The sequence below is a fragment of the Prionailurus bengalensis genome, chromosome A1 (assembly GCF_016509475.1).
Source record: "Prionailurus bengalensis isolate Pbe53 chromosome A1, Fcat_Pben_1.1_paternal_pri, whole genome shotgun sequence".
NCBI lineage: Eukaryota > Metazoa > Chordata > Mammalia > Carnivora > Felidae > Prionailurus > Prionailurus bengalensis.
The window spans coordinates 43,157,241-43,229,329 of record NC_057343.1 but is presented as its reverse complement, the minus strand read 5'-3'; the positions used below and the strand labels follow the sequence as shown (position 1 = coordinate 43,229,329).

The 72,089-nt window shown below is 34.4% G+C and overlaps 1 protein-coding gene across 1 annotated transcript; it reads left to right on the top strand.

Moving 5' to 3' along the window:
- The first annotated feature begins 60,680 nt into the window (after nt 1–60,680).
- LOC122478669 (40S ribosomal protein S6-like) lies at nt 60,681–61,597 on the top strand. The gene has a single exon (XM_043572208.1). It carries the CDS (start codon nt 60,681–60,683, stop codon nt 61,536–61,538), a length of 858 nt encoding a protein of 285 aa, XP_043428143.1. The 3' UTR covers nt 61,539–61,597.
- Nucleotides 61,598–72,089: the final 10,492 nt, after the last annotated feature.

Below are 72,089 nucleotides of genomic sequence, written 5' to 3'. Positions count from 1 at the left end.
GATGCTTTTTCTACATCTATTGAGATGATCATATGGTTCTTATCCTTTCTGTTATTAATGTGGCTTATCACATTGATTGATTTGCAAATATCAAACTACCCTTGAAGCCCAGGAATAAATTCCACTTGATCGTGGTGAATAATTCTTTTAATGTACTGTTGGACTTGATTTGTTAGTATCTTCTTGAGAATTTTTGCATCCATGTTCATCACGGATATTGGCCTAGAATTCTTTTTAGTAGGGCCCTTGTCTGCTTTTGGTATATATATATATATATATATATATATATATATATATATATATAATTTTGAGTGAAGAAAAATCCAAGAATAAATAAAACCTGACATCCATTCTATAAAAAACCAACCAATTCTAAATAATATATTTTTCATCACATACATATACATGCAACAATACTCACACAAAAAAGCAGTGGAAGGTATGGTGAGAACATGGATATGTAAGTTATTGGTAGATACCTAGTTATTTTGAGTAGTGCGTTCATGATTGATTATAATATTTAAAATAAATTTTAAAAATAGGGATATGTGTAAAACAATACTGGTAAGTATATCATTGCTATAGTCCAAATGTTTGTGTGCCCCAAATTTCACACATTGGAATCCTAATACCTAATGTGATGATGTTAAGAAGTTGGGGCCTTTGAGAAATGATTGGGTCATGAGGATGGAAACCTGATTGTAATTAGTGCTCTTATAAAAAAGACCCCATAGAAAAGAGAGCTCCCTGGACCCTTCTACCAAGTGAGGACATAACCAAAAGGCATCATCTAGGAAGTAGGCATTCACTAAACACTTAATCTGCTGGTGTCATAATCTTGGATTTCTCATCCTCCATAACTGTGAGAAAAAATTCTGTTGTTCAAAAACCACCTGGTCTGTGGTGTTTTGTTATAGCAACACAGACAGACTAAGACACTTATAGAGATAATAAGTTTAAAATAATAAACTTTAAATAACGATGGATAAATAAATTTTTGTGTAGTTAAAACACAGAAGACAATTTTTCCATTAGAAAGAAATGTTTATATAGCAACATGAATGAATTTCACTAACTGAATATTAGTTGAGAAAAGAAATCCCCAGAAAAATGTCTACTGTAAAATGTATGACTACTGTATTTATGATGCTATTTATTTAAAATTTAAAGTAATAGACTATTATGCATACATATGTATATATATATATATACACACATATATATGTATACACACACACACACACATATATATATATATATATATATATACCATCAGTATATGCAATAAATGTAAGAAAGAAAGTAATGTAAATGATCTTTTTGAAACTAATGAGAAGCTATTTCTTTCGGGATTAAAGGTAGGGAAGAGAATAATGGAAATGAAGTGGTATGTATAGTTGACTCAATTGCATTTATAAAATATTTTATTCCTTAAACTGGAAGTGTGTAGTGTTCGCTTTGGCAGCACATATACTAAACTGGAAATGTATATATAGGCATGTTTCATCTTCAATAGGCAATACTTTGTTGTTAGTTGAAATAGTATTTTTCTGAAATATGTCAGCATATATGTATGAGGGAGAGGCACATAGACAAAGAGAGAAGTTATTAAGAAGTAAATATTCACAATTCTGTTTGCCACTATGAAATTATTATAATTACTCAAGATTAATACCAAAGAAGGAAAAAAGTTAAGACAGTAAATGAGATAAAATATTATATATAGTTAGATTACTCATTAAGGTAGTTCTGATGTATCAGATATCTCATTTTTATTTAATATTCAGAGTAAATTTATGTGGCAGGTATTTTAATTCCCATTTTATAGTTGCAAGATTAGAAGTCAGCAAAATTAAGCAATGTTCCTCCGCTCTGCAATTCCTGCATTTTCCTGTATGATTGCTTCACAGATGTGATGGAGCTATCTAGTGAAATGGCCATGGGCGCGCTGATTTTATGGCTGTGGAAATAATAGGGTTTAATTTCAACCATTAGTATATGAATGAGGAGAGAGATCAAGAAAGGACTTTGGGTTTGAAAATAAGATTTTGGTACTTGTTAAGGAAACATTTTTATTTAAAAGTGGGGCTAAACTGTCCTGACAAAAATAAGGCAACAGGTATGTATTACTAGTTTATTTTTATCTCCTAAATTTAGCCTTGTGTTTTGCATTTTTTCCCCCTTTTGAAGATCTTGTGCAGAGATGAACACAATTAAGTCAAATACTGTGTTTTCAACCTCTCTGCAAAGAGGTTGCTTAACTTTTGGAAAGCTGAAACTACTGATCACAATGTTTCCAAGATACCTAACATGGCCCCCAAAGACTTACATGTCTTTGGATGTGTTTATAGCTGTTAAAAAAGAAAAGTTCTCTCCCAGAAAAATGAATGGATTCCCTGTTGAACACTAAATAGATACCACTTTAAGGAAGGTATTTGTTTATTGCTAATCAGAAATTTTGTGGGGTTCTTTTTCAGTGCCTCTAGCAGCAAAAGCTACCTAGGAGCTAAAATACAGCTACAGCTGGAGCTAACTTCCACTCATTCATCATTGTCACTTCATGAATTAGGAGCCAGCAGACCATTTCTCTTATTTTACTTTAGCTAGCTCATTTTCAGAGTGAGGTAAGGTTCATAATGCTCAAATATGATACTTCTTTTTCTAACCAATTATTTACAGAGTAGTTTTATTCTGTATCATCCTATAAACTCAAGCTTTTCAAAAGGAAACTAAGTTTCGAGTGGTGTTTTTGTATAAATATGTGCATGCATGTTAGTAGGACATTTGGCCATGACTTTAGCTTAACACTTCAACATCATCACACAGCCATGACATTTTTATTATCTCCAAAACCTGAAACAGCTCTCCTTTTCTGTCATTCAAATAATCACATTCAAAGTAAGTCCTTTTAAAAAAATGCTAAAGATTCATACTTTTAATTTGCCAAAACTTTTTAGACATGTTAGTGGTAATGGATGAGATGATTATGTCTACTGAATTGCCAGTAGGATAGTTGATCACTTCATCATCGGAGGGAAGTTTTTCCTTAAAATGGATTGTGTTCTATCAATTTATTCTCTTTCAAAAGTTAAAGGCATTAACCTTTGGAATGACCATTACCCTTTAATTGGCATTCTTATACTATCCAGTGTATGATTAGCCTTTGTAGACTGTGTCATTAAAAGTGGCAATTATAATTTTCAGGAAATTATAATACTATAACAAGTTGTGATCATCTTTTCAGCCCCCCAAAGCCACTAATTAGCCATGTGCTTAGATGTGCACATATTTAACCATGCGCAAAAGATAAAATGAAGCTTTGTTGCAGCAAATTATTTTTCCCTGTTTTAAACTATTACAAATACAGTTATACATCCACATAATTTGTAAAGTCACAAAACATAACCATAACAACCTTTGACAAGATTTCCAGAGTAAGGGAAAACACAATAGAAATAAAGTCTCCTGGGGCACCTGGGTGGCTTAGTCAGTTAGGCACCCAACTCTTGGTTTCAACTCAGGTCATGATCTCATGATTGTGAGATTGAGCCCCACATCTGGATCCCATGCTTGGCATGGAGCCTGCTTGAGATTCTTTCCCTCTCTCTGTGTCTCTCTCTCTTTTTTCCCCTCTCAAAATAAATACATAAACTTAAAAAAAATACCTATTAAACAAAAAAGAAATAAAGTATCTTATAAAATCTACTTCAGTGAAATGCAAACTTTTGGAATGTTTTTTTTTTTTAATTTTTTTTTCAACGTTTATTTATTTTTTGGGACAGAGAGAGACAGAGCATGAACGGGGGAGGGGCAGAGAGAGAGGGAGACACAGAATCGGAAACAGGCTCCAGGCTCTGAGCCATCAGCCCAGAGCCCGACGCGGGGCTCGAACTCACGGACCGCAAGATCGTGACCTGGCTGAAGTCGGACGCCCAACCGACTGCGCCACCCAGGCGCCCCTGGAATGTTTTAATGTAAAACCTGTGATGAGGTTGTGAGACTATATAGGTAGATTTCCTAGATTATTCACTACACAAAAGTCAAATTTTCCAGTGTGAACAGGTGGAATGAGCATTGTAAAATTGATTGAAAATATTGTGGCATCAAAATAACATAGATACAGATATTTAGATACAGACACTAGGATTTTAAATTTTAAAAATAGATCATTATAACCCCAGTATAGTGATGGTTATAAGAAAAGATATGTTTGTAAACATGTTCAACCAAGAGACACAGAACTTACCAATATTTTTGCAGATTAATTTCCACATTCAATTTAATAGAAGGATTCACAAGAGCAGTGTTGAACTAGAAAATTTGCATAATGCATATAATTTTGCATAAATATTTAACAGGCTTAATATAAATATTTTTAAATAATATGTTTATGTAGTTTTCTAAAAAAATTAATAACTCTGGCTTAATGTCATGGTTTGGTCTGTGACCTCAGTTATAAACCCAGAACAAGCATAACATTCTCTGAAAGAATGAGTTTGCCATGGATTTCATATTGTTTACATTGAAGGATACTTAGTAAACCAACTCATGGTTGAATGGCCTTCCTCTTCTGGTCACTCTTGTAGCAATCATATATTTTTATTAAAAAGATAAATCTGACCCATCATCACTGATTTCAACTCCTTTAACTTTTCAGTCTTCACAGACTTCTTTAATACTCAGAGAAAGGATATATTCTTCTCCCTTTCAGAGTTTTTCCAAAGTGCAATAACTCATTCTGACTTACCTACTTCAAAATACTGAATAAACTAAAGATAATTCTATCAAAGATTATTGTTGTTACATTTCATAATATAACTAAAAAGTAAAAATACTGTAAGACTCAATTCAAATAAGAAACACTTCACAGAATTCTCTTTATCTAACAGACAATTTATGTCATAAAATCATTATATTGAATAAATTAGGACAAACCTCTGAAACTTATGCATTTAAAATTAGGGCATTAGGGTACTTTTTGCTTCAAATTACAGATACATTAACATGTTCTTGACAAAATGTGTCCAGATATAAAATTACGGATTTTTTTTAACATTTATTTATTTTTGAGACAGAGAGAGACAGAGCATGAACAGGGGAGGGGCAGAGAGAGAGGGAGACACAGAATCTGAAACAGGCTCCAGGCTCTGAGCTGTCAGCACAGAGACCGACGCAGGGCTCGAACTCACGGACCGTGAGATCATGACCTGAGCCAAAGTCAGACGCTTAACCGACCGAGCCACCCAGGCACCCTCAAAATTACAGATTTTTAAATGTTTATTTTATTTTTGAGAGAGAGAGACAGAGAGAGCTCACATGCATGAGCAGGGGAGAGGCAGAGAGAGAGAGGGAGACACAGAATGTGAAGCAGGCTGCAGGCTCCGAGCCATCAGCACACAGCCTGATGCAGGGCCTGAACTCATGAACTGTGAGATCATGACCTGATCCAAAGTCATTGGCTTTAACCAGCTGAGCCACCCAGGCGCCCGTAAAATTACAGATTTTTTTTTTTCCTTTGGGCAGACAGTTACCTTAGAAATATCTGTATCCTTCTGATAATTTAAACATGAGGATACTGAAACCAAAAGATATTTAGTATTCATCCAAATTTATGTGGATAGTAATTGTAGAATACGAAACAAACCCCAGGGGTGCCTGGGTGGCTCAGTCGGTTGAGAGTACGACTTCAGCTCGGGTCATGATCTCATGGTCTGTGGGTTCGAGCCCCGTTTCGGCTCTGTGCTGACAGCTCAGAGCCTGGAGCCTGCTTCGGATTCTGTGTCTCCCTCTCTCTCTGCCCCTCCCCTGCTCATGCTCTGTCTCTCTCTGTCTCAAAAATAAATAAAAACATTTTTAAAAATTAAAAAAAAAAAGAAAAGAAACAAACCCCAGGTAGTCAGACACTTGAATGTAAGTAATACCTCTACCTGAAATACCATTAAAGTTTTAATCAAGAAAGAGATGACTTATGTTGGCCCTTAGACATTGATAGAATTTAGCATGAAAAATAAGATATTTCTTCACTGTTTAACCAGTTTGTTATTTTAACAAAGAAAAGCAAGATTTTTTAGCACTGAAGAAAGTCTCAAGAACATTCTGAATGCTTTATAATAATTTATTGATCAAAAGATGAAACAACTATACACATTATTTAGTTGGAAAGATGGGGATATTTATGTTTATTGTCTGTATCTTCTCAGAGCTCTTGAAAAGTTGTACAACTAAATTCTAACATTTTTGTCAGCCATCTGACATTGGATACCATATAACCTCTGTTCAAAAGTTACTTGTATGTGGCCTTTATTTTGTTGAGTTAACTTTTTTCTATTCTTTATTGAGAGCTTTATCATGACAGTACCAATTTTGTCAAATGCTTCTTATGTATCTATTGAGATGATCACGTGACTTTTATCTTTCATTCTGTTAACGTGGTATGTCATACTGATTGATTTTCATATTTTTATTTTTTTTAATGTTTCTTATTTATTTTTGAGAGAGACAGAGAGAGCTTGTGCGCACAAGTGGGGGAGGGCAGAGAGAAAAGGAGATACAGAATCTGAAACAGACTCCCAGGTTCAAAGCTGACAGCACAGAGCCTGACACAGGTCTGGAACTCACCAACTGTGAGATCATGACCTAAGCCCAAGTCACTTAACTGACTGAGGGACCCAAGAGTCCCTGATTTTCATATTTTGAACCATCCTTGCATCCAAGGTTCAATGTCCCTTGTTGAATTTGGTTTGCTAGAATTTTATTGAGGATTTTTGCATTCATGTTCATCAGCAATATTAGTCTATAGTTTTCTTTGGTGTCTTTTTCTGGCTTTGGTATCAGGGCAATATTGGCCTGGTAAAATGAGCTTGGAAGTGCTCCGTCCTCTTTGATATTTTGTAATAGTTAAAGGAAATGTGGTATATACATACAATGAAATATTGTTTAGTCTTTAAAAAGAAGGAAATCCTGCAATAGGCAACATGGATGAAACTTGAAAACATTATGTTAAATGAAATTAGCTAGTCACTGAAGAACAAATGTTGCATGATTTCATTTATAAGAGGTATCTAAAATAGTCAAACTCATAGAAACAAAGAATAGAATGATGACTGGTGGGGCTGATAGGAGAGGAAATGGGGAGTTGCTAATCAACGTTTCAGTATTTTAGTTATGCAAGATAAATAAGTTCTAGAGAGATGATGTACATCATTCCTATATATAACAATACAGTATTATATACTTTATAAGCTGTTAAAAGTGTAAATCTAGTGTTTTAATACAATAACAGAAAATTTATTTGTACCACTTTGAAAAGATTAAAATTCATATAATGTGTGTGTGTATATATACATATATATATAGTGTGTATATATATGTATATATAAATTTCTATTCTATTCTATATATGTGTGTATATACATTTTATTTTTTTTAATATATGAAATTTATTGTCAAATTGGTTTCCACACAACACCCAGTGCTCATCCCAAAAGATGCCCTCTTCAATACCCATCACCTACTCTCCCCTCCCTCCCACCCCCCATCAACCCTTAGTTTGTTCTCAGTTTTTAAGAGTCTCTTATGCTTTGGCTCTCTCCCACTCTAACCTCTTTTTTTTTTTTTCCTTCCCCTCCCCCATGGGTTTCTGTTAAGTTTCTCAGGATCCACATAAGAGTGAAAACATATGGTATCTGTCTTTCTCTGTATGGCTTATTTCACTTAGCATCACATTCTCCAGTTCCGTCCACATTGCTACAAAGGGCCATGTATATACATTTTATATTCACATTTACTAAAGTGTAATTTGGTCAACATTTTTTGAAAAAGAACATCTCTAATTAGTGTTCGAGCAGCAAAGCATTAATTAAATGAGAACCACATTGCTCTTGTCATCTACAAAACATAAAGCAGTTTCCATACTCTGTAAATTTTGCCACAGTTCAATATTTGTGCTGAGTTTGTGTTCACTGACAGTATTATATGGGGACAGCATAAAGGACATGTAGTGGAAAACAAGTTGGAAAGACTCTCGACTCCATAATGAGAAAATAAATAGCAAAGATATTCAGCAATATGAAACAAATGTTTGAAAGTACTATTTTCAGTCAATTCTACCTTGGAAATTGTACCAAAGATAAATTCTACATAAGAAAAATAACGTGTATGCTTAAAAGTGTTACCAGAGTATTGTTTTTTTGCAATACCAAATATGGGAAACTATGTAAATGGATAAACATGAAGAGTTTTAGACATTAACTCAGAAGAATATTACTGAATTAACTACATAAAATTTCGTTCAGTTGGACACATTCTATAAGGAATGATTTGGCAGAGGGCCAGCAACAGGTGTGAACCAGGACTGAACTAGGCAAATCAACACATATGATTACCCTAAATATTGTGCACCTTTTAAAAATGATGTTAAAAAGTAATAATTGGCTTGGAGAAGCATTTATGTTGTAATATTAACTATATAAATAGTAAATTCAGGGGGCGCCTGGGTGGCGCAGTCGGTTAAGCGTTCGACTTCAGCCAGGTCACGATCTCGCGGTCGGTGAGTTCGAGCCCCGCATCAGGCTCTGGGCTGATGGCTCAGAGCCTGGAGCCTGTTTCCCATTCTGTGTCTCCCTCTCTCTCTGCCCCTCCCCCGCTCATGCTCTGTCTCTCTCTGTCCCAAAAATAAATAAACGTTGAAAAAAAAAATTATAAAAAAAAAATAGTAAATTCAGAATGATCGCAAATATATACATTAAAATGGCACTCTATCATAGAAATATCTTTATAGTAAAAATATGAATGACTATATTTCTTTTCCAATTCTGTATTTTATGTTTTATATATTGAATATGCATTGATTTGATTAAAAACACATAGTAAAAATTATAGCTCTATTTAAAATCTCCACAAGATTCACTAAAGAATTAGGGTGACTTGTTCAGAATTTTCACAGAGATAAAATTAATTTTAAGCTATAGAGGAAATAGAGAATAGCATAAAGAATATATATACTCTTTTTCCAAGTTACATAATTCAGAATCACCCCAAATGTTTAACAGCTTAGAACGCTGAAGAACTGACATTAAGCCACATTTCAGAACTATTAAAAAAAACAACAATTTTTCTACAAGTGACCTACAAATAGATAAAACAGATTACAGTTTTATTCTAGGGTATTAACAGTTTCTAGAGAATATCTGGAAAGTATATTACTTTTAGGCCATTTGGAAATGTACTTTTATTATTTCACTACATTGCTCAGTTGGATGCCATCCTTTAAATGATAACTCACTAATAATTACCTATTATTCATAATTAATTGATTTTGGAAAAAAAAATCACATTTTCTCAGAGTATATTTTGTATAAGTGAATGAGGAGGGTTCATCTAATTGAATTATACAAAAAAATATCATCTTCCATAAAGAAACTTAACAGCAAGAGAGTGGATAAAGCAAATATCTCAAAAAGAGGAAATATGCCACCTAATTTTCAATGTGTGGAGCTGCAGTTTTTATAGGTTTAGGAGTTTTTACTTCAATCACATTGAACACACATAAAAATTACTAAAATATTTTTAAAGGACAAAGAGCTTCTCAATAGCAATACAAGCTACTTCAACATTTATGTGACAACTCTCATATCTAAGGCTCAGTTATTAACATTTATGAAGACTAATTAACTTTAAGATCAGATTAGCTAATTCACAACCTTAAAAAACTTGATCAGGATTTTCAGAAGTTGTATTTCCAGAAAACACAGAGTTTACAGTTACTTATTTTCATGATTCTTGAAATAATAACAACTGGAGTCAAAATCCAGTCTGTTTCCACAGCAGACTTTAGGAATATCTCCCCTTCTATAATTAGCAAGCATGACAGAAGAAATTATTACAAAATCTCCAGAAAGACAAAAAAATATAACTAGTAGTCATTGGATACCTGCTATTGCAGGCATAAAATTGTAATGAATGGTTTTCATTCACCATAATCCTTTCTGTAATCTGTAATCCTTTCTGTAGTCTTCCCCTTTTGAAGTTGAATTTACAGGGTCAGAGTGATTAAGGATATCTTCTAAGATACACTCCTAATAAGAAGCCTGAGGCAAGTCCACAATTGTTCAAATTCAAACTTAGTAATATTTTTATCCCATTATTTTCATAGAAACTTTGTTGTTGTTGCAGTTCCCAACATAGATTGGATTTTCTATTCTCATCCAATGAACTCCTCTCTGTATACTTTAGAAAATATTTAGTCAATAAATAACACTTAACACTTATCTCTATTATTTATGCAATTTAAACATCCCCAGAAGCCAATAGATAATTAGTTCCTTTAAAATAATTCTACTAAATAAATAGAAATAGGAAAGAATTCTCTGGACAGAATATTGATTCTAGCACTTGTGACCTCCTCCATTCTATTATAGAACATATTGTGTTTATTACATCATTTATAGTTAATCTTGTCATTTGAATTGAGCTACTTTACAACTTTATTCCAAATGTACCACCATGTTGCTTGATTAAAAGAAATAAACAAGAAGCTTTGTATACCCTTTCTATACTAATTTCTTACATACAATACAATAACATAGAACATGCCTATCAAAGAGAAAATGCAGTTGATTTTTCACAGTTTTTTCCCCCTTTTTTTTCATAGCTTGAAAACTATGGTATGTTTCTTTGTAATGAATTCACTTGCCTCTCTCCGATTTCTTTTCCTCCGCAACAGTCCAATGAGTCTTTATCTATTGCTCCAGACAGCCATCTTCCCAAATCACCTAGAGATGTGAGTGATAACCCTATCACTTACTAGACAGAAACATCAAAATTCTGGCCACCATTCACCAAGATAGCTTTTTCTTATCTGAAGCTATCCATTTATAATGTGTAAGGACAGAGCTTGCTTTCAGTAATGCAGCTGGTTATAGCAACTAAGAATAGCACAAGCTTCCTTCCAGATGATGTAGAGTAACTCACCTTCATCAAAATCAACTAGAACCGGATGTTTGACTCCTGAAGGACAATTGGAAAAAGCGTGTATTGAGTATAAAACACTCAGAAAGACTGAGTCAAGTAACTAACTGAAATGTATTTTGTAGCCAGATTTATAAATAGGTATGTTTCGCATCTATAAATAGTTTAACCAGTTTATAATTGATTGTTTAGCAATGCAAGTAATTTTGCAGTTTTCATTACTTAGTCAAAAAAAAAAAGAAATAAGTATATAAAATTAGGGAATAAGTTAAATATGTTTGAGCAAAACTGCATTTTTAATGCAGTGAAATAAGTAAATATGTACTGTCTTATGCTATTTCTGTATGTCTTATTGCTATGTCAAATAACGTATCTCTCAAAACTGGATTTTTTCTTCTTGACATTACCTAGTGTTATATAAGCAGTTATGAGACCCTCCACAATATATATTAATCCTGAATAAGCCATCATGATACAAAGCTTACTTTGATGATTAAGATAAAAGAGATTATTCTCTTAGCACTTATTTTTATTTTTTAATATAAAATGATTATTCTAAGTAAAATACAAAATATCTGTAAAAATGATATATTTTCTTTTCTCAAACATTTATCTCTCTCACATATTCAGATGTTTAAAATAAATACACAAAGAACATTTTACTCTGAAAAACAAAGAGCAACAACAGCACAAATTAACACTACTCTTCTGTAGTCTTTGCATCATTGTTTCATTCAGGAGTCTGACAAGTCAAGCAAAACTGAGTGATCCATGAACAAATGAACAGCATCTGGGAAGCAATAATATACACATAGTAGCATGCAGACTTTGGTTTGAGTTCCATTTTATACATCTACTATTTTATGTCACTTGTGTATTTATGGTCTAAATTTCCTCTTTTCATCTTTTTATCTGCAAAATGGCAATGATCACTTACTTCAATTACAACCAAGAAGTAAATCATAAGACATATAGCTATGTAATCATTTAACCCACAAAAGGAAAAATAAGTGTCTCAAAAAGTCTTTTTTGACAATAAAGAAATTATTCTTTAAAGTATTAAAAACTCATTAATAATAAAACCATGCTTTAGTAGCAGTATCAATAAATCATTTAGCATTTGATATTTTAATTTTTTTACATATACTAATGAATTTCACTAGAACTCTACACATTATAGAATTCTATAATGTGTAATAGAAAAAAAAATCTAGTGGTTGGCTTGTTTAGGAATAAACGTATGTTTTGTTTATGTTATTTATATTAGTTCTTATTATATGTTTCAGAGGTAAGACATGAGGATAGCTCTCTTCTTGTTCATCATTTAGTGACCCTCCTCTTTGAGGGCACATCTTATATTAAATATATCTTGTAAAAGACACTTAGCAACTAAACCATTTTTCTTTTTAGTTTCTAAGAAAGTTGAGGAATGATTTTAAATACATACATGTCCTAGGGGAGAATTATTGCCTACGTTATGGGCCTCCCTCTTTCCTATAAACATTGCCAAAGGACATTATCTCCTTGCCAAAGATCTAGAAGCTAGCTTTTATTTTCAGCTCTAATGGTCTCATCTGGATCCTCATCCCAGGAGCATTAGCCGACAGAGACCCCATGCTGTGATTCATGCTGTTTAATGCCAAGTTGATGGGTAATAAAGTTATCATAATCCATAATTTAATTATAGATGATAGTCTCTGCTCTGATTGTAACACTGAAACTGTGGCTTCATTTACACTTCTGGGACACTTCACAAATGATTTGGGCTGATCTTTGTTACAGGGTCAAGGGTGGAGAAATTTTTCGTATAATTGCATTTTATTCTATTTGAAAGAACATTCCACGTTCAAATTGGATTTATTTTTGAGTTGACATATTTCTACTTTCTATGGTAGTGTAAATTTTAATAAGGATTTGTGTAGGTATTTCCTCTTTGCCACAGATACTTAGATTGGACTTACCATCTCATTTGAATATAAAAATTGCTTCTTGTTACTGCTGCAAACCTCAAAAACAAAAACAAAATATATTGTTTTCCTAGGGAAATTAGAAGAAATGCATATTTGGAAAACGATTTTATTTTCCTAGATTGTACTGTTCTCATTCAAATTTCATATCAGTTCATGAATTTGCTAAGGCTGTTCACTTAGCTAGGCATAGCGCCCTTCTCCTTTCTTATCTTCAAATGGTATCCAATTATATCCCTTCTCCTCCATGAAGCTTTTTCTAGAAGAAACTATAGTACACACTAAGTTTACATGCAGCCAGTATTAGTATTTACTAGCTCTGTGACTAACACATTCACTAGACCTTTCTGAATCTCTCTAAATTCTCACAATGATGGCAGTTAAATATCTCTCAAGTAGACATGGTAACTAAGCTAAATAATACTCAGACATATCTAGCAACCTTCCACAAGGACTTAATAAAAATACTATGGCATATATTGTTTTAAAAATCAAGTAGCTGGGTGGTGGTTTTAATTATTTTTGTATGTGAATATATATTTGGGGGTGGTTTCAATATATACATTTATAATAGAAATTATGTAAGAAAAATGCTTTGTATTATCCATACTCTTCCTTTCAGAGCTAAGATTAGTGGTTTGTGTTTTGGTTTTTTTTTGGAAATTCTTCAGAAATTACAATTATATTTAGAAAGGTAAACCAGTTGACTATGAGAAGCAAGAGACTATAAAGAATAGGATTTCCTTCAAGTATTTTAAAGAGTACAATAAGTATCATATGTGAATAAAAGATTCAGGTCTTTTGTGATCTCATATATCAATGTTGAACATGTAATCAGAATTTCTGAAAATTGGGTGTAAAATATTGATTAGATTGTACTAGACAAAGATATATAAGCCTGCAGGTAGTACCATCATGATATAGAGGAATATTTACATTAAAAAAGTTAATGTATTTCCACACAGAGTACTTTATATAGAAAAAAAACATAGGTCACTCAACATTAATAAATATTAAAAAAAAAGTCAGATGTTGCCCTTGGTGATTCCAAGGCCAAAAACAAAATGCTTTCTCTCTCTCTCTTTTTTTTAATGTTTATTTATTTTTGAGAGAGAGAGAGAGAAAGAGTGTGAGTGGGGGAGGGGCAGAGAGAGAGAGGAAGACACAGAACTCAAAGCAGGCTCAAACTCATGAATCATGAGATCGTGACCTGAGCCAAAGTCAGATGCTTAACCAACTGAGCCACCCAGGTGCCCCTGTTTTCTCTTTTATTGATACACAGATATTACTTATATTACTTGTATTAGTTTATTCAAGTTAAGAGTAACAGACACATGTAACATTTATACAAAAGGCCAACAGCCATTATAGTTATGCATAAATTCTCATTTGTAATGAGATATAAATATATAATATGTATAATATATGTGATGAGATATAAATAAATATCACACATTTTAAATTATCACACTAAAATTTTATGTACGTATAAGCATGTTCTCTTTTAATTTAAAGACCACTATAGCATGCCTAAGGTATGTTCAAAGAAAAATAGGAGAAAATAAAATGGAAATAAAGAAAATGGAATTCACAAAAGGAGAGAATATTAATGTGGTTGTCTTTCTTTTGTTTTTAGATTATTGGCTTTGAGGTATTGTATGGAGCAATAATTCAGTTGTAAAGGAGTACCTGGGAGAGGGCCATGGTTTCTGGAGGGGGTATCTGAGATGGAGCAAATTCCCCCCCCACACACACACACAACTCAAGCTCCCAGGGATGAATGGATTAGGACTAGGAACTTTGGGACACCCCCACCTCCAATAGGAAGAGGGGAGTTGGGAAAGGGTTGAGAATTTTTAAAAGAAGGAGTGTTGGGGTGCCTGGGTGACTCAGTTGGTTAAACATCTGGTTCTTGACCTCAGGTCATGATCATGGTTTGTGGGTTAGAGCCCTGCATGGGGCTCTATGCTGGAAGTGGGGAGCCTGTTTGGGAGTGGCTCTCTTTGCCCCTCCCCCACTCATGTGCTTTGTCTCTCTCAAAATAAATAAACTTTAATTAAAAAAAAAAAAGAAGAAGAAAAGAAGAGTACCTAGAGGGGGTCTGGAGGGAATCCTAAACACTTCCCTACCTGAAGTATGCCCAATTTATATCTGAGATAGAATTTCCCACTCTAGTATTATTCCTGGCTACATTGTATACCTAAAACAGACTGTGCTCACATCATTAAAATGAAGTCAAAATTTGATTAACCATGTTTAAATTTTAGATATGGTTTATGGTGAATGTCTACAGAGAATTCTAAAATAAATGCTTGATTTCATGAATTCTCTTTTGTCTTAAAATATTCAAATAACTTTTGGAGAAGTTCCCAGAACTTACCTATCAATTATACCTATTACCTATAAAATTATAAATTTAGTTTATATTATTATGGTTTTATTTATATTGCAGTGAGGTCTATATTCATGTCACTCAAATAATTAAAAAAATTAAGGTTTACATCCTAAAGTGATGTATATATGCAGATATTCTCTTTATATTTAAAATCCCATGTTCAAAATATAAAGTATGTTTAAATATTGTTAAAATAAACTTAGGGGAATGTGAAATAAATAAATAAATTGATATTTGTTTCACCTTTATAGGTATATCATAAAAACATTAGGTCACATATAATCTGGAGAAAAATTCCATAAACTATGATCAAATTTGTAAGAATTTTATTTAACACATTAGTTAATATTAGAATATCAATTAATAAGTGGATACATCTATGAATAGAGATGATAGATAGAGCACGCTTTCCACAAAAAAATCTAGAAAAAAATTAACTTTCATTTTAAAATTAGTTAGAATTGCAAGTACACACTAGTTTTAACACATAATCAACCACTTGTTTCAGAATCATCCACATTTTTTAAAACCTAAATGTAGACATATACTATATTACTGATTTATAAATTCTTATTTAATGTTTATCTTCCTCTAAATGTTTGGGAAAATGAATAGATCATTTTATCCATTAAGTGTTGTACATTGATTTATAAAATAAATTTAAAAGCTGAAAAGAGAAATTTTATAGAAATATACAAAAAATGGTAATAGTACAAATTACCAACTTGAAGCTAAAAAATAATTTTCTAAGAGCTAAATCATAAATATCAAGGATATCGAGGATATAATTTCAAAATGTTCACCAGTGTTTCTTTTTCTCATATCTGAATTGTTTTCATATTTTCTCATTTCAACTTTTGGTTTCTTTTTTTTTTTTTTTTCTTTTTGGAAGGTAGAATGCTTTCTCTAGTTTTAATGAAATAAGCAGATAATTTTCTTCCTAAGGTAAATAATGCTATCGGACAAATATTTCAAATATTGAAAACTCAAAGGTATGTAGAATACCCTTTCTTATTGTTTGTGACACAGGTATAACAAAAAAACCCTCAATGCTACACATATTAAAATATATTCGTTCCTTCTGTAAATAAGGAGACCAAACTCTGCTCAGTTTTGAGTGATGTTCTTTTCTTAAATATAATCACATTTTGAATTTCATGTAATATAAGCTGTGAGCTAAATTATAGTGATAATCACCAACAACATAAATATTGGTGTAAGTGGGGAAAATAAAATAATATATAAAATTAATATATGCAAACATAATTTGAAAATAAATAGAAAAAAATATGAAAAGCTACTTCAATCTTTATTTCATTAGCTGGTCACAAGGGTGATGTGTTACTTATAGCTACCTTTCCCAACTATTTACTTGGGTCCTTTTACCCTGAAGAGGACTTAAGATGCTGGAGATTTTTCTTTCTATTTCCAAAGTGTCTAAAATCTTGGTAGACTTGCCCATATGGGGTTTTTGTGATCTTCCTTTTACAATGTCCAATTAATATGACAGTACTAGAAGTGACTCCAAAGAATTTCCTGGATACTGCACATAACCTCCCTGAGACCTTATATGATAGAAATTCTGATATCTATTCATATTAAGTCTCAATCACAATGACCAACAAGTTACTGTTTCTCCAGTGGAATGAGGAATTCTACCCAAAGGGTGGTGGCTGCCTCAATTTTTAATTCCATAAAATTATATTTTGTAATTAGGTCCCTGAGTGAAGGCATTTCTTCCTTAGGTTCTAAGTCCTGAAACCCAGCAGATTCCTGGGTTAAGATGACTGAGAGAAAATTTTGTAACTGAGCCAGATGCATTCTCAATTTTTCTTTGATTCTCTTCACAAGACATTTTGGCAATGGGAAAAAACAGAAGTATATATGGGTTTCTGATTCAAAGAATAATATCATACTCTGTAACCTAAAACTTGTAAGGTTTTTATGTTTTAATGGCAATTAACAGAATCTTCAAAAAGCTATGCACAATCAGTAAATCAAATTGTGTGTGAGTAATATGGAATATGATAAAATCAGTAAATCCAGTATGTGTTGGTACATACTGCATCACTTTGCTGCAGAATTAGAAACTGTATTATATGGTATACCAAGAAGATGAATGCAGTATAAAGTTAGTCAAAAAATTATGTGAATGAACATGGTTTATTGAGAAGAAAAATGTTCTAGAATTTGTATCTCTGATACTGAGGAAAAACCATTGCCTTCAATCTGTGATTTGTGGCACATTTACCTCTGTAGAATAGTACCGACCAGAGACAAAAAATAGTTTACTGCTACTAACCAGTTGGGTATTCAAGTTTGGGCCATAACCTTGCTATGAGAAATTTCTGCTGTTGCAACTATGCATTGTCCCAGTCCCATGGCTCATCAGCCACTTGGTTCATCAACCTATTGAGTAAGCATGTGTGTGGCTGAGGAAAGAGGTTGATTATAGTCTACCAGGTGGTCACAATGTCCACCAAATTATCAAAAGCCTTTCTAGTGGGTATACTGTGGTAGCACTCGTAGTAATACATACTATCACACTTGGTATTTATTCTGATAAGCCCATTCACATAATTTTGTTTAGCTATCCTCATTACAATCTTTCGGTCTTGCTTTTACCAAATCTCTGACCACCAAATGAGTCATAATTTCTGTATAAAGTAATTATATCTTTACATAGATACATTTATCTATAGTAGTGTATTTACTGACTTTAGACAGTAATGTTTTTAAATCTATATTCCAAAACATTTCTTTCCCTAGAATCTTTATTCATCATTTCTTCCATTTGCATTTTAAAGATTTGAAGTTTCATTATCAATCTTATTTCTGTCAGCTTTATTTTCTTTTAACTTAATTTTCTTATTAATTTTTCATGTTTTACTTAATAAAATTCAGAACAAGTACTTTAAGTTTATTTGGATTACAAACTTTTCATGATTATTGATATTTTATCCAATTTGGAATTATATATTCTCTCTTCCTTTTAGCAGTTTATTTATATTGCTGATTCATGTGGTAGTTTTCCTATTACCTTAAGTGCTGATGATCAAATGATAATCTCGGTGCACCTGCACCTCTTCCTGATTATTTAAAAACATTTAAATTCTCTATTTCCTAAGTTCAGGTCTTCAGTTCTCTGAACAAGAACAAGGGAGCTTGACCACATACTTTATCTCTGGGTACTTTCTGCATCAGTAAACATTTTCCAGTTAGAGTCTTGAGAAGTATGCTCTCCCCTTGAGGCATATCACTCAAGTTTAAACTTGTTCTATGGTTAGAGGTGTGCAGATCACTTAGATAAATTAACGAACTACTAGCAGACTTCTGGCTGTATACTTGGTTAGCAAATTAATATTTTTTCATGTTATCTTTAACTTGTTTTTTTAATGTTTGTACCACACTTCTAAAGAGCACCTGAGAGATGACAGATCATGTTTTCTACCATCCATATTCAGATTTATACGTTGTTGCTTTTGGTCATGGAGCATTGTTATCATTTGATTAAGTCTATGGAACTGTAATGAAGTCTGATAGAGAAAACAAAGTAGAAAGATTTTGAAAAAACATTTCTCCAAATTCATCACAACTATATTACAGCTTCCATGACCCATTTTTTTCCCCCAGGAAAACAGTCCTCACTTGTCTAAATTGGAAGGCATTAATTTTATGCTTTATTTATTTTTTCTTTTCTTTTACTCTTGTCTTACTTCTCATGATAATGTATTATTGGTTTAAGAAATAGGGAACTTTTTGGAGCTTAATTGAAATTTATTCCTAGGAGATAACTCTCAAAACATTTTGTGATAGAATTAAAGCTCTTAGAAAAGTTAAATCTAAGCTGCTTTTGCTGACATTTAAAAATGAGGTGTTTAATATTTGGTTTATTTTTTTAACTTTATTTGAAGATAGTTTTGATGAATCACCACAATTAAATATTTCAAGTACCTGATATTTGATGAGGTTTGAAGTGTTGGGGTTTGGAGCCAATGGCCAAGAAAGAATTCTTGAGATGTCGTCTTCAGTGCAAAAAGGTGGTTTTATTAAAGCACTGGGACAGGAACCATGGGCAGAAAGAGCTGCATTACAAGTGTGAGGGGCGACTGATTATATATTTGGGAGTTGGGGGAGGTAAAGACAAAAGGAAGTTACCAAAAGGGTTTTCATATGCTAAAGAAGATTCACAGGATCTTGGAGGCCTACCTGATCCTGTGGCAAGCTAAAGTTGTTTTCTCTCTAGCAAAGCATTAACATTAAGACAGTGGGGGTTCCTGGAGGAATGTGTACTCTGCCTGCCTCAAGTATTTGTCAATGGACTGAAGGTGTAAGAAAACTTAATTTTATCTACATTTCCTTCTGCCTTTGTTTCCCACATCAATATTAATCATTTTGCTTTGTAAATAAAATTTCATTTTTCCATGGAGAATTCCTGTTCCTCAAAATGGAATAAATACAATTAATTGAAAATAAATTATTCAGAGTAAAACAAAGCAGTCACTCTATCAAAAAATTTTTATGACTCATTATTTTTGTTGTTTCAAGTTTTTATTTAAATTCTAGTTAGCAAACATATAATGTAATATTGATTTCAGGAGTAGTATTTAGTGATTCTTCACTTACAAATAACACCTGGTTGACAGAATTTTACTTAAGAATGTATTTTGAGGGGTGTCTTGGTGGCTCAGTCAGACAGACAGGCATCCAACTCTAGGTTTGGGCCCAGGTCATGATCTCGCGGTTTCATGGTTTAACACCCCACATTGGGCTCTGCACTAGCAGTGTGAAGTCTGCTTGGAATTCTCTCTCTCTCCCTTTATCTGTCCCTCCCCCACTAGTGCTATCTCTGTCTTTCTCAAAATAAATAAACTTAAAAAATAATACATTTTGAGTATTTTTAGAATGATAGTAAGAATTATTTTTAGTTTCTTAAACACAAAAGTTAAACAAGTTAATTTAGATCCTTTTGACTGATCCCCTTTAATTCCATCACAATATTATTCTATAATTTTAATCATAGAAAGCATGTATTTTATATATCTATGGTTCAGGTTTTTTTAAATAATAGTTCCAGATTGATATTTCAAAAGTTAATAGGAAAATATTCCTAATAGTTTTTTTTTGTAGTAGCTAATGAATATGTGTCAATGCTTTATTAGAATTAAATAGTATTTTTCTTGTAAATATATTCCACATAAAAGACATTTGGAGAGCCTTAGAATTAAAGACTAAAATTTATAGCCACTTCGTTAAGTATAAACTGGAGAAGTGTTCAATACTTGAAATTTATTGCTCTATAATGAAATTATAATTCATGTACGGCATTTAGGTGGATTTGGAATCATTGAACTATACAATTTCTAACCTATTTCAAACTTCTCATATTCACCTACACTATATAAGTTCTCAGGAAAGTAAAGCAAGACACTAGAGATATTATATGGGGCATTTTATCAAATGCACTGAATTACTAGAGGCTAGGGAGAAGGGAACCTCCCAGTATCCTAAAATATATTTAGAATTTTCCTATAGAAGCTTGTACTAATTTATACATTATGCAAGGAATTTTCTGGTTTGATTTGGTTTGCCCTGAGAAAATTAATTCCAAAACCATGAAATGGTAAAAAGAAATAAATGTTTATATAAAATAATGTAACTGTTTTATGTGCAATGAGTCAAAACTAAAACTTAATTCATAGTATTTCCAAGTGATACAAATGTATTCATTCCAAATATTTTCTTCTTTATATATGTGTTCATAAGGATTCAATTCAGCTTGAATTGAAGCTTACCTTCAATAAAAAAATTTAAATGGCCTTCAATATGTCAAAACAAGACAAAATAAATCTCAACATGTTGTTTTATCTTTAGATGTTTCCATCTACTTCTTCATGTATTATACCCTACTGATGATACAAAGAAAAGTAAAACATAATTTAATCAACTTAAAGTCACAGTAAAGTAGGTTATGAGAGTACTAACCAAATCATTTTGTGGTAGCATACAATCACTGTCAGAGAAGTTTAAAATGAACTTACTTCTTCAAGGAATCAAAGAATTGGAACATCAGAGATGTTTGGAAATAACTCATCAGGGTTTCTTGAGAAGGTAACAAGTGAAATAAAACTTGAAGTACAGATAAGATGTTAACAGACAGAAAAGGAGGCATTAATCCAGAAGGGATGTCAGAAAGGAAAGCATGGTGACAGTGGGTGTTGGATGAGTCCAGTTATATAAAGGAAATATCACATGACACTTGCACAATATAGATTTGAGACATTTATTGTATATCCTTAAAGACGAATTTAAGTTTGCTTATATATACAAATAAGGAAGCTAAATACTACATCAGGAAGATTATATTGGCAACTATGTCTAGGATGAATGAACATAACAGGAATTACGTTTCAGTAGTTTTCAGTAAGCTGGAGAAAATTAGGACCTGAGATGATTTGTTGGTAGTGGCCTTAGAAATAATGGAGCAGATGAGACTTCATGGAGGCAAGCTGTGCATAACTGGACAATTAGTTGTGGAATGAGAGAAAAAAGAATAAAAGTGGTTAATCCCAGAACAAATGACTATTTTTTTATAAATGTTTATTTTTGAGAGAGAGAAAGAGAGAGAGAGAGAGAGAGAGAGAGAGAGAGAGAGAGAGAGAAGAGGAGGGGCAGAAAAAGAGGGGGACAGTGGATCCAAAGTGGGCTCTGCACTGACAGAAGCAAGCCGGATGCGGGGCTCAAACTCACCAACCCGGAGATCGTGACTTCACTGAGACAAAGTGGGGTGCTCAATGCACTGAGCCACCCAGGCTCCCCTCTAGGTTGTATTTTTATTATCGCCAAACTTAAAATAATTTCCAATGGCATCTGTTCCCTGTGTATTAGAGTTATCTGGAAAAGAGAACCAATAATATATTTACATATATAATATAATATGTAATATTATACATACGTGATGATAATATATAATATATTAACAAAATAATATAATGTATCTTTAGATTATGTATATAAAATGCTGTCTGCAGGCAGGCTGGAGACACAGGAAAGCTTATGGTATAGTTCTGAGAACTGCAGTGCCAATCGTGTAAGTCCCAGTGTCCAAAGGCAGGAGAAGATAAATGGCTCAGCTCACATAATCAGAGTGAGAGCAAGTTTACTCTTTCTCCACATTTTAGCTCTGCAGGCCCTCCATGAGATGATACCTACCCACATTGAAGAGAACAATCTATTGTACTCAATATGCCAATTAAGATTCTAATCTCATCCAGAAACATCCATACAAACACACCCAGAAATAATGTTAGATCAAATATCTTGACGTCTCATGATCCAGTCAAGCTGATACATGAAGTTAGCTATCATAACATGGGTAGATTGGAAACACATTGCTTAATTTTCAAATATTTCTAGGTATATTTTGAAATTATTTTTTTGGTTTCACTGGTATTACTGTGTATAAGTCCTTAGTACTTTGTTGAAATGTTATTCTGTGACTTATTATGTGATCAATTTTGGTAACTTTTAGGTGCACTTGAAAATAATGTGTTCTCCAGCTGTTGGATACATTATTCTATATGTGTTAATTAGGGTTAAGAGTTTAAATCATGTTGGTCAAATCTTCTGTCTATAATAATTTTAGGTCTACTTACTCTGTCAAGTTCTCAGAGAAGTACTGAAAATAACTCACAATGGTTGTGGAATTATCTATTCATACTTTTAGAAATGGCAATTTTTGCCTGATATATTTTAAAAGCGTGAATTTAACTTCATGCAAATTTGATTTATTTATTTTCCTGGAGATATACCTTTTTATCATTATGAAGCATTCTAATAATGCTTCTGTGGAGTCTACTTTTACTATAATTAATATAGGTCTCTCAGATTTCTTTTGGTTACTGTTTGCAGAGAATATCTTTTTCCATCTTTTCAATTTTGATATTTCTGGATATTTACATTTAAGGTGTGTCTCTTATGAGTAAATTTTTTATAATCTGATCCATCCCAACAATCTTATTCTTGAAGCTTCTTTATAAGGTCAGAAGTATTATCTGTCTTCATCATTCATCATATACTCTGTGCATGCATATATCTCACATATAAGAAATGCTAATAAATGTAATTGAATTAATATCTAAATACATAAATCATGAATTTCCATTCCAGTTAGCACCAATTATCACTTCCTTTATCACTGTTTTTTTTCTTTTTTTTTTCCAGATGATAATCAGTTCTCCTTATTTGTCCCTATGCTGCTTAAAGGCAAGTATTTTGTCAAATAATTCTCTACCCCATATAATATTGAACTCATTAACTATCTGTCTATACACAGATACATTCATATGTGTATGTATATATGTGTATATACATATACTGGAATATGTACACATCTCATTTCCTATTTTACATCCCTATCTAGTTCCAAAATTAATATCAGATTCAGGTAGTGGAGTTTAGGTTCATATATTCATAAAATCTACTTACTAGTTGTGCAACATTGTATACATTTATAATATACACTACTTACTAGTTACAGAATAAATTAATGTTAAATTATGTCCTCATGCATCACAATCCAAGTAGTGAATTTTTCTGTTTAAATTTCCTAGACATAATAAAATGAATAACATATTATTTAGGGTGATCTATTAATATAAAGTGAAATTTCAAGAAACCTCATGAGAGCCTATCAGAAAAATACAGAAATAGTATGTCAAATTTTTTCTGAAAGGGTTTAAAGTAGTTCATTATGTCCTACTAGATAGCATACTTGAGTTTTTAATGGAGTCATTGTTAATAGTTTATATTTAAGACTGTGATAGGTAAATTTAAACATAAAAACATTTTAATTAATTAGGTTTAACAAAACTATATTACATAGTTGAAAGTTTGCTTTGCTGTTTAAAAGATAGTGATACTTGTGTATAACTTAGAATATCCAGTATGGAATTTGGACACGACATGCACATGCATCATTTATATTTTGATTACATTCTAAGTGCTGACAAGGTGCTGTGTTCATGAATAATTCAAACCATCTAAAAGAATGGGCTTTTTACATTCCATTCCAGAGTTTTGTTTTTCAGACAGGATGTCTTAACAATGTAAAACATGTGTTACTGATGGAATATGATTAGAAATACACTGTGATCTGACAGTTAACAATTATTCCCTTATGTATGATTCTTGCAGGCTATATAAATGATATAAAAATTTGTACAGTAGCTCAAAGTATAAGTCACAGACACTTAGAAGGCAGGCAATATGTGAAATTTCTTTTGTATGCAAGATAGAAGAAAACTGAAGTATAGGAGCATAGCATTTTAGTAATTAATTTGGCTTCAATAAACATTTGGGAGACTGGAAGAGGGACAGACAGACAACTAATCAAAAAATATCTTTTGACTGACCCCTCCTAAGGATGATTGGGGCTTGATCTACCTGAGATCTTTAAAATGCATTTTAGAATAATCCCACTTAAGGACATAGGGGGAAATATTTACCTTTTGCCTTTATTCCCTAGTGGTTAAGGACAGTATTACACATTGAAGCCCCTAATATTCAAGACTCTATATGTGTTGGTGTTTAGTGGATTCCCACAGGCATTCCACATAGATAGATAAAAGAGGTGAGAATTTCAGGGGATGAAAGTAATAGGCAGGAAAAAGCTCAGGCTGAGACACTGTGCATTTTATCTGTGAAGCTTCCCAGAAGGCTACTTCAAAATAGTTGCTTCAGCAGTGCTAGGAGCCAGAAAAAGCCCTTAGGTTTACATTGTGCCAAAAGGTGACCGATGAAGTTAATTATTCATACCACTCAACTCTATTAAGGCCAATCAGCCACAAAGCCTATTCAAGGTGGTAACCCAATCCCTTAAAAGAAATAATACAAGTCAATTAATAGAAAAAGAAACCAAATAGTGTCTTCTTCAACAACAGCAGATGTCCCCCAGGTAATGATTAATATTTGTCATCTTTTTTTTTCCACCACCCATACTGAATTCCCCTCACTTTTGGGCTTTATTTGGGTTGGTCAAGATTATTTACCAGTGTGGATAGACCCAGATCTTTTTTCCCAAAAGTTATTAACCCATATTTGCTTTACCATTGTCCTGTGACTGTTTCAATTGCTCATTTGCAATTATTACATGGTAGGAAAGAACCAAAAGAAATCCCAGTAAATTCCCCAGTTTCAGATGTATTCTTATCTTCCTCCACCATGTAGCTTATGGCTCCTTATGGTAATTGGCCATTATCCCCCTCAATATAGTAACTCTTTTTGTTTGTTTGTTTGTTTGTTTAATGGTTGACTGGAAGGAGGAGTCCCAAGTGGCTGAGTAGTAGTCATAATTTCAATTTCTATGGACCCCTTACCATGTTCTGTTGAGGACGTATTTTGCCAGTAGGAACAAGGACCTCTAATCCAATAGATTGTAAAACAATGGCAGGGCAGGGGGAGGGGGTGCAGAAAGCACAAATTCTCCAAGTTAATTTTTTTAAGTTATTGTTAAGAGGAACCAATGTGATGTTCATATCCCAGTTCCCAGATTCTTGTATTGTAGCTGTTAAAATGTTAAATGTCACTATTTATCAGGAATTGGCAACACACCATATATCCATAGATTGATAATCCAAGCTAGTGTCTCAACTGAGTCTCTAACAGTTATTTCACTCTTCTATTAGGCCAGTCCCTTCAGATATATGGGATCCATTGTAAAACCAGTGGAAATCATGATCATATACTCATAGTCACATAGCCCTTGTAAAATAAATCTCTTGTCTGAGTCAATGTTATACGAATGACCATGCCAATTAATTAGACATTTGTAAGTGTTTGGTTGGGAGACACATAAGGGTCAGGAAAGGTAAACTTACATCTGGAGATAAAACCAGTTCTATATTAAGGACAAATCACTGACACTTGAGGGTGAAAAATATGTCTCCAAGGTAATCTACCACTAAGTGACAGACTTAAGTCATCAAAAGATAGTACCTACTAAGTACATGGCATCAGTCTCAGTTACTGGCAATGTGCAATAAATTCTGTGGTGTCAGTATTTAGAATAGCCTTGATAAGAGGGAATCCATGTTATTAAGGCCATACCTGGCCATAACCTCTGCCACCATAGCCAACCCATTTATATGCCCATTGTGCCAGCACTGAGGTGGCTGAAAATGAAGCTGGCTGACTTCTAAAGAATGAGTAATGCTGGCCCCTTAGATTCAGATTTCCTCTTCTAGAAGTCATTGACTTGTAGAGAAAAAGAAAAAAAAATAAGCCCACTTTGTCTTCTGTCTTTTACCATCCAGATGTCTCTTCCTCAGACTTCTTCTCATTCCGTTTTCTAATTTTCTTCCTTCTGTCACTGAAAATGTACCAAGCCAATTGTCACTATGCAGGAGTCATGTATATCAAAACCTCAAGCTTCTCTACATCTTTCTCCATACAAAGAGAACAAGTAAGGGTATATGTTTCAACCATCCCATCTAAGAGGATATTCTTCCTCTATAGTCCTTTAGAGACACTCCTGAGTGAGATTTTATTGTGGCAGCAATATATCTATTCTTTTGATTCTCATTACTGTTGAAGCTTGAGATGAATGAATTCTCCAGGTAAGTAGCTATGTAGCAACTGTTAAGGCTATGTCGTTCTGCTCCAGAAAACATACTACTTCTAATATAGCAACTGTGATTGAGACTGCCATTTGGTAAATTTTGTGGTATTCGTCATCATCTGCCACAATCCAACTGGTTTTTCTAAATCCAAGAAAAATAATTAAATGGGGTGCCTAACTTCAGGAGGGTTGGAAGAGTTGGCAATCTGTGATACAGCTCCTGAAGGTGGCCTGGACACTCATAAGGGCCAAGTTCTGCAACTTCCTGAAAAAAGAGGAAGACGGAGGTAGCGTAGGAAGACTCTAAGCTGGTCTCCCCCCATGAACACAATTATATAGCTATCAAATCATCCTAAATACCCCCCAAATTGACCTGAAGACTGATAGGAAAAACTCCACAACTAAAAGGAGAGAGACCACATCAAAGAAGGTAGGAAGTGTAGAAATGTAGTGTAGGGGAGAAATGGATTGCAGATGCTGTGGAGGGGAGGGAGCGGTGGTTGTGAAGAAAGGCAAGAGAGAGAGGAGCACACAGAAAAATGCACAAGGAGAATGTTTCCCCAAATCCATTGACTTGGAAAATGAGAGGGGCTGAATTTCATGAGTTCTTACCACCAGTGGGGCTTAAAGCCTTGAGTTTTAAAGACTTGGCTTGACTACAGCCCAGGAGACACTGCACTGATACTGGAGAAAAGCAAGGCAAATAACCCAGGGGACAGACACCATGGAAACTATGATCTGAAGAATACCTTGGGCACAAAGTAGAGGAGATTATTCACTCTTCTTAGAGAATATCCTTGAGAGGGAGTGTTCATTGAGATACCTCTCCAGGAACAAAGTTGCTGCCCAGTGCTATTTTCCTCCCCTGTCCCTCAGCAACAGAGCCACCTGCAGGAAGGAGCACAATGCAGAATGGCTCCCTAACTTGCTTACACCAAGCCCCACACCCCTGTGCTCTGGTAGGACTTCCCTTCTCAGTCAAGCTTACCTCATTCCCAGAGTAGAGGGCCCTCCTCCAGAAGATCAGCATAAACCCCTGCCCACACCACATCTTCTAACCAGAGAGTTCTGCAGGGATTCAATTCTGATGGAAGTGGTGTCAGATTTTATTTCATAAGTGGACCAGAGCACATCTTGTTGAAATTCACCACACAATCATGCCAGGGACCAAATACTGCTCACAGTGGGCAAAGAGAGCCAGAAGAATGGCCTGAAGGATAGAACAGCCAAAATACAATAGCAGAGTGCAAGCAGCACACACTGGGGCCACTCACTGAAGCACCAGGCCCTGGGCACTACATGACCTCTTCTTCATAAGGCCATTACTTTCAGGAGCAGGAAAATAACTGGCTTTTCTAACACACGCAAGAAGGCAGAGACTTAGACAAAATGCCAAGACTGAGGAATTATCCCAAATGAAAGAACAAGATAAGGCTTTAGCCAGAGATCTAAGTGAAACAGATATAAGTAACATGCCTGATGGAAAATTTAAAGCAGCAATCATAAGGGTACTCACTGGGCTTCAGAAAAATTAAATAGAAGACATCAGTGAGACTCTTGCCATGGAGATAAAGGAATTAAAAAAGAATCGTAGATGAAAATGAAGTAAATGAGATTGGAAACTGATTTGATGCAATGAACATCAGGCTGGAAAAAAAGCAGAGGAATGAATTAATGACCTAGAAGACAAAATAATGGAAAATAATGAAGCTGAAAAAAAGAGAGAAAGAAGAATTGTACAACAGGAGAATAGACTTAGGGACCTCAGTGACTCCATCAAGCATAATAACATTCATATTATAGGAATGCCAGCAAGAGAGAGAAAGGGGCCAAAAATTTATTTCAAGAAATAATAGCTAAACTTTCCTAATCTGGGGAAAGAAACAGACATCGATATCCAGGAGGCAGGGAACTCCCATAAAATTCACCAAAAGCAGGCCAACACAAAGACATATTGTAATTTAAATTTGTAAAACATAGTGGTAAAGAAAAAAAAATCACAAAGGCAGCAAGACATAAGAAGTCCATAACTTACAAAGGAAGACCATAAGTCTGGCTGGAGACTTCTCAAGATAGAAGGGAATGGTATGATATATTCAGAGTACTGAATGGGAAAAATCTGCAGCCAAGAATATTCTATCCAGCAAGGCTATCATTCAGAATAGAAGGAGAGATCAAGAGTTTCCCAGACAAACAAAAACTAAAGAAGATTGTGACCACTAAACCAGCCCTTCAGGAAATATTAAAGGGGAATCTTTGATTGCAAAGGAGAGACCAAAAGTGACAAAGACAGGAAAGGATCAGAGAAAATCTCCACAATGATAAAACAAGTAATAAAATGGCACTAAATACATACCTATCAATAATGACTTTGAATGTAAATGTACTAAACACTCTAATCAAAACACATAAGATGTCAGAATGGATAGAAAAAACAAGACCCATTTAAATGCTGCCTACAAGAGTCTCATTTTAGACCTAAAAACACCTGCAGATTGAAAGCAAAGGAATGGACAAACATTTATCACATAAATGGATATGAAAAGAAGACAGAGTAGCAATACTTATATTGGAAAAACTAGACTTTAAAACAAAGACTGTAACAGGTTGAAGTTAAAATATATAATAATATATAATAATAATTATAATGCCCATATTGCAGATAGTGGTGTGTGTGTGTGTGTGTGTGTGTGTGTGTGTATAACCAATATAATGGAACTAAATGACAATACAATAATAGGGGACTTTACCACCCACTTACATCAATGGAGAGATAGTCCAAACAGAAAATAAACAAGGAAACAATGGCTTTGAATGACACACTGGACAAGATGGAATTAAAAGGTATATTCAAAACATTCCATCCTAAAACAGCAGAATACACATTCTTTCAAAGTGTACATGGGACATTATTCAGAATTGTGGAGAATAAGCTAAGAATTCCCTGAGCTTGCATTGATAGGTTAACAAGGCATAAAGAATTAGAAAGCCATAGGATGTATACACCCAATTTTGGGTAAGCAAGATTAGGTAAATAAGATTAGGTAAATGGGGCAAAGGCCCCCAGTATAGGACAAAGATATAGGAATAGGGAATCTCAGGATGAAAACATCCAAGATGAGGTAAACAAGATTAGGTATTCAGGGCGGAAATACCCCCCAACTTAGTACAATAGCAGAAAGCTGCTTTCACAGAAAGGAAAGACCAAAATAAGTCAACAGGAAAACAGGACTTTAGACTGCAGCAGCATGAAGTTGCCCAGAACAGAGCTAATTAGCAGAAGAAAGGTGCCTTGTTGACCATAAGGTAGCATGCTCTGTCTTTCGTATCCCCTAGACCAGTTCAGATAAACAGAGGTGGTTCCTCATGTTTGCTATAAACAACCTTATACCCAGCACCAGAATTTTGTTTTGTATTGACCCGAACCCCTAACACCGCATATCTCCAAACCCCCTTTTCCCCACTACCATGAATTAATGTTCATGGTTTCATTGTCTCTTTGTGCACACCCATCAGCTTCTAAGCCTTCTAATCCTGATAAACACGGAGTAAGGACCCTTACTCAGGGCTCTTGTCTCCTCCCAGACATTAGCCTCTCTCAAATTTTAATCCTGCATCCCACTCTCTTGCTGGACAAGAAAGAGCTCCAGACCCAGAGTCTACAACACAGAATATATCACAAATTAGGTCACAAATGAGGCATAAACAAATACAAAAAGATTGAACTCATACCATGCACCTTTACTGACCACAATGCTATGAAACTAGAAGTCAACATCAAGAAAAGATTTGGAAAGTCCACAAATACATGGAAGTTTAACAGCATGGTACTAAACACCAAATGTGTCAACTAAAAAATCAAAGAAAAATTTTAAAAAACATGGACACAAATTAAAATGAAAAAATGATTGTTCAAACATTTTGGGATGTAACAAAAGCAGTCCTAAGAGGGAAGGAATATAGCAATACAGGCCTCTCTTCAAGAAGCAAGAAAAGTCTCAAATAAACAACCTGGCCTTACACCAAAACGAGCTAGAAAAAGAAAAACAAACAGAGCCAGAAGAAGGAAGGAAATAATAAAGATTAGAGTAGAAATGACATAGAAACAAAAAATAAATAAATAAAAATAACAATAAAAATTAAAAAGATCAATTAAACCAAGAGCTGGTTCTTTGGAAATAAAATAAAATCAATGAACTTTTAACTAGATTTATCAAAAAGAAAAAGATCCAAGCAAATATAATCACAAATGGGAGAGGAGAAATAATAGCCAAGACCACAGAAATAAAAACAATTATAAGAGAATATGAAAAAGTATATGCAAACAAATTGGACAACCTAGACGAAATGGATATATTCCTAGAAACATGTAAACTACCAAAACTGAAACAAGAAGAAATAGAAAACTTGAACAGACTGATAACAAGCAAAAAAATTGAATTGGTAATCAAAAAGCTCCCAACAAACAAAAGTCCAGGGCCAGATGGCTTCGCAGGTGAGTTCTACCAAACATTTAAAGAAGAGTCAATACCTGTTCTTCTCAAGCTATTTCAAAAATTACAAAATGAAGAAAACTCTCAAATTCAGTCTGTGATGCCTGCATTACCCTGATATCAAAAGCAGATAAAGACAACACTAAAAATGAAAACTACTTGTTCACCTCTGATTAACACAGATGCAAAAATTCACAATTAATACTAGCAAAGTTAATCCAACAATACATTAAAAAAATAATTCATTATGGTCAAGTGGAATTTATTCCTGGGTTATAAGTGTGGTTCAATATTGGCAAGTCAATCAACGTTATACACTACATTAATTAAAGAAATGATAAAAACCATATGATCATTTCAATAGATGCAAGAAAAAAACATTTGACAAAGTACAACATCCATTCTTGATAAATACCTTCAACAGAATAGGTTTAGAAGGAACATACTTCAACATAATAAGGGCTGTATGTGAAAAACCCACAGCTAATATCATCCTTAATTGAGAAAAACTGAGAGCTTTTCTTCTATAGTCAGGAATAAGACAGGGATGTCCACTATCACCACTGTTATTGAACATAGTACTGGAGGTTCTAGCCACAGCAATCAGATGACACAAATAAATAAAAAGCATCCAAATGTCAAGGAAGAAGTCAAACTTTCACTATTTGGAGATGACATGATACTATACATAGAAAACCTGAAAGACTCCACCAAAAAAAATGCTAGAACTGATACACAAATTCAGTAAAGTCACAGGATAGAAAATTAACATACAGAAATATGTGACACTTCAACACACCAATAATGTAACAGAAGAAAGAGAAATTAAGAAGTCAATCTCATTTACAATCACACCAGAACAATAAGATATTTAAAGACAAACCTAAGGCCTATACTCTGAAAACTATAAAAAACTGATGAAAGAAATTGAAGATGACACACAAAAAAATGGAAAGCCATTCGATGCTCATGGATTGGAAGAAAAAAATATTGTTAAAATGTCTGTACTACTCAAAACAATGTACACATTTCATGTAATCCCTATCAAAATACCACCAGCATTTTTCACAGACAGAACTAACAATGCTAAAATTTGTACAGAACCACAAAAGACCCCAAATAGCCAAATCAATTTGTAAAAAAGAAAGAAAAAAGAAAATCTGGTGGCATCACAATTCCAGACCTCAAGTTGTATTACAAAGCTATAGTAATCAAAACAATATAATAGTGGTGTAAAATTGATGCATAGATCAGTGGAACAGAATAGAAAATCCAGAAATAAACCCACAATTATATGATGAATTAATTTTAGACAAAGCAGGGAGGAATATCCAATGGGAAAAAGATACTCTTCAATAAATGGTGTTGGGAAAACTGGACAGCAACATGCAAAAGAATGAAACAAGATCATTTTCTTACACCATACACAAAAGTAAGTTCAAAAGGGATTACAGAACCAAATGTGAAACAAAATCTTGAGGAACACAGGCAGTAACCTGTTTGACATTGGCATAGCAACTTCTTTCTAGATATGTCTCCTGACGCAAGAGAAACAAAAGAAAAAATAAATTATTGGGACCTCATCAAAATAAAAACCTTCTGCACAGTGAAGGAAACAATGAACAAAACTAAAAGGCAACCTATGAAATGGGAGAAGACATTTGCAAATGAAATACCTGATAAAGGTTTAGTATCCAAAATCTATAAAGAACCTGTAAAACTCAACACCCCAAAAATGAATAATTCGATTAAAAAATAGGCAGAAACATGAATAGACATTTTTCCAAAGAAGACATACAGATGGACAACAGACACATGAAAAGTAGCTCAACGTCACTCGTCATCAGGGAAATACAAATAAAACTTCAGTGAGACATGATCTCACACCTGTTAGGATGGCTAAAATTAACAACACAGGAAACAACAGGTATTGGCAAGAATGTGGAGAAAGGGGAACCCTCTTGCACTGTTGGTGGGAATGCAAACGGGTGCAGCCGCTCTGGAAAACAGTATTCCAAAGATTTTGAGATTCTGCAAAAAGTTAAAAATATAACTAACCTACGATCCAGCAATTCTACTACTACATATTTACCCAAAGTATACAAAAATACTAATTCAAAGAGATACATGCACCCTAGTGTTTATAGTAGCATTATCAACATAGCCAAATTATGGAAAGAGCCCAACTGTTCATCAACTGATGAATGTATAGAGACGATGTCGTGTATATATATAATACGACATTACTCAGCCATGAGAAGAATGAAATCTTGTCATTTGCGACGACATGGATGAAGCTAGAGAGTATTATGCTAAGTGAAACAAGTCAGTCAGAGAAGGACAAATATCATATGATTTCACTCCTATGTGGAATTAAAAAACAACAGCAAAGCAAATGAAGAAAGGGGGGAAAAAAGAGCGAGGCAAACCAAGCAACAGACTCTTAATTACAGAGAACAAACTAATGGTTACCAGAAAAGAGGTGGGCAGGGAGATGGGTTAAATAGTTGATGGGGATTAAGGCGTGCACTTGTTATGATGAGTCCCCGGTGCTTATGGAAGTGTTGAATCACTGTATTGTACACCTGAAACTAATATACTGTATGTTAACCAACTGGGATTTAAATAAAAACTTTTAAAATATTAAATGGGAATATGATAGACACATTGTCTTTGCATATTTTCAATCTTTGATTGAGGCACTAACTTCTTCCTTTCCCTGCAAGATGAAATATTTCTTCAGATTACTATCTTGACCAAGTGTGGGAAAGTTGCAGTCTTCCACTTTCCCTTCCTACTGTTATAACTCTTATTCTATAAGCCAGGTAACCAATGTGATGGAATTATAAAATATGAGATAGTTATACTTGTCTGAAAATAAAGATCTAAGTATAAGAAATAGAAGAGACAACATCATTGTATAGAATGTTGGATTTGGTATTCAACTAGATCCCTTCTGGGTGAGATCAAATGCCTAGTAGGAAAGTACAACATCATTTCTGTTTCAATCAACACTGTGATATGTCCTAAGTCAATAAATTGACTCAATGGTCTAAATAAGCAGAGATATTTTATGTTAAATATTAATATGACAAACATAGCACTTATTGTAAAGTGACAGAAAAACCATGCATGTCAGGCATAGATATAGATCAGTTTGGAACATTATGGCAATTGATGAAGGATTAAAAATGATAGTAAGAATTATAATGTAAATGTTAATATTTACATGATACTCTGAAATACTGGGTTTTGATTTGAAGAAAAGCAAAACAGTTGTTTCATAAAAAAAAAACATTCTAGGGGCACCTGGGTGGCTTAGTAGGTTGAGTGTCCAACTTCAGCTCAGGTCATGATCTCACACTCCGTGAGTTCAAGCCCCGCGTCGGGCTCTGTGCTGTCAGCTCAGAGCCTGGAGCCTGCTTCAGATTCTGTGTCTCCCTCTCTCTCTGTCCCTCCCCTGCTCATGCTCTGTCTCTCTCTGTTTCAAAAATAAATTAATAAAAACATTAAAAAAAAACCATTCTGAAATACATGATTAAATATATTCTTAATACTATTTTCAGTAGTATATAGGTGATAATTATTTAAAAGTAGTTTAGTAGAATAGTAATTGTTATTCAACTTTATAATTAAAAATGAAAATGTAGTAAGAATATAGGTAGCACTTTTTTTCATTATCACTATTAGAAGTCTAATTGAAATCCTCTTAATGATTTTTAAAAAGTTATTTCATATATATCAAGAGAAAATATCATCTTAATATATTCTTTTTGACTAGATATATATAGTACACTTTCAAAAATCTCTTTAAATTGACCTAAATCCACTATGTAAAATATTTTATTTACTTAATATGTATGGCACTAAATGTATACTTTGCTAAATGACCAAGTAAGAAAAACAATTAAAAATCAAACTGCTGACTTTAATAATTTTACTTAAGTATAGAAAAAGAGAAAACCACAACATTTTAATTTTACAGAAAACCATTTGATATAAGTGTGATTCTTTCATACTCAGGTAGAAACTACTTGTCAAGAGGTCAGATGCTATGTTAGGATTTTATTGTGTTTTTAAAAAATAACTTGTAAATAGAAATATAAGCTGCTTTACTCTGTCCATTAAATACTAGAATATATACCTAATATTTAAATGCATATCCCGTTCATATCTATTGTTTCTACAAAATTTTCAATAGAGCCTTAAAGATGTTGAATACAGGTTTAATTCCAAATTTCATTTCTTTCTGAATTGCACCATCCTTCAGCAATGCATCATCATCACAGGTCATTGCACCGATGAAATTAATCTGATAAAACACCTGTGTGACAGAGAAAATGATATATTAGTGTGATTCATCATTAATGTACATCATCAGCCCATGATCTATTAGTGTATTGCTCAAAGGATTGTGTCATTAGGAAAGAGTGAGTTCCTAGTGTTAAATTATGGTGTTGAAGGCAGTAGTTAAAGCCTAGTATAACCCAGGAGGCAAAAAGTAGATGTGCTAATACAAAATCAAGTTCTCTGAACTTTCTTTCTTTTTTTTTTTTTTTTTGGCTTTAAAGTGTCAGATTTGAATTTTTGCTAATAAGGTTTTACTTCTTTAAGGTGAAATTAAGTTTGCCCTTATTACTCATCTAATAGTAATTGCATACCCATCCTCTATAAATGATATCATTTATAAGGCTGACTTGCATCACCGGTGAGAAATGTAATTTTATTTGAAAATGAAACACATAAGAATTTAAAATATCTGAAAAAATAACTCTGCAGGGTTGTTTTTCCAAGCATTTATTAAGACATAAATGTGCCAGAAATTATACCTTACCTGATTAGCTCATGATATTGAGCTTAGAGATTAGAAATTGCCCTGAAATGCCTTTGTTAAAGTAATCCAACCTGGAAATTTAAGATTATTTCATTCAAGATTAAAGATAAGAATAAAAGTAAGATAAAAACATAACTGCAAAATAGGTAGTGAATCTTAAGAATTCAGAATTTTAATAAATTATTTTTTAGTATAAACTTGATGAGTTTGCTCTTCTAAATTAAAATAACCTTAAATATAGTAACTTTATTATTTTGAAAACATATTAAAAACATTCCTTTCTCAAGAATGTTTGCTTAGCGAGGCAAAGGGCTTTATCTGTTTAATCATTGTTATCCACTAGATATAGAATAGAGAGCAGCAAATGTTAGGCCCTCAATTTGTTCTCTAATTAATTAATTAACTCAATTAACTTAATAACATTATGTAACAGATTCAGACTCCTTAGGTCATGTATGCATTTAAATAACTTCTGTATATACATGGTTTGAACTACGATTTAAATAATTCTATTTCAAATATTAAAAGTACCATGGTGATATTGTCATTAATTTTCATATATATATCCAAAGATAAACTTGCTTATATTTTTTCATTGTAGTTTTATAGATTAAGAAACTACCACATAGTCCATAAATGCATAGTGTGAGTAAAATTTTTATTAAGATGACTCATAGTATAAGCAAGAACTATTAACTAAACTCATTGGGACTTTCAGTCCACACAAGATGAAACAGCCCCATTTTCTGTTTTCCCCTCATTAATTTCAATTATAAAGCCTTGGAATAATGCCAGGGGTAAGCAAAGGAAAGGATTCAAAGCTGCTAAGAAGGAGGCTAAGTAGTTTGGGATCCCCAGATTGGAAGAAGAGCACAGTGGCTAGTGGTATTATGGCCTCCATTCACCAGAAAGAAACCTTGACCCAGCATTTCCCCTACTCTCAACCTAGCAGCAGAAGACATCCTGAGTAGGTCCATTCTTCCACAGAGCAAATGGTACCCCTGCCAAAGACTCCAGGTGAGCCTGTAGATCATCAAGAGATCTTTTAATAGTAAGTGACCAGGGAAGGCCACCTCCTTCTCCACAAAGCCTGAAAATCCCCTCCTGGTGGGATAATACCAAGAGAGATAGCACTGCCAAGAGAGATAACAACAAGCACTCTAGTCTGGGAAGCCTCATTAATCGCTGATTCTTCCCTCCAACCTCTCACCAGGAGACATAGGATATGCAGGAGGAAGCCTGGGAAAAAAACAGGACAAATAGCCCAACCTGAAAGTGTTCTCCATCCCTTACAAGCAGGAGGAATTCCATTCTGAGTACCTGGCCAGGGAAGCCCTCACCAGCCTGATACTCCCTTCCCTTAGGGAAGGCACCAAGGTGAGTTAGCATTCAGTGTTGGAGATTCTAAAACCTCAATGTAGTCTTAAAACCATTCCCAAATTCAACAGCAAATACTTGGATAAGGTATCTTTACCTCCAGGTGTGACAACTGCCTAGATGTAGATTCCTCACAGTTCTGTTAATGTGTAAATAAAATGTCTGACCTTTGTCCCTGGTTCCTTGATAATGTGCATATCCTTGGAATTTCTTGAGTGATAGAAGTGTCTTTGTCATTCATCTGGCCTCCTTATACCACAACTAGAGGTATAAGCTAACAAGGTGCCTTTGGGTGGGTTTATGCTAATGACATGATTCATGACGGGGCTGGACTTGCCAGAAAGTCCAACCATGGGACTAGAGGGTTGGGATCTTGAGCCAAGTGATATCAATCTGACCTCTGAGGAAGGGAGGAAGGCCAATTTTGAGTTTGAGTCATGTGATCAATGATCTGCTCAATCATGCCTACATAATGAAACATCAATAAAAACTCTGGATACAGAAGGTTAGGTAAAACCTGGTTGGCAGTACTCTGTGTACTGTCACACATCAGTGTGCCAGGAGGTTAACCTGTCCTGACACCATGAGGAGAGGACAAGAGAAGCTTCACGTTTGGAAACTTTCCAGATCTTGCACTGTGCATCTCTCCCGTTGGCTGGTTCTAACCTTAATCAATTTGTTATAATAAAACCATAGTCATAAGTTAGCATTTTCTTGAGTTATGTAAGCTGTTTTAATGAATTCTTGAATCTGAGAGGATAATGGGATCTCTCAAATTAGAAGTTAGCTGGTCAGAAGTGAGAGTGGTCTGGGGACCCCTGAACTTACAGCTGGTGTCTGAAGGGAATGTAGTCTTGTGGAGGACTGTGCCCTTAACCTGTGAGGTATGGCTTAAATCTTAGCAATTGGTGTCAGAAGTCATTGCAGCTAGCCTAGACTTTTTCTTTTATTTCATATTATTATGTCCAACTCCCATTAATATCTCCTCTTAAAGAGCTCAAAGCCACCAGTTGTTCAACCCATTCTAAATAAATTCATGATCTTTTCTTCCTATATCTTCCCTTCTTCAGAGATGCCTGTATTATTGAATGACTCTACCCCCTGTTGAGTACTGTAAGAAACACAATGTCATTCTTAACTATTTCCATTCTTTTGTCCATTCCTCCAAATATCCAATGTACATTTATGATCTGAAGTTTAACTATTTACCTCAAATCTATTCACTCTAGCCATTTGCGTAGTAATCATAATAACCCAAGTTACTATTATCACTCATGTGGATTTCCATAATAGACTCCTAGATTATTTTACTTCTTCACACTTTCAATCTATATTATTTTTTTTTATTTTTTTAATGTTTATTTTTGAGAGAGAGAGAGAGAGAGAGAGAGAGAGCATGAGTGGGGGAGGGACAGAGAGAGGGGCAGACAGAATCCGAAGCAGGCTCCAGGCTCCGAGCTGTCAGCACAGAGCCCAACGCGGGGCTCGAACCCACACACTGTGAGATCATGACCTGAGCTGAAGTCAGACGCTTAACTGACTGAGCCTACCAGGTGCCCCTCAATCTATATTCTAAAACCAAAAATAGGGATTTTCTTTAATATAAAATTCTAATCATATCAACTTTGGCTTCTTTTAGGTACACTTAAATTCTCTAATGGTTTATAATAAAATAAAGCCAGAACTATTAAAAGAGGACTGAATATCCCAGCATGAAATGGTACCCTCCATATAACTACAGGCTTATATCATACCTTATGCCAACTTTCACCATGTGCTCTAGCAATACAGAACTTCTTATAGTTCTGGAATGTTCTAACTTCTTCCTTCTGCAGCACCAATTTTCTGCTTCTACTTTCCTCCTCTGGTAGTGTTCCCCCTTTCTTCTTCATCAGTTATCTCCTATGCAACAGTAAGATTTCAGCTAAGGCAAAATTTATTTAAGGAAAATTTCCCTGATCTGAATCTAATGCTCTTATGATACATATGTATTTTCGTCGTAACGCTTGGCATGGTTGCATCTTTAATTTAATTTTCTTATTTGACTATTGTCTCTCCAAGCAGAATGTGATCTCTCTGAGACCTGAGATCATGCCTATTTTCCTCAATATTTTGTGATCAGTCCTTAATATTTGTTGAATGACCAGTTTAATAATTTAATATAAAGTATGTTCTTATTGTCTATTTTTAATAAATAAGAAGTTAAGCAAGTACATCAATTAACAAAAGCCAAATTATATTCTCATATTATCAAAACAGTAAACTAGCATATACTAATATTTTATAAAAAATAACATCTTTTAACATTCTAAGCAGAAAATCATATATGCAAGAAACAGATATGATGGTTTTCTGTAAGACTGGATTTGGTATAAAGTATTATTTTATGACAAAATTCAAATATCAGCCCTAACTCCTTCAATATGATTGAGATCACCTTGTCTTTTAAGATTTAAGTACAATTATTACAACCTCATCCAATGCATTCAAAGGAAATTTACTGTCCTTCCAAATGAGTATGGGAATTTTTGGAGGACTGACATTTACCCTTAACACCTGTTTCCACGTTCATGATGTTCCTGAATTCTCAATTTCAGCTTTTATGTCTACCATTTTGCATATGTTATTTTCCTTCTACACAGTTTCACAACCCCTTTCCCCCCAACAGGGTTCTTCTATAAATCTTTCCCTTTAAAATAACACTGACAGTGTTTGGCTGACTTTTACTTAAATAGGAGGTTCCTTTATATTAAATACTGCCCACTTATCAGATTTGCATTGAAAACATTGGAGTCTTTCCCTTTCTCATTTTGCTCTAATCTCTGTCCTTTGCTGGGCTCTATTTAGCTCTTTCCCTAACATCATATTTAATTCTTTTGAGCCACAAACAGTTTCGTATTGAAGGGGAAAATAACCCTTGCACAATTTTACATTATTCTCAAGTAGTTTGATTCAGGCTCTATTGATAAACCCTCTCTTCCATGAACCTACATATTGTCCTAACTTTTCATTCCTATATATCCCATAAAGTTATTCTATTTTTAAGAGACAGTCTTCTTCTCAGGAAGAATTATTACTTTAGGAATGATGGGCTTTTCAGGCAGAAAGGAGAAGTTAATAATGAAGCCAAAAAGACTTACAAGAAAGTGTGATGTGACTGAATTTCATTGAAACCAAAATGAAAAAAGTCCCCCAATTAGTTAACACTGATATATTTGTGAATAAAACAGAAATATTGACTCAACATCATTACTACAAACTAGAAATGCCTAATTCTACTTTCCTGAACATACTGAGTTTTTTAAATGTTAGTTTTGCCCCTACAATATGAAATTGTCAATTTTTTAGTCCATTTGGTCTACCATAACAAAATACCATAGACTGGGTGGCTTATAAACAACAAAAATTTATTTCTCACAGTCCCAGAAGATGAGAAGTCCAAGGTCAAGTTACCAGCAGATTTGGTATCTGATGAGAGCCTACTTCCTGGTTCACAGAAGGTGGTGTTCTCTCCATGTCCCCTCCCCACATGGCAGAAAGGGCCAGGGAGCTCTCTGGGGTCTGTTTTATATGGACAACAATTCCTTCATGAGGGCTCTGCCTCCTAAGAGCATCACTTCCAAATACCTTCACAATGGGGATTAGGTTTCAACTTATGAATTTTGAGGGGACATAAACATTCAGTCAATAGCATCATTACATATCTTCATGCTATCCTTCATTATGTTAGCACATATAAGTCATAAGCAGTTAGTTACCAAAATAATAAATACAAATCCATTTTTTGAATAGTATTAATACATACTGATGATGTCACTTGTTATAATTTTATTTTCATTTAACTGGTAAATGTGTTATTCATATTATTTTTTCTTAGCTCCTAATGCAAAGATAATTTTGGAGAGCTATAGATAAAAGGAGCTGGTTTTAGAAGAGTGACACAAGCACACAAAATAATTGTATCCCAAAGGACTAACTTTAAGTTAATACTAAAAGTGATTTAAAGGTTTCAGGAGTCCCAACTTCCAAAATACTCTTCTTATAGTAATTTTAGGCTTTTGGCACTAATATTGATAGGCATTTTAGTGGCAGAAATATTTTCAACCTAAGCTCAATAAAAATGGATATAAATCAATGTGTATACTTTGCTAAATTTGGCATATTAAACCACTTTTGGATTTAGGAAGATAGATTTAAATCTTGAAATTCCAGAGAAACTTTCCTCATACTTTTAAATGCATACTATCATAAAAATAAGGAATAAGATACAAGTAAATAAAAATAAGACCATTTTTCCTGATCCAATAAATGACAAGGCTCTTAAATAGAAAATTGTGTGAATGATCTTCAAAGCTTTGACATTCAGCACAGTAATTTACATGAGATTCCAGAGTAGCTGCCAGTATGAAAAAAGAAGAAAAGGAAGAAAACTGAAGGCCTTTTCCAAGTAGTACAGAAAAGGTGAACTATAGAGAACAAACTAATGGTTACCAGGGAGGAGGTAGGTGGGAGGATAGGTTAAATGGGTGATGGGGATTAAGGAGGGCGTTTGTTGTGATGAGCCCCGGGTATTGTATGGAGGTGTTGAGTCACTATATTGTGCACCTGAAACAAATATTACACTGTATATTAACTAACTGGAATTTAGATAATTTTTTTTATAAAAGAAAAAGTGAAGAATGCCATAGGACAACATTCCTGGGAGGCAGGTTGAAATGATGTGTGAAAAAACTTGAGAAATCTACATATCTGTTAGTGCAGCAATTTCACTTTTGGAGATGGCAATTTTTCTATAGTAAACAATGAGGGGGAAAGTCAAAGATTTATGCACAGATCCAATAGAAAAAAGTTTTTTTTAATAAATCAAACGTTAAAAAATAAATTTTGGTGATATGTTACACATAACAATTTGATGTCAAGAGATGTAAACACTGTCAAATGGTACATAAATAATTCATTTAAATCAGGTATGACAACTGTTACACATATGTTTCAGCACATATGTGTATATGTGCATCAGCTATACTACTATGTCTCTGTATGATAGAATTATGGAGTTTCATTCTTTTTTCTGAAAATCTATGAAAAATCATGAATTGATTTTATATGTATATTATATTTAAAATAGCATATAAAAAGTGATAAAATAGTTTTATTTTTAGCATTTATATAGAGCTGTATGGCCTACTGGTTAATATTTACCAAGCAGCTACTGTGCACTAGGCAGTGTAGAGTGGCTTTCTATATATATAATCAACATATATATTATTTATACTTTTGTGGTAGTGATTCTTTTTTCTCAGATACAAATGCTCATGTTACAAAACATTCTCATTATATACCTTATTTTTTTAATCCCCCAAATTTTCCTAAGGATAATTGTTATCCCTGCTTGACAAAATGTTTATTAAATTTTATGTATTATTTCTAATCTTCATTAAATGACAAAAGGTAAATAAAACTATCACAACTACATGGATATAGAAACTAGAATTCAGAAAGCTTTAAAAATTGCCCAGGGCCACACATCTCTAATCCTGATAAAAAATTGATCCAGAAAAAAAATTGAGCCAGAATATCTCTGACTTTATAACCAAATATGAGTACCAAATTTTTTACAAATAGAAAATAAAACAAGGAGAAATAACAAGAGACTCATGGTCACAGAGTGATTCATAAAATGCAAGGCAAAGCAATCTGGCTTTATATTATCTAAAGGCAAAGTCAGTTTTACTCTGGCCCTTTGTGAATGGGGATAAGATTAAAGAGACCCAGGGGCGCTTGGGTGTCTCAGTGGGTTAAGCATCAGACTTCAGGTCATGTCATGATCTCGCGGTTCACAAGTTCGAGCCTGGTGTCAGGCTCTGTGCTGACAGATCAGAGCTTGGAGCCTGCTTCAGATTCTGTGCCTCCCTCTCTCTCTGCCCTTTCCTCCATCGCACTCTGTCTTTTGCTCTCTCAAAAATAAATAAACACTAAAAAAATTAAAAAAAAAAGTTTAAAGAGACCCAGAACAACTTTATCCAGTCAAATTGAACTTTTCTCATATTCTCATTGCCTTCCCACCCAACCCGTAGTCCTTCTAGACCTGCAGGACAAGTGTAGGCAGTCAAACTAACCCATAACACATCCAGTTTTATCATTTCTAGTCAAGTATCTTATCCTCTCTGAATCCCATTTTCCCTTCATTGTAAAATGATGTTTACTTCATTGAAGTAGAAGAATTTAGAAATGTGAAAAAGAACAATGCTTGGCATAGAGGAAAAAAATGAGCAAAATTCCTTGATGGTAACCGTAACACTTTTATTTTGTATCAGAGTCAGATTGGTATATGCCTTATCCTCCTACTTGGCTACATGCTCCTCAAGAAAATTCAGTTTTGTTAAAAATTCATGAACATCTTTTAAGGGTCAAGATTCATATCAGTCATTGGAGATTCACCAAAAAAAAAAAAAAAAAAAAAAAAATAGGTGGCATCTCCGCTATGAAATTCCTCACAGTCTGGTAAGAGAGAGATGCCTTTGTAATCTTCGTACTCCCAGCACAGTGTTGGTGATAACACATCATGGAAATACTACTCTGCAGATGAACAAAGAAATGAAATGATTGGTTATTTAGCTTACTTACTATTATACATCTTATTAACTGGTTGTCAATTAAAGATCAAACTTTAAAAAATAACTTAAACATACACATAAATATTTTTGAGTTTTATATCTATATATATATGTATACACACACATATATATATACATATATATATACACACACACACATAGATAGATGTGTATATATATATGTATGTATAATGAATAAAACAAATTTCTCAACAGGAACTTAGCCCAATAACTGGTTCATGTAGTCTCAGTTACTTTGAAGGAAGGCAAGAAGAAACTGAGAAATGACCTATTATTTCTAATAAGACTTTCATTGTTGACACCTTAAAACCTAGCTAAATACTTTTGGATAGTGACTGGATATGGGCTTTGGACAAACTTACCTCAAAATTATCGCTCTACCTTCTAGATGTGTTATTGAGGATGATGAATCAGTAACATTACCCATAACCCCAATCACAATTAAACCAGGATGCTACCAATCATCAAGTGTTTAACATATCAGGCATTATGTTGAATAGAGTAAAACCTTGGATTGTGAGTAACTTGGTCTGTGATTTTTCCTCAAGACGAGCAAACATTTCTAATAAATTTTAACTTTTATAAATGAGTGATGTCTTCCAATAAGAGTAGTGTGGAATTCTGAATATCATATGAGCACAACTGAGCCAATGGTTCTTAAAATTCATTTTGATATACAAGTGCTTTGGATTACAAGGCAGATTTCCAGAGCAAATTATGCTCGCAAACCAAGGTTTTACTGTACTTACATACTATATTATTTAGTACTCATTAAACCTTTGAAATAAGTATTATTAGACCACATAGACAAATTGAAACCTAGGGAACTGAGTTAATTAGATTCAGTACCAAGTCTGCCTGACTTCAATGGCCAGGGGCTTAACTACCAGCAACCTGGGGCTTCCTGTTGAGTTCAGTTCCCTTATCAATAAAGAAGAGGTGATATAGTTAACAGGTTTGTTGAAATAATTAAATATGTCAAATCATATGAAAGGACTGGAACACCTGATTGATACTCAATAGGCCAATGGGAAAATAAAAATATATAGCAATGTTGGGTGTGAATGCTGGAAGAACCCTTATGATCGTTCTATCCCTTTTTGGGTTGCCAATAAGTAACCTAACCAACTGGAAGATTCAGTAACTTACGAAGAGCTCAAAAACTTATTGGTGGCAAAACTAGTAGAAGCTATATCTCTTCATAGTGTGGACCTTGCAATAGTGAAGTACGGTGAAAAACTGAAGGAGATACAGAGTTGAAACAGATAGCAATATTGCAAAAACAAAAAATGGACCTCTGAAGAATGATAAAGTGTAGTTATTTAGCACTGAGACAAAAATGCAACTTAGCAATTCTCCTTAAGCATACAAAAGTTTAATGTCATGTATGAAATGATGATTCTCTTTTCCATTGAGAATTTAAAAATTACAGTTAAATTGAGCAAGAACTCTTCAGTTAAATTTAAAAGCCTGTTTTGCTAAAAACTAGAACAGGTTAGTAGGAGAGATCTTAGAAACACTCTCTTTTAAAGTTCCAAAGATCAAATAGATAATGATCTCCCTGAGATGAATTAAACTCAGTGTTATCTACACAGTGGAATAAATATGAAACCATCTGAAGCTCAATATTTACTAATTTGTATTCTGCCAATATACAGAGTTGTTTTAATTCTTAGCTCCATTATATTGAAGTTTTGATATTTTGTATAATTATGAGAAATCTTTAAAAAATTCAAGCATTTTAAATAAGCCATTTAGGGGGCGCCTGGGTGGCGCAGTCAGTTAAGCGTCCGACTTCAGCCAGGTCACGATCTCGCGGTCCGTGAGTTCGAGCCCCGCGTCAGGCTCTGGGCTGATGGCTCAGAGCCTGGAGCCTGTTTCCGATTCTGTGTCTCCCTCTCTCTCTGCCCCTCCCCCGTTCATGCTCTGTCTCTCTCTGTCCCAAAAATAAACATTGAAAAAAAAAAATTAAATAAGCCATTTAGCTTTAAGATTTTCTCTAATACTATTACAGGTGAAATAACTCCTACAGGTGAAGATAAAATAATGGTTCCATTTTACTGTCTTTTAAATTCAGTAATAATGGTTTGTAATTATAAAGCATCTCTCTTCCATGGAGCTTAATGTGTTTTATGGACATTGCCTCATTAATCCTTCCACCTTCCTTTTAAGGTGGGTATCATGGTTCTCATTATACAGATGGAGAACCTGAGGCACAGAGAAGTTAATTGATTTGCCCAAGGTCACACAGCAAGTAAGTGACAAGGCTGTGCCTTCTGACTCACCATCTAATGTCTTGCACGCCAGGCCATTCAGCTTTTCCAAATGGGGAGAAATAATCCATTCATTTTTATCAAAGTTCAACTCCAGGCTGCTAAATTCCTTGGGGCAAAGTTGCATAGTGCAATTTCACACTATGGCATTGGCACATTGTCAATTTACACAGAGGAGAGCTCATACTGAGCTACAAGGTTACTAATAAAAATAGAGAAGAAAAGAGATCTAAAAATGGCTCTCTGAGATGTCTGAGTCTGTGCTACTAAGAACTCACACTATCCTTCTCAAACAAGCAGCAGCATAAAAACCTGCAAGCTTCAGATATCAAATACTAATGATTGTAAATGTTTTGAAAACATTTTAAAGGTAATAAAACAAAAGCCTTAACTAGGTCATAGAAAAAGAGTTTTACAGATGTGCTTCATTTATTTATGCATGTGTATTTTTATTGATTTGTCTTAACCACACAACCTCCTCTATCTAGTCTTTGCAAAGCATTCATAAATAAGCATCCTCATCCAAACAAGACAAATAACCAGCACATTAAAAAGTTATCGCTTCAAAACAACAGCAAAACACTACGTGAACCCACTATCTAATCTGCACGATAAATCGTTCTTTGTGTAAAACCTGAAGGAAGACATTCCAGACACAAAGGTTGTCTGATTATTTGATATCCCAGTATCCTATCTAAGTGAGCAGCACAGAATATCGTTTTTTCAGTGGCTAAAGATGCAATAACACCATTCAGCAGCCCATTTGTACTGCTTAGCCCAAAATGGAAGGAATTCAGAGAAATGCTGAAATGTAGATTTCTTCACTCCAAATAAGTCTCAGAAGATTATTGTCATTAATGATTTTTTTCTTCTGGAGCATAACCAACCAAAAGCTGTAGAAATTCTTAACTTGATTTAATGTCCTGTAGACACCACAAAGTATAGTGAAAGTAAAAAAAAAAAAAAAAAGTAACAAAAATCCTTTCCCATAAAACAATATTGATGTTTAATCAGAGAATGGCCTCCTCCATGCAGTTCTCACAGATTTCCAGTGGGTTAAAATTTCAGTTCACTTCTGCAGGTACTAAAGAACAACCATTACCTGTCTGTATGGGGCTGACATGCCAGAGCCTCTGAAATGGATTATGCCTTAGTGTTCTGAGATGTATTTGGTCAAATCTCTCCCTATAGGCTTAGAACTACCTGGCACTCACTGTAAGGTTAATTGATGGTTATTCCCTATCTCTTAAGAAAAATATGAAAATAAACCTTGTTTCTCAACAACTCGCTCTCTTAGTAAACTCAGTGAGGGTAAGAATCTTTGTTCACTGATGAATCCCAAAAATCTGCAACAAAGATCTCAGTAGACATTTGTTAACTGAATAAATAAAATGAAAAAAAAAATTATTGTTAAAAACAAAGTCATGGGAACGCCTGGGTGTCTCAGTTGGTTAATCATACTACTCAGTTTTGTGGGTCCAAGCCCCACATCATGCTCTGTGCTAACAGTGCGGAGCTTGCTTGGGATTCTGTCTCTCCCTCTCTCCCTGTCCCTCCTCCACTGTCTCTGTCTTTCTCAAAATAAATAAATAAACTTAAAAAAAAAGTCATGCAATTATGCATATGTATGTTAGAAAGGATGATTTTACTACAAAAGAATTCTAAAGTTTCTGGAAGAGTGTTGTCTCCAAACTTGTACCAGCTATTATTCATTGTTTCTAAATCTCATACTGGTTAAGAGTCAGGCTGGGTTTTAATCACAATTCTAATACTTAACACCATGTACTGCACAGCTTATTTAACCTCTTTATGCTTCAGTTTTTCTTCTCTAAAATTAGAATAATCAAAATGCCTACTCCATATGGTTATTGGGAGGATTAAATGAATCAGTGTATGCAGAACTCATATCAAAATCCCTGAGAAGTATTAAGTGCTATGTAAGTGTGAGCTGTTATTCTAGGAGAGGCCTGCCTGTTGATCATACTTCAAATGATGTTATTAAGTCAAAATTAGGTTTCATCATTGTTAACAATGTTTGTCGTCATAGTGGGTATTAATAGAACATGAACCCCTCCCTCCTTTAAGGCAGATGTTTCTGCTTCTGTCCCCCTCTCCATGACTTCCCTCCACTCCAAAAATAAACAGGCAACAATTCTCACATGTATAGGAATTAAACTAATGTAAATTCTTAATGATGTGTAAAATCTGAATTTTATGCAAAATATCTCCTTGGCAAGTCCCTAGGTTTCCTGGTTTCCTAAAAACCAGGCTCACTGCTTTTTTAAAAAGAAGAAAAATTAGGCTTGAACTCAAAAATATATCAACTGTGATTCTTGGCAAGAATGTATATCAAAGTAACCTTGAGAATGTGTGCTTATCAGCACTAAGACATGTCTTGTGGCTTTGGTTGCTGCTGTTGGGTCATAAAAAAGATTTTCATCTAGAACCCATAAGCTTAGCATAGTTTCTCCCCAAAAGAACCATTTACCTTCAAATTTTATTTTTTATTTCTTTCATACAATAGCAGGCTCAAGTAGTTTCCCAGAGAAGCCACTTGCTTTGGACCTCCTAGCTAGTCCTCCAGATGAGAGGTGTTTATCAGGAGAACTGTCAGGGCAGGGCCAATATTTCAGACTTTTAAAATCACCAATATCTTTTTTTTTTTTTTTTTGTAACAACTACCACCAAAGAAAACAAACAAAGCAAAGAAAAGGGAAGGAAAAGAAAGGAAACAAAAGCAAAGGAGAGGCCAAATAATAAACTATTACAGGAAATGTCATATTTAACTCTCCCATAATGATGAAAGTATAATAGGAGTTGCCATTCAGACTTATTCAAGTACTTCACCTCCACTCTTTAGCTGGCAATAAAACATCTTCTGAGATGATGTCAGTGACTGGCAAGTGCCCTCACAACCTCTCTATCCAGCTTGTTTCTTTCCAAATCTGAGAACTAAAACCTCTGTCCTGAAAGTCACCCTCAGGTGTTCTTGAATCCTCTCCTTCCCTTATACTTGACATATAATCCAGTAGATAACTCCATAAATTCTATCAAATTTATTCTAAATTGTATCGCTTCTCACCATCTTTACTGTTACCTCCCTAATTCAAACTCTATTAAACAATCTCCTAACTAACCTCTCTGCTTCTACTCTTGCCTCACTCACAATCCATTCTTCCCAGATATCAAATGCATTCCTCCATCCAAATAAACATGTCCAATGGCTTCCCTTTACATTTAAAATAAATCTCAAACTCTTTATTCTAGGCTACAAAGTCCAACATAGCCTAGGGCTGTGATATTTTATATTATCACTACCATGCTCTGCATCAACCATGTAGACTTTCTTTCTGTTCTTTGAATATTCTAAGCTTATTTCTATCCCAGGGATTTAGGATTTGTTAATTTTTTTTTCACCCTGAAATGTTTTTGCCTAAAATCTTCACATGACTGGCTCCTCATCATTCCAGTTTCAGATCGAACATTACATCCTTCCACATGTCTTTTGATATCATCCACACTAAGGTAATCTCCACACACCCTATCCTCCTATTCTGCTTTATTTTCTTTATCCCTATCTTATGTATTTATTTACATTGTTAACTATTCTTCTACTTGAATATAGATCAGAATTTTGTCTGTCTTATTCACTACTCTATTCCTAGGTCCTTGACAAATAGCATGCTTTTTCGAAATGTTTGCTGAAGAAGAAAATGGATAAACAAATAAATAGAAGTCCAGAATCAAAGAAAGCTAGGGATATATTAAAGATTACCAGTTGAAATCCTTTATTCTAGAGATATGGTAATAGAATAGTTTGCCTAAACTAGTAAAAGTAATTAATATCCTATGTGTGTCTAAAATCCTAGACATTTCCATTAGCCACACTGCCTCACAATTCTGTAAATGTTGTGTTGGAACTACAAAAGGCTACCAAGTAAATCATACAATTGCCATAAAAAGAGACATCAAAAACTCACTATAAATTAATTCATTGTGGGGGCGCCTGGGTGGCGCAGTCGGTTAAGCGTCCGACTTCAGCCAGGTCACGATCTCGCGGTCCGGGAGTTCGAGCCCCGCGTCAGGCTCTGGGCTGATGGCTCAGAGCCTGGAGCCTGTTTCCGATTCTGTGTCTCCCTCTCTCTCTGCCCCTCCCCCGTTCATGCTCTGTCTCTCTCTGTCCCAAAAATAAATAAACGTTGAAAAAAAAAATTTTTTTTAATTAATTCATTGTGTTTCCAAAGCCTAACCTGCCTTGGAAGCCCCATTTAAGTCCCAACACATCAACATATTCCTTGTAATTATCCCATTATCTTTCAATGGATCAAAACCTGGACATTCTTTAAGTGCCTAAAGATATAGCCAAAAGATAATCAAAAAATCTAAAGGAAATATAGTATGTCACATTAAGATAATTGTGATAAAAAATAAAGCAGGAAAGGGGGATACAAAGGGCCTGGGAATGGGGTGTAAGGCCAGTTTTAAATGACATAAGCAAAAACCTGGAAGAGTTATTTGTGAAAGAACTTTGTGAGATTTTCAATTTTTTTAATAAAAAAAATAAATTCAATGTTAGTTGTTATCACTACTGTGGAATGCAACCTTTATTTATTTCCAAATATGTTAGAGAAATTTTTCTCATCTTTTACTGTAAAAAGCACAGTTAAATTTAGTAAAATCTATATTAGTCAAGTTAATGATTGAGTGTTGGTATATCTCCCCTGTTTTTTTATAATTCAAATGAGTTTGGATTGTTAAGAGTCAGTTTTTTTTTTTTAATATTGCATAGTTTAGATTTGGTTTGACAACATTCTTTTCCTTCCTCTGAACAGTCCCAGTCCCTTCCCGTCCAGTCAATTTCAAGTATATTCTATATACTTTATGAAGCCTCATAAAACAGCTTAATGGCATAGGATAGTGAAAATGTGAAGATGAAATATGGTACAGATTATGATGTTTATAAAAGATAGTTAAAGATTAATCTAGCAGCCTCAGATGTCTTTAAGAAATTGGCAGTCTTATGGTGAAATAAACACACACACATAATTTGAGGCAAAACTTTTTTTATTTAACTTTTTTTTTTTAACTACACCAGCTATTTACAAAAAGGTACCTCATTCTGTCTTCTGTCTCGCATTATATTCAGTATGCATCAGGATGATACTCCCGGGAGAATTTTCAGGATTATTCATTCTTTGAATAATGGCTTGTATGTGGGCTTCAAAGAAATGCAGTAGGAGTGGGAAGAAAACATTTTCATTTCCAAAGGAATGTTCTGAACTTCCCAGGGGACACTGAGAAAAGATCTTGTTGAACTGAGGGACACTTGACAGCCACTTAAGTAGCTCAGTACATTCACAGTAAAAACTGTTTTCCCTCCTCCCCGTATCCTAGTTTTATGCATGACAACAACTTGGTATTCAAATAATGCATAATCTCACTTATAGTACAGGGAATTCATTAATGGATAATGCAGAGAATAAGTGATACAATGTCATCCATAGAAAAGCAAAGCGCTCCCTTGTGGCGGGATAAGGTTTTATTCAGTCTGATCTGAATTAAAAGAGTTTTGAGCCCCTTGTCTGCTTAGAGACAGTTTGGCTTTTAACAGGAGCTGCTGAAGAAATGTATAGTTTTGAAAATGGCAAATATATTTTGATCAGCATTAAATTCAGGGCACTACTACTTCTGCTACTCACTTATCATGAGTCTGCAATACCTTTCTTGGCCAAAGAAAAGGGGGTTTAATTCAGTGAGAAACAGATGGCTTGAACATGCAACCACAATGCACTTAATCAGCTATATATGCAAAAAAAACCCCAAATAACAAAACAAACAAACAAAAAAACCTCTTCCTTTGTTTTTACTTAATGGTTTGCAAAAGTTTTAAATATGAATCTAATGGCATGAGCATATAATGCACTATTATCCTGCACATAAATCTTGAAATTCGATGGAGTAAAGATGGCAGAACTGTTAGAATTTTTTTACATATAAATAATTGATATTAAATGTGAACACATAAGAATTCATCTTCTTTTGTGTTTTGCTTCTAGTTAAGTAGAACATTTAGGGATGGAATCTAAAGTCTTTAACAAGTTTTATTATGATTTTCAGTGGTTTTTGGAATACTGTATTCATGCAGGTAATGGATGACATCTATAACAGAAGTGTGTTGTTTTTTTTTTAAATCATAGATACAGTTTTCTACTCTCAGAGATTTTCTTTCCTAAATGAACACAGAAGTGTTTCTTATAAAGAGTGCAGATTTTGATCACTAGGAACTTTACCCACTGGTTGAATGGTTGCATCTCTCATTATCATCCAGATGTTAAAATTTTCTCTACACTGTCAAGAATTCATAAATCCATTCAGTCATTCATTAATTATTTTAATAATTATTTTAACAATTCATTGAGTGCCTACTATATACCAAGTCCTGCTTTCAATGTGGGTAATTCAGCATAAGCAAGGCAGACGTGGAAACACCATTAGGATTTTAAGAGAGGATGATCTATGTAGATTGGTGGGAGAAGAACCAGAGAGACTATGAGGAGGCCAGGTAAAAGCATTTTTTCCATAGACGTGGTGGTGGCGGGGGCTAGAGAAGTGGCAGTGAAAATAAATGGACAGAAGTGAAACTGACAGAGGGGGCAGAGAGAAAAACAGATACGTGATTCTGGTAGTCATTGTCAATGACTATGTCAGGATATACTTTTTGATTCACAGAGATATATTTTATACTTGAAGTTAGGAAAATAGGATAGGGTATATTAGGAAGAATGATTAATGATAATGAAATTAAAGCCAAACTGGAAGGAACTCAAAATATAGAAATTAGATAAAAGTGATAAAAACTAGAGGTAGAAACGAAAAGAGCAGCTAGAAGCAAGATGGAAACCAGAAAAGTCAGATAGTGTTTCTTCCATGAGGAAATGCTTTAAGGAAAGAATGTCTAGTAGTATCTAATGATGTGAAGAGACTGAACAAATAAAATAAATAATTAAGGCTTTGATAAAATAAATAATTAAGATTTCAATAAAATAAACAAAGAGATCTGAAAGAACAAAGTTTTCATTTTATAAGCTGATGCACAGCAGGAATGACAGCCTCCAAAGAAACTGCTTTAAAGAGATTAAACAGAAAAGGGGATTTATAAAGCTTTTGCAGATGAAGCCATGCTAAGGACAAGTAGGAGTGATTCTGGAAAAATAAACTGCAAGTCTTTAAGCATTTTGACATACAAGCTTTCAGCAAAGTAAGACACCGATTGGGGTGGGTAAGAACAGAAGGATCCCTGCAGGTTCCTTGAGAACTATACAGGTTGTTATTTCTAGTTACTACTTTAATATGGGGTGGTGTGGAATTTTCCAACTGGGGTAAATGGGGCCTGGAAAAATGTTATAAGAATAGGAAGACTCAAGTGGTTTCAGGGAAATAGTTTTTCATCTGAGTATATTAGTTCAGTATATCACTTAGATGTCATTGGTAACTTTAACAGAAACAGCCAGATGGAATATATGGGGAAATAAAGTAATAAGAGAAAGTTTTTTTTTTGTTTTGTTTTTTTTCAACGTTTATTTATTTTTGGGACAGAGAGAGACAGAGCATGAATGGGGGAGGGTCAGAGAGAGAGGGAGACACAGAATCGGAAACAGGCTCCAGGCTCTGAGCCATCAGCCCAGAGCCTGACGTGGGGCTCGAACTCACAGACCACGAGATAGTGACCTGGCTGAAGTCGGACGCTTAACCGACTGCGCCACCCAGGCGCCCCAAGAGAAAGTTTTATTAGGAGTTTGGAAAACTCTTTTGAGAAAGTTAACTCTAAATTAAATGTGAGAAAGGAATAGTTAGAGCTGTGTTTGTATATAGAATGTGTACAAATGAGTGACTTATATTTTATGTAATTATTTATCATATATTATAATGTTTTCATTTATTATCATCAATACATTATTAATTTATTATTTATTGATTTATACTACTAACTAGAACATGTGGAAATGAAAAGCTCCAGTGGAGAGGAAAATGTTGAAGATAGAGACAATAATCAACGTTACAAAGTTTAGGAGGTGGGAAGGAATAGAATCAAAACAGCAGATAAACCATCTAAACTTTATTCTGTCAGAATAGAAGGATGATTGCAAATGGAAATTACTTTAAAGTTGGTTCAAGAAGGCTTAGAAATCCCAATTTGATGACTTCTATTTTGTCTATGATGAAAAAACAAAAAAAAAATCATCTGACAAGAGTGAGTGGAAATAAGGGAGATGAGACATAAAAGAAGGTTGAAAATTTTGGGTATTGTTACTCAGGAGAATGGAAGAAGATGCTGGCAAGAGAAACAGATTAAAATTGATTGGAAATAATGAAGGCCCAATAAATATTAATCACCATTTATATTATGGACCCAAATATTCAGAGAAGGGATTATTTTTTTCCAATTTTATTCAGTTTCTTGGACCATAGATTGCAAAAGTGAATGGCTGAATCTATCTATGGTTAGAGCTTTGCCAAGAAAGAATAAAAATGTTGCTTTTTCACATGAGAAAGGAAGTATCTCTCTAACAAAAGTAAGAAACCTCCTTTCAAAAAAAACAAGTGGTATTATGTACCTTGGTAGGGTGAGAAATACAAATAAGTATGTCAGAATGGATGAAAGTGAAAATACTCAAAGGAAGAAAGAAATGATGATGTAAAAACTGGAATAGTAGCTGTAAGGGATAAATAAGATGAAAAGAATGGAAAACATATTTGAAAATATAAATAAGATAAAAAGGCAGAATATCATGAGCTCTCCCCCAGAATTAGTCCATCTGACATAATTTTGCATATTATTTAATTATAAGTCTTAAGTCTCATTTGGGGATTGGCAAACTGAAGCTCATGGGACAAAATGAACTGTCAACTATATTTGTAAATAAAATTTTATTGAAACACATTTATGGCCATCTATTTGCAATTGTCTATGGCTGCTTTTGTCCTACTATGCTGGAGTTTAAAAGTTGCAACAAAAATCATATGGCCCTCAAAACCAAAAATATTTGCTATTTGGAAATATATTTGCTGATACCTAATCTTAATTATAACAGAATATTTACAGAGTAACAGATTAGATTCAGAATAAAAACTTTTAGATGTATAATTAATTCTTCAGACAAACTTGCAACTCATTTATTCAATAAATATTTTTTAAGCCCAATCAAGGTATCAGGCTATTTTCTAGATACTGAATATTTAGTAGTCAAAAAATGGTGGAGATCTATATACTTAACAAGCTTACGTTTTAGTAGAAAGGAAAATTCGGCAAGTACAATAGATAATTAGTATTAAATACTACATAGGAAGTAAAAAATTGGTGAGAAGAGGCATTAGTTACTTTAGATGGGTTTCAGAGAGGCTTCCTCAGCATAAAAAAGAGATCCCAGTAGGCTAGAGCCCATTCCAGACAGAGGGACTAACTAAAGACAAGACCCTAAAGCTAAAACAAGCTTGACATATTCAAGAAATAGGAAGCAAATTCTGTTCCCTGGAATTATCAGACAAACAAGAGAGTAGCTTTAGAATAGTTTAGTCAGATAGATAAAAGTCAGTTCATGTAACACTTTGTAAATCGGGAGAGCAGACTGAATTTTACTTCAGTTAAAAACAGAAAGCCCCTGAATTATTCAAAGTAAGTAAAGTGGTCTGATTTAGTTTGAAGTAGTCACTGGCTGCTATGCAGAGTTGTAGGGGGATAGGTGAAGTATGGATTGTAAGCAAAAGACTAGAAATAAGGAGACAAGTTAGAAAGCTCTTGCAATTTCCAAGGTCAGTGTTGAAGTGGTGTGGATTTAGGTGGATGGTAGGAGAGATGGATAAAATTGAACTGTCTAGATTTTTTTAAGTAATAGAGGTAATGGCATTTGGTGATGGAATGAAGTAGGGATGAGAAATATAAATGAACAAATAATAACTCTCTTGGTTTTGAATGAGCCATTTAGTAGATATAGAAATATAACCCCATTTAGCACATTATTAAAAACTGGAGAAGATATAAGTGTGGAAAGAAATCAAGTGTTCCCTTTTAAAAATGCCAAGTTAGACTATTTTATGTCCTAATGGAGAAGTTGCATAATTAATCTGATATTTATCCACAGTTTCAAAGAGATTGGTGTTGTATTGGAACATGTGAAACTAGATAGGCTAAGCTCAAAATTATGGTAAGATAGAAAACAGGAGACCCAGAATGGAAAATACAACATTTGAGTCAAGAGAGAGGATCCGGCACAAAAGATGGGGTAGGAGTGCAAGTGGGATGGCAGACAAAATGATGAATTTTATGTAAAGGAAATCAAAAGAATAATGACCTAAAAAGAAAAGAATCACTGTTTTTGATGCATATGATAGAGAAAGAATAGAAACAGAATTGAGGTTTGAATTTGGAAAAATAGAACTCTTTGATTTTGATAGAGCTGAGGGGATGGAAGAGAGATTAGGGTAGATGGAGGATAGAAGGTGAGGTGAAATGAGGTCATAGTTTCTTTGGTCAAATTTTTCAAGAACTTTTTTTTAATACAAGGGAACAAAAGGGTAAGATGATATGTAGAGGATATTGAGTCAAGGGATATTGTTAATATAGAAAATTCTAAAGTACGTTGTATTCCTATATGAATAATACAGCGAGATATCAAAATATTGATAATGGGGACAATTGAGCAAGAGACATTCCGGAGAAGAGGGAGACTTGTCTCTATAGCAGCAGAGGAGATGGCCTAAAACTATAGTTAGGACAGTTCTTCCATTGTAAAAGGAAAGAAGATAAAGATATGAATAAGGATTTTCACAGATTGTTGCATTTCTGGGAGGCATATGAAGCAGCTCTTGTCTGATTACTTCTGTTTTCCTCATAATAGATGAGGTTGCATCATCAGTTGAGATTTTCTAGCATTTCAGCACAATCTTCCTCCCTGTAATGCTATTTCCCATATCAGAAGTGCTATAACACCAGAAATCACATTTCCCAGACATCCTCACCATCAAAGTTTGGGGATGTGTTATCAATGGGAAGCCCCCAGTGCTGGTAAGAAGAGCAGGAAGCAACAGGGTTTTTGAAAGGGCAAAATATAAGGTTGGGTTTCTGTAGCTACTGGGCCAGAGTAGTGCCTGTTTCTTCAGGGGGATAGTCATTTCCTAAAGTTATTGACTTCCAGGTAACGCAGCCTTCCCTTTTTAAACATTTCAGTCCTTCCAACAATTTTGCAGCCTATTTCCCTCTACAATCTCTATTTTTTTTTTAACGTTTATTTTTGAGAGACAGAGAGAGACAGAGCATGAGCGGAGAAGGGGCAGAGAGAGAGGAAGACACAGAATCCAAAGCAGGCTCCAGGCTCTGAGCTGTCAACAGAGAGCCCTATAGGGGCTTGAACCCACAAACCAGGAGATTATGACCTGAGCCGAAGCCAGACGCCCAACTGACTGAGCCACCCAGGTGTCCTCCTCTACAATATCTCTTGATGCTTTAAGTATATAGAGTGGTAGCTTCTGTTTTATTACCTGAATCCTGATAGTTGCCACAGTGATGAAGTCTGAGGAAAAGAAGGTCTGAAATAGTCATTGAGAAGGGCAGTATACAATGCTATAAAACAAGCCTCTTACACTTGAAATAAGACAGAGTTGAAGAATATCAACTACTTAGCCCCTTTCTTTCTGCCCCTGCTATGATATGTGATTCATTAAGCAACTTCAGAAAATCACCCAAGTGTCATGGAGCCTAATTTTGAAATCCCCAGTAAATGCTTTACTAGTCCATAAAACACTAGCAACATATGTTTGCTCACCCAAAATCTGAGCCCTGTCAATGGCAGAATTTCTTAACTTATTAGACCATTTTACTTTTTAAGCAAAATAATTTTTATAGATTCTTAAATGTGCCATCCTATAACTTTTCTCATTGGTTGTATTTGTTTTGTGATCACTTTGAAAAAAATGAATTTCTTCTTCACATAACAGCCCTTAAATATTTTAGGATACCTATTATGAAAACTTTTTTTTTTAATTCTTTACTATAAAATCCTTCCAGGTCTCTCCTTTTAGTCAATGGTACTAAGTCTACTCAATATCCTGTCTTCTGGCCCTAATCAGGTTGGTTAATACCCCCTTTTAAATCATGGCAGCTGGAATTGTATAAGTACAGTATGAACAGCCTGGAAAAAATTGAGAGTTGCTCCCTTACATCTAAGTTTACATCGGCATTTATTACAAACTTAACTGCACTGATAAATATATCCGTAACAATCAATTAATATAGCTAAGATTTTTTTGTTTTTTTTGACTATATAATCTCTATATTTATAAATTTAGTTTTTAGACATATTCAAGATTTACGTTGATCTGTAGTTTCGCTTCATTGGATTTGGCTTCTTTTTAGACCTTTTCTTGGATACTCCTTCAGTCATGCACCATATTCACCATACTACTGCATCTAATTACATCAATTGGCAGATTTTATCATCACAGCATTATTAGTTTCATACAAATCAATGTCTAAAATATTTATGGATGATTACTCTAGGATTACATTGGAGACTTAAAATCTATGTACATTGTTTAAAATATGAATGCATTGTTTAGGACTATCAGAAGTAAGAGCACATGCAGAATAGAAAACTTAAAAGATGGAGGCAAGTGGAGAAAAGTATGGGCTGAGGCCTATGATGGTAGTGAAGAACCACAAGAGTAAGGAAGGGCACTGTATTATTTTCTAGGGCTGCATAACAAAGACTACAGGCTGGGTGGCTTAAAGAACGGAAATTTATTTTCTCACAGTTTGGAGGCTGCAATTTCAAGATCAAGGTGCCAGCAGGGTTCATTCCCTGTAAAGCCTTTCTCCTCAGCTTGCAGATGGCCACCCTGTTGCTGCCTCTTCACATACTCTTTCCTTCATGTTTGTGCATCTCTGGTGTGTCCAAGTCTCTTCTTCTTGGAGGAATAGCAGTAATTTTGGATTAGGACTCACCCTCATGGCAATCATATTAACTTAATTATCTCTTTATAGGCCCTCTATCCATACAATCACATTCTGAGATATGGGGTGAAGGCTTCAACATATGAATTTTGAGGGAACACGATTCGGCCCACAGCAAGTAATTATACTGACAACAAAATATGAGACTAGAGAATTACAGAAACAAAAGAGAGAAGGGAAGAGGGAAAGAAGTGGGGAGAAACATTGAGATTAGTCGTTTAAGCAAAAAGGCAGAGGTAGAAGAGTGATTAAGGACACTGAAAACATAAACTGACATCTGTTTAGTTTTATAATCTCTATGGCACAATACTTGAGCAGGCTTGCAACATTTCCAAGGCTAGAGAGCAACTCTGGTTATTCCTGTTCCATACCACTGCCCCAGATAAGAGTCAGAAATTCTCTGCATCCTCCTATAAGCTTTAAACTGTTCTAAATTTTTTCTGAATAAATCGTATTTTATAAGCATTATTAATTCCAGTACTCTCTTAAGATGCCAAAGCTCATCCTGTCCCTCCATTGCCAAAAATGATAAAAAATGTTAGATTTTATCTGATTTGAAATTTCTTTAGTTTTGATACTATTTATGTTCTCTCCTTGAAATCTACTTCTCCACTGCCTTCCTCCACCCTATACACTCCAATTTCCCTTCCCGTCTTTTTTACTACTAACTCTCCATTTCTCCTGACACCTCTTAAAATTGAATCCTTGAGAGTTTCATCTTTCTTCTCATTCCATTTGTATTAGTTTGCTGATTTGGCCTCATCTGCTTCCAAGGTTTCACCCTTCATTCCTTGTGTTACAGGCCCACAGAGTGCATGATTTTTCCTTAGGAGATCTCCAGTTAATTGCTCCAGTGTACTTAAAACTAAATATATTCAGAGTTAAACTCATTTTCTCTGTTACTTTCTTACTTATGTTCATACCTGCTATGCTTCCTGTGTTACTTTTTCTGATTAATGAGTCTGTTATGTACTTAATGGCTCAGGTTAGGGGAGTCATTGGGTAAACATCATCCCAACGGTTGTCCACTCTCATTGCTATTAGAATAAAATTCAAATGATTTACTATGGTGTCACAAAGACACACACATGACTTGACCCTTCATCTCAGACATGATCTCCTATCACATTCCCCCTCTTTTACTGTGTTTTATGTACATGGGAATCTGCTTATCCTTAAGAAGATATGCCGGCGCCTCAGAGGCGGTAGGCAGCCTCACCAGGAAGCTGAACATCTCTTTCCCAGCTACTGGCTGCCAGAAACTCATTGAAGTGGACGATGAACACAAACTTCATACCTTTTTTGAGAAGCGAATGGCCACAGAAGTTGCTGCTGATGCTTTAGGGGAAGAATGGAAGGGTTATGTGGTACGAATCAGTGGTGGCAATGACAAACAAGGCTTCCCCATGAAGCAGGGTGTCTTGACCCATGGCCGTGTCCGCCTATTGCTGAGTAAGGGGCATTCCTGCTACCGACCACGGAGGACTGGAGAAAAAAAGCGCAAATCTGTTCGGGGTTGCATTGTGGATGCCAATCTCAGTGTTCTCAACTTGGTCATTGTGAAAAAAGGGGAGAAGGATATTCCTGGACTCACTGATACTACTGTGCCTCGTCGCCTGGGGCCCAAGAGAGCTAGCAGAATCCGCAAGCTTTTCAATCTCTCAAAGGAAGATGATGTCCGCCAGTATGTTGTGAGAAAGCCCCTAAATAAAGAAGGTAAGAAACCTGGAACCAAAGCACCCAAGATACAGCTTCTTGTTACTCCACCTGTCCTCCAACACAAACGTCGGCGCATTGCTTTGAAGAAGCAGCGCACTAAGAAAAACAAGGAAGAGCCTGCAGAATACGCTAAGCTTTTGGCCAAGAGAATGAAGGAGGCCAAAGAAAAGCGCCAGGAACAGATTGCCAAGAGACAGAGGCTGTCTTCTCTGAGAGCTTCTACTTCAAAGTCTGAGTCCAGTCAAAAATGAGATTGTTGTAAGAGGAACAAATAAATAAGATCAGACGTAAAAAAAAAAAAAAAAAAGAAGATATGCCAAACTTTTCCCCATCTTAGGATATTTGATCTTCCCCTGACTATTACTCCACAAGATTTTCAGATGACTTATTTGTTCTCAACATTTGGATCTCAGCTCAAATGTCTCTCATTATCAAGATCTCTGTTCAAATGTAACCTTCTTAACCCACAATGTCGTCACCATTTGTCACTCTCTGTCCTATTATCTGCTTTATTTTCTTTATAGCACTTATCACTTTGGAATATCAGGACTGGTCTGTCTTGCTTATTAAAATCTAATCTTGCATTTCCATTTTCACAGTACTAAATTAGCTCTTAATCATGTACAAAGTGATGTCTGAAATTTTTACCATAGTATATAAGCCCCTCATTATCCTGTCCTACCTCTCTCCATCTTGTTTATTTTATGTTAATTGCCATCCTTCCATATAGAAACCCCTTTCACTTTATGCTGCAGTTATTCACAATCAAGTTTACTGCATGCCTAATATCCAAAGTCTTCTGTTTACTCGACTTAAGCTTAATATTCTTATCCATAAATTGGGGACAAAGGAAGAAGTATGAGATGGAGGAATTTTTTTATTTCTGAATTTGCTCTGATAACGTAATAATATATGTAACGTGCTGTGTATATGGACTGTCACATAATAACCACTCAATAAAAGCTAGCTATGATTCTTGTGACTACTCCATTCCTATTGTAATGCTGGTAGAGATAAAATCCATATAGCTATTATGGTGATTGTAACTTTCAAATAGTTTATCTTCTCAAAAAGGGCAATTTTGTCACTGTTAGCACCCTACTTAAAATGTTCTCAAGTTTTTTATATTTCCACATCTGCTCCATAGTGACAAAGTGTCAAAAGCATAAGTTGAAAATGTGACAAATATTGCATTTTCATTAAAATATAACATTTCAAGCCAAAGTGCATTCACATTTACAATATGTTTACTTACATTTTTTCTGTCATCATGAAATGACATATGACTGTGTAATCCCAAGAAAAGTGAAGAATATGCATAGACATATAAATATATATGTATATAAATTCTCTATTAGCATTATAATCTGATTTCTTATTACAATTTATTGTTATACAGTACATTACTACCATCCTACTCATATTACAAATTTAAACTACTTAAAACAATTTAAAATTTTGTTTTGATAATATGGACAGAATATTTCGATAAATTATGATTAGTAAACTTAATAGTAGGACATTAAATTATAATTATTAACTTATCAAACTGGACAGACCTGAAAGGAACATTAGATCCATTTCACATAATACCTTGTATGATTTAAAACTCGAAAGGAGAAAACAAATATTAGGATAATAGTACTGGAGTCTACAAGTGGTCTTTTCACTTTATTGATCCAGTGAACTAATCAGAATCATTTTTATTTTGTTTTCTTCTGTTAAATAAAAGCAGGAGGTAAGAGCCATATGATAGTTACTAACATAAAGAACTGGGGCTGTCTAGCACAATGGGTCCATTGTATTTGCCTCGTAACAAAGTACTGGAGAGTTCATTCAAAACTGTATAAGCCAGGTGGCATACTAATTTCCACATCAATATATCATTGAATACACAGTAATAGAACCTTAAGGCAGATGGTGTTTTGAAAAATCATTACACATGGGAAGTCTCTTATTTGTAAAAAGAATGTCTGAAACATATCTATTTCTATAATGTAAAAGACCACAAAATCCAAATCCTAATATTAGAACAAAAACTTAGAAGTTATGCCATTCAGTATTCTTCCAAATCACAGAATTCTGTCACAAAATTTTGAAAGGTTCTAGCTCATCCTTTCTTTAAAATCTTTCAAGGATGAGTAATTTGGCATTCCACATGTAATCTCATTTTTTAAAAGGTAAAAAAACAAAGCAGAACTTATTATAAAACTTCCTTTTAAAAGTTGAATTTAAAACTCCCTTTTAGTTATTCTGTATGTTTAATTAGGTCTTATTCCCTTTCCAGGAGCAGCCTCTTTTTTGCTCTGATAATGGATTTCATGCTCTAATCCCTTCTAACTCAATATAATTGCTTCTAGTACCTACGATAGTTTTTACTTTTCCCCAATTCCTAGGCCTAGTGTTACTCTGGTTGCAGCACTATGGAATTGTTCAGTTGGTTCATATCTTCTAGGAGAGAACAAAATACAGCAGAGGTATCTTGCATACTAAAGTGAGACCATACAGAATCACAGAAACAACAAATCACAAATCTAAAACCACATATGTATATCCCTCATCATTCTGTTTTTCATTCTATCCTATAATACTCTAGTCAAAATCTCTCATGAACATTTCCAATAATGGAGAAATTTTTGACTCCAAAGGCAATGATTTCTATTTCAAGCCATGAAGCTATTTTTGAAGTCTTTGTTTTTAGTGGGAATCAGATATTCTTTATCTTATATATTTAATTAATCTTGCTTCTGATATTTTAGTCCCATAGCATAAATGTACTTGCTTTTCACATGAGAAATATTCAAATATTTAAAAATAGAGAGTTGTGCCCTGCCTCTCATTCCCATCTCTCAAATCTGCATTTATTTTATTTATTCTAAACACATTTTATACAACCTAAGAAAACAGTAGCTTTCTGATAGTAAATCACTTATATTTAGCTAATGGTCTAATAAAACTGTTGCTGTTCATTCCTACAGACTACACTTTTTTTTCACTCATGTATTCTTCTGTATTTTCAAATTTTCTCAGCATCAAAGTTGAGATCTAGAGATATAATATTAGGATGTGAGTTTGGGAATATTGACAAAAGAAGCTATTAGATCCACTTTCATTCCTACAGACATATCTTAGACCCTGTTTCTCCAAGTCTCATACATTTCCCACTGGTGGGTCACTGATTGCTTTATTCTTCCATTAAATTTGTATTAATCATAGTCTTATTTGTATGCCAATTATGTTAATAGTATAAACAGGAAATAAATCAGAACTACCCCCCTACCCTTGGCATGCTTTTATATCATATTAGAGATGATTTTTTTTTGTATTACTGCTTAGGGTGAGGTTACAATAGAGAAGGGAGGAAGAGAAGAAGGAGAGAGAAAAATAAGTTAATAATAATATAGTATAAAGTGCAAAAAATACACTATAAACTACAAAGTTGACAAAAATTATGAAGTTAGGACACAATGACTTAGATTAAGTAAACTCTAATTTAATCCTTGCAGTTCCATTTGACCCAGCCTAGTTTACCAGGACTAAGTATGGATGGCCAGCATTCAGCTAGTAATACATGTTCCTTTAGTTCATCTACCAAAATACCTGGGTTTGAATTTTGACTCTACTAGCTACTGTTTGTGTGAACTTGGGAAACTTTTTAAAACTCAGTATCTTTATTGAAAAATGGAAATTAAAGTCACTACCTCAGTAGTTTATTTTAAATAAAGTATCCATGTAAAAAGCTTAACACAGTACTTGATACATAGAAATAAATCAATAAAGCAGCTTTTCTATCATCATCATCATCACCATCATCATCATTCTTTTAAAGTTTATTTATTGAGAGAGAGAGAGAGAGAGAGAGAGAGCACTCAGGAGGGGCAGAGAGAGAAGGAGAGAGAGAATCCCAAGCAGGCTCTACACTGTCAGTGCAGAACCCAACACAGGGCTTTCAGACTCATGAACAGCAAGATCATGACCTGAGCCAAAATCAAGAGTCAGATGCTTAATCTACTGAATCACCTAGGCACCCTATCATTTTTCTTTTACTATTTCTTCAGGACCTTTCCTTGGGTTGCTATGGCATGATGGAATTTGGACATTTACTATCCTACCTATGATGGAGACAGCCTTAATGTTCCCTTCAGCATGACTAAACTTTAAACACATTTCCTTCTGATTTGGGGTCTCAAACTACCTTTTCTTAGAGTTTTTGCTTTAGAAATTTGCAATTATAAATTCTTTTTCTTCCCCTTTGAGAAGTAAATTCTTTTCTCAGCATCTTATAAGTTTTATAGCTCAGGAATGTCTTTCTCAAGGGCCCAGGAGCCATCTCTTTAAAATGTAATTATCAAGAAAGATACTATCCATATCTTCCAGGATCTGAGGGAATGTAGAAACCTAACCAATAAGGAACAATTAGAAAACAGGTATGACTTAATCATATTCAACAACCTCCCTTCTAATAATCTCCACTCCTTTTACACTATGTCACCCTACCTTTTGTTTCTGCAGACTTGAGTTGAATCTCTCTCCCCTTTTACAATGGTCTTTAATAAAGTTTTTCATCCCTATTTAGCACTGTCTGATGAAATTCTTCTTGGACAGATTACAACCAGATACTGAAACTTACAATGTAGAGTTCAAGTGTAAGCTTAACCAGAGCTTTTCCTAGGACCCCAACATTCCTGGGTATGTCTGAAGGACTGGTTGTGCATGTCTATTTGGAAACTATTTGTATCATAAACTAAGCTGCTACTTGGGTAAACATTATGCTAAGAGAAGAAGGAGAAAAGATCAGGAGGTTGATGTCATAACAATGCCCCAACTAAGGCAGGGACTGTTTTGAGTGCATGATGGCACAATTCACACTGACTTCAGACTCATCCCTAGTCACCTCTTATTTGAGTCCTGGGAACTGTAAATAAATTAGAAAGAACTAGTTCACCAACAATTCTGTACGACTCTCAAATATCCTTGAAAGTCAAAGATATAAACAGAAGTAAGAGAAAAATACATCTGCACTTGTATGCAAAAAAATATAGTATGACCTAGGTAGGATGTCAACTTAATAGCTGCATGAGTGGTTTTAGTGGCAGAGTTCAGAAGGCTGCCCACAAAGTAGTAGCATTCCTGGAAGGTCAACACAATGAACTTTTGGTAGCATCAGCAGGTGACAAAATTATAGACAATTGCGTAACATGGCACATATCTGACTTTATACGTATCTGAAGCTTCTGAATTAGACATAAAAAGCAAAGAGATGGAATGAAACAGAAAGAAAACAATAGATATCACATTGTATCTAAGTAGCCTGTATGTATGAGATGGTCTCTAGAATCTCCCGGAAATAACTAGCTAAAAGTTTTCTGAAAAAAATTATCTACTGGTTACAAGATAGAGAAAGAATTATTGCTACTGTTAATATGACACCATTGTTTTTATCCTCAGACAGATTTGGGCAGATGCCAGTCATATGTGCAATCTTTTCCCCAGCATATCTCTCAGAATCTAATTCTGGTTTTATAATATAGGTCCAGAAAATCAAACCACTTTTAAACAGCTCCTATACAGTTAACTTTTAATTTGCTCAGTGTGACTTTGCCTTTTAAATAAAAACTTCAATTAGGAAATATATATACATGTATATATATGTATGTAACTTCTTAAGTGTCCTCAGTTATGTAATCAGGAAATCAAAAAGAATGAGATTATATTACAGGTTTCATGAAGTAGAATTCTTCATTCCATCATGGATCAGTAATATACAGTAGTCATTGGGATGTTTATATCTTTAGATTCTTAATCATGACTTGATATATCCCTCCAGAAACATAGCATGCCTTCCAGATATCCCTGCCTTCTTATTCTTAGCAGAGACAATAAGCAGAGACAATCCTGTCTACCTGGTCAGATTAGCATTTTTTCCCCACAGTTCAGAATCTGTGAATTTTCTGTGTTGTTCTTTTGACTTGAAGTATTATTTCTCAAAGAGCTGAATTTACCATTTCTTAAAATGTGTACATTATTTGGTTTCAGTAGTGTATATTTCTTCTGCTTTTTTTCTCTCCTATGGCAACCAAAAGGTGTCCTGAATGTATAATTGCATTTGCAAAATATTTTCTAAGTATTTCATTTTATTGAAGGTATCTTCATCTGTTCTAAATAAGGTAGAAGTTCCTACATCTTGTCACTTTCTTTTAAATCTAGGGACTAATTTAACTTTAAGGCACATATATGATTAGTGAGCCCCTTATTGAGAAGATAAATGTAGCCCATGCCTTTATGATCATGGAACAGTTCCCTTGATGTCTATACCTCTTAGGTATCAAGTTAAATTGGTGTCTGTCATGGTTTCCCTTTGGAACTCCTGCTATTCCTGGCCAGTTTCCTTCTCGGCTTCTTATACTATATTACTTCTGATAAAGTATTACCCCTCCATTCTGTGCTAGTTTCTGCTAACCTAGTGAAATAGTAACAATTGCAACATATTTGTTTGGTTAATATTAGCACAGTTTCCTTTGGAAACAGAGTGAATCCTTACCTGAATATTCCAAAAGTGTTTAGTGCTTATGTTATCTTATTTTGCAAGTATACATGTGCACTCACACACAGGCATGCATGTGATTGTGTATCGTACAAATCAAAGGAAATCTGAAGTGATTGTTTTAGTTTCTAGAGATTTTACAGAGAACTAATGCTAGAATCCTAGCAAATTTTCCAGTACAACTGTACAGCCTGACTCAGAGAGTCACCTAAGTACACGTATGCTTTAACCATCCCTAGTCAGTCCAGCTTTCCTCTACAGAATAAATTACCTCAGCCTTTCATTTCACTCCTCCACCTATAAATATTTAATTAAAAAATACTATATGCACAAACAAATAACTTTGGGAGTCAACAGCAACCTCACTGTGATCTAAAAATGTATAGTATCAAAAAAAAAATCACCTAGATACAATCTTAGGCTGCATAAATGAATAACAAGATTTGGTAGTTGATTTTTTCAGCATATTGTGTGATATCTCTGACCACAGCTGGAGAATCCCACATGGATTGCACTATTTTATAAGATACATCTTAGAGCACCTTCACAATAGGCAATCAGAATTATCAGAGCTCATAACATCATGTGAGAAATCACCCATAAGGACCCATTTTTTCATTCTTTTATTCATGTATTCATCAAATATAGGTTGAGGAAAAGCTGTGTGCTATGGCCTTTTCATTCTCATAGGAGAAAAAGGAAATCATAATATAACAAAATGCAATTAACATAACAATATGTTTTGTTGTGTAAATACAGAATATTTTCACATTATAAAAATTATAAGTGTTTTGAAGAAGAAGAAAGCAAAGAAGGGAAAATAACATGTTGGGAAGGAGTGACAATTTAAAAGGTCAGAGATGACTTATGAACACAATGGCGCCCTAAGAGAAAAAGAAGGACTTGTGAATGGGTAGTTGAACTGCTTTCCAGGCAGGGAAGAGCACCAAAAAGTAAACATTTCATAAGGCTGTAACTTATCTGCAAAGGTTGAGGGAAAAGGACGAGGACTATGTGGCAGCAGTGATTGATGCAGACAGTAGAGACAAGGCCAGTGAGTCAAGGGCCTAGGAAGATGGATCTTTGTAGAGCCTTGCTGGCCATTTCTAGGACTTTGGCTATTATTCCGAGTGAAATGGGAGCCATTGGAGGGTTATAAACAGGAGAATAATGTGGTCGGGCTCCAGTTTAAACAAAACCATTCTGGTTGCTTTGATGTAAATAGTCTGAGAAGATGAAAACAGAGAAATTAGTTACAAGGTTGTTGTAATAAAAAATCAAGACATAATGGTTCATTATCACCACTGCTGATAAGAGGAAAAGTGGTCAAATGTGGTGATACATTCTGAATACATTTTAAAGACTGATGGGGCGCCTGGGTGGCGCAGTCGGTTAAGCGTCCGACTTCAGCCAGGTCACGATCTCGCGGTCCGGGAGTTCGAGCCCCGTGTCGGGCTCTGGGCTTATGGCTCAGAGCCTGGAGCCTGTTTCCGATTCTGTGTCTCCCTCTCTCTCTGCCCCTTGCCCGTTCATGCTCTGTCTCTCTCTGTCCCAAAAATAAATAAACATTGAAAAAAAAAAATTTTAAGACTGAGTCAACAAGATTTGCTGATGTACTATATGTGGGGCTTAAAGACAACATTTTAAGTGTGAATATTTACAGCAAGTCCCTGATTTGTATTGTAGTGTGGGACTGAAAATTACCCTGTAAGCTGAAATCATACAAAGCAATATTTTTTAATTGAAGCATAATTGCAATATTCTGTTAGTTTCAGGTGTACATCATAGTGATTTGATATTTTTATACATTTTGAAATGATCCCCGCAATAATTTTAGTTACCATCTGTCTTAGTAGTCAATGGGAAAACTTACAGTTGTTGTATGACTTCTAAAAATTTTTGTCAAACCATTAAAAAGTTTATTAGTACAAATTATAAACATATAGAGAAATTAAAAACTCGTGTAAATGCTAATATTTATGTAGTGCGCTGTAATTTAAAAATAGGAAACACTGAGAATTAAACTGTCCTTTTTTTTTTTTGTAAAAAAAAAAAAAAAGACTCATTTATACAGTTTGAACAATGGTTGCCTTCTTCTCATCAAATATAAGCTTGGATCAGCTCCCAACATTTTATCCTTTGAACTTTCAATGTTGTGAAATATCTCCAGGAGTTTCTTAAATGTGGAGATTTTGCCAATGTCTATGCCTCTGATGTATCTTCATTCTTTTTATCACAACCACTGTTTTCAGTCATGTTGATTAAGTTTGCCTTCACTAAATTTCTCTGGCTGCAAATCTAGAATTCTCAAATGGTGGCAATGCCAGCATGTGTATGGTCATCCATTTAGTCTACAGCTTCATTTATATTTGATTCCAACTTCATTTTCAGGGGCACCTGGGTGGCTCAGTGGGTTGAGCTTCTGACTCTTGATTTCAGTCATGAGCTCCAGGTTTATGAGTTCAAGTCCCGTATCCAGCTCTGTGCTGACAGCAAAGAGCCTGCTCGGGATTCTCTGTCTCCAGTCTCCCTCTCTCTTTGCCTTTCTCTCTCTCTCTGTCTCTCTCTCTCTGCTTCTCTCTTTCTCTCAAAAATAAATGCATAAACTTTAAAAACGTTTTTCGTTTTCAGAACATGGACTTTTTATTTCATTGCTGTACTTTCATCCTTTTTGGCCAGTTTCCTCTATTGATTATTCTTTCTTCCAACATGCCACCTTGGTTTATCACTAGGATATAAGGAGGCAACACAACTGCTCGCATTGCTGTCTGTGCATGTACCAAACAACAGTTGCACACTGATCAATCACCAACAGACTGAAAGAAGTAATGCGGATGACAAATCATGGTGTGCATTTGTTATTTGCATAATTTGTGGACTGAAGAGCTAGCAGCAAATTTGGTACTTAATGCAATTAACTATGATTAATCTACCATTGTAATTAAATTTACACCTTGTTGCTGGGGGACTGGTGTTATTTAAACCTTTATACACTGAAATTCATGAATATCACAAGTTGTATAAAGTGAGGATTTCCTGTTCTCTGGACGAGAGTCCAGGAATCTAGGAGGAACCCATTTGCTACTTGTAAATATACAAAGTGAGAAATATGTATGTAGTCCAGAAATGCAGGTGAAAGTTCAAGATAGTAATACTTACAGGTATGTAAAATTCATTCAAAGCAAAATAGGGCTTATAAAATAAGCATGTCCTTATTTCTGCATTTGAAATGTATGAAGTTAAGTGCAGTTATGTATACATTCATCATTTATTTGACCATTAATCATTAATTATTTTACATGCATTTATGTGCTAACAGAGACAAAAAGAGCTATAAGAAATAAGCCTAAGATGAAGTTACACATAATGTTTCAACAGAGCTGAAATTAAAGATACAGTGTCTTTCTCTTTTTCTATGCAATCAGTTTTTACCAGTCTAAATCTACACTTCATTTTTTAAGTTCCCAGAAACCAGTGATAAACTCACATGGGATTTCTCTCATTCTCAGCCCTCTGTAGCATATATTCCCCTTGGTTCACAGTAAGTGGTTTAAGATGTAAATTTTGGCAAGAAGGGAAGATATGCTGTAGCTCTAAATAAGATACTAGATGTGTTGTTGTTGAAAGATTACCATTTTAGTAACTAATGTATGTATAACCAAAAATTGGATATGATTTGGGGCACCTGAATGGTGCAGTCCCTTAAGCCTTGGACTCTTGATTTCACCTCAGGTCATGATCTCATGGTTTATGGGCTCGAGGCCCGCATCAGGCTCTGCACTGGCAGTGCAGGGCCGGCTTGGGATCTTCTCTCTCCCTCTTTCTCTCTGCCTCTCCCCTGCTCATGCTTTCTCACTCTGTCTCAAAATAAATAAACTTTAAAAAAAATTGGATATTATTTAAATGTCTTCACACCTTGGGTTGAATTCATATATAATGTTTCCATCTGGCGCTTAATAACACAAAGAGCATGGGCACAGACATCCCCTTTATGTACATAGCACCAAACATATACAAGAAAAACACTAATTAGTAAAAATTTACTTATTTCTAGAACTTCATAAGTAACTGTATTTACTGTTTCACTTAGTCCTTAGAACCTTATGAAGTAGAATTATTAGAATTTTTATATCTTTTATGCATATAAAAATAAGTCCTAGAGAGATTAATTTGGGAGCATGCTATTAAATGAAGGGACTACTGTTCAAGGCAAAGATTGATTGATTCAAGAGCCCATGAAAATGTCTTTCAATTCAAC

What these genes read in the sequence shown, in the direction of transcription:
- LOC122478669 (XM_043572208.1), top strand. Translation starts at nt 60,681, where the DNA reads ATGATCTCCTATCACATTCCCCCTCTTTTACTGTGTTTTATGTACATG.